Here is a 65,243-nt window from a genome sequence, read left to right on the forward strand (position 1 = left end):
GTCGCGACATAACTCTATCTAAGTTCACTATATACCCCTCTTCTCCATCCCTCTAAAGCAACCTTTCATTACATATATCCTTAAGCAACACAATGCTAACCGTCTCCCTCTATAAGTCCTTACACATCTCGAAATGTCACACTTACTTTTATACTACTCAATACACGACTATATCACTCATCGTATCTCACAAAATATGCTCTTTACCTCGATTAGCTCATCCTTCTTCCCTTTTCTTTTTCCACTATCCTTCACAACCACATTAACACATGTCTTCCTTACCCAACACATGTCCCTCATAAGCCATCATTCTCCATGTCATACCTTCCGGTAACTTACGTATCAAGACCGTCTCACATATAAAAGAATGCGTTAAGACTCAAAACATACATGTGTATATACCCTACGACTCAAAACAATGAAAAACATAGTCACCGGCTCAAAACAAAAGTAAAAACATAGCCACCGACTCAAAACAAAAGTAAGAACATAGCCACCGACTCAAAGTGGCCGCCCAACGAGGTACTCGGTCGAGTACAAGGTACTCGGTCGAGTAACTATATTACTAGGTCGAGTTTTCGACTCCAGAAGCAGCTCAATTGCCGCAGAAGGATTACTCGGTCGAGTATTGGGAATACTCGGCCGAGTAGACCTTACTCGGTCGAGTATAAGACTACTCGGCCGAGTTCTCGACTCCAGACGCTAAACAGTATTATCACAGAGGGATTACTCGGCCGAATATGGAATACTCGGTCGAGTATAAAAGACACTCGGCCGAGTAGGGACTACTCGGTCGAGTATAGGCGCAGTTCTCAGCACCGTCCAGTTTTCGTAAAACAGTCATATCTCACTCGTTACTTGGTCATTCTGGGCGTGTGACCTATCGTTAGAATCGTAAGAGGACAAGCTATCACCTCAACTTGGAATTACAGCAATATCATTTCTAGAACTCGACTTATGACAGTTTTAAGACAACCCTTCCAAAATCGGTTTGTATACAAATCAAAATTTCTTTACAAAACAACTTAAACATGCATAAAGCAAACAATAACAACTCAATACTTCTAAAAACCAGTACATAGGCGAAATTTCATCATACTCACATTAGACTTAAACACGACATTCACATATGTAGACGTATGACCCTAATCACATGCTTCTACCAACAATCAAGCATTGACATCATTATGTTCATATGCACATGTACCCCTACCATACTTCATGCTCAACATTGCATTAAACAGGTAACATGATCACATTCTTCATGCTCAATATCAATCAAGTACGAATTCACACTTCACCCTTCATATTTTACCATGTTTCAACACTTAACATGCCCACATATTCATTGCTCAAAGTTTAACAACAAATAAACCTCGATACATCTTTCAACACCCATCACAGTCCACTTCTTTCTTCATTTTATCCAACCATGCACAAGATTCAAACTATAGGTATCAACATACATGACTCAACATACAACAATTTCCCCCCATGTGACCGGCTTGAGATCGTAAGGGCCTTAATGCGACTTCGGGACGTCTCCCAAGTCTTTGCGGCAGCTCCAAACAACTCTCCCCGGGTTCATTTTATTTAGACTCCCTAAGTTCATTGGGTTCATTTGTTTTAGGTGCCGGAATCGTCGGCTCTGATACCACTTTGTAACACCCCCTCATACCAAGGTACCTTACCAGGACTACCCAAGCATGAAAGGTTGTTACCATCTCGGTTGCCCGAGGTTAGTATATATATCAAAAGCGTCCGTCCTAAACACATTTATTATAAGCACTGTAAAGTATTAATGTTTACAACAACCCAAATCAAACCAAAACCAATAAAGTGAATACAACTGAGGACAACTACAAAATCATAGCTAAGACTCGTGACTGTGATACTACAACTGGTGATGACGACTTCCCCATGACCGCCCAAGCTCACCAAATGCAATACCTGTCAAGTCTGCTCACCATCCCCGAATGGATCACCGCAGTTTTACAAAACAAAGAACAACGGGTCGCACCATTCAATCAATGTAAGACAAACAAACAATATAATCGACTGATCATCCTCCATAGTAACCGACTACACACCGAAGTGTGTAGCCCTGCCAGATTACCCATCGCAACAGGTAATCCACTCCGCCAGTGGGTGACCGCAGCCCATCCCCACCAAGTCCAGCTCATCAACGAGCGACTAACAATCCCTGTCCCTTAATGTGCACATCCCCTCCCGTGGCGGGTTCCACGGAGGGCGAACTAGGGTGTGAAGCCACTCCCGCAAGTGACTCCACCACAATCACACAAACCACAACATCACAGCTATCTCAGCACCACAACCGTCACCACACAATACATCACCACCGTCACCACAACACCCATAATTCGATGATCAGCAGATAACAACAATTACAACACAAGCACAGTCTTAAATCAATTAACAGTAACTGAGTAGGGAAACCCTACCTTTTCGCAATCCGCTTACGCTGCAATCAACCATACAAATGCATAACAAATATCACATCGTCACCTACAACAATAATTACATAATACAATTACACATTGCACAATCCCATCTTCCCCAATTCCATATATACAGTAACCCCAAAAGAATACAAATGACATGGAAGTGAAACTTACCAACAGTAGAATAAGAGATGAGAGATTATACGCCAGGACCACGACGATTACACACACAACGAGATTAAGGGATGATTAGAGAGTGATTAGAGAGTGATCGTCAAATGATTAGGGTTGGAAATGATGTTTTAGAAACTGACATCGAATATAAAATAACCCTAAACATTCCCTAATCAAACCGTCGAAATAACATTCCGCCAAACCGGACACTCGGTCGAGTAAGTGTATACTCGGCCGAGTGTCCCATATTCGGTCGAGTGTTCACTATACCCGGCCGAGTGTTCCTCGGCAGAACCAAAACACACACAACCTCAACACTACTCGGCCGAGTAGGCTCTACTCGGTCGAGTAGTCACCAAGGGAAAACCGTAGTGTTACAGTAGTCGCCAAATTTGGCGACTGAAATGCAGTCGCCAAATGGCTGTTCAGTCGCCAAATTTGTTTATAGAAAAACGGAACTCCTCTCTCCTGCTTTACTCTTTCGAAACAAAAAAAAAAAAAAAAGAGAGAGGAAAGCAGCGGGCGACGACAACAACCACACCACCACTTCCACCACTTCCACCACCGTGACCACCGTTCTCATTGCCTCCATCACTCTCTTTAATTAGGTTAGTTTTTTTTTTGTTTAATTTCAGTTTAATTTGTTTAATTTGTTAGATTAATTTGTAGTTAGTTTGATTAATTTGTGGTTAGTTTGTTAGATTTATTTGTAGTTAGTATGTTAGATTAATTTGTAGTTAGATTTAGTTTAATTTGTGTTTGAATTAAAAGGGAATGATTAAGGGGGTTTGTGTTTAGGTTTAGGGTTATGGGTGGGGGTTTGGTCGGCCGTGGGTGGTGGCGGTGGGGGAAGGGTGGCCGTGGGTGGTGGCGGTGGGGGAAGGGAATTATTGTTATTATTATTAGTATTAGTATTATTATTAGTATTAGTATTATTATTATTATTGTTATTATTATTATTATTATTATTATTATTATTATTATTATTATTATTATTATTATTATTATTATTACTAATTAAACCGCCTTATTATTATTAATGTTAAGCTAAGTGAAACCGTCCTTTGCATTAATGGAATTAGCTAAGTGGAACCGTCTTTTGGATTAAGAGAAATTATCTATTAGCTAAGTAGAACCTTCTTTAGGACTTGATTTTGATAAATTTAGTTTGATAATTCATGTTATTGATGAATTGAGGTAGAATAACCTTGTTATTTTTGTTTTTCTTTTCTCTTTTCGGGGTTGTCACCATGTTTGCTAGGCTAGGCACCACCGTCGCTGTAGTCGTTGCTTCTTGTTTTTTTTTCATTTTTGCTTTTACTTGATTAGGTAACCTCCTCTTACCAGTTACTTTTTAAATTTACTAATTTTAGTTCAAATTATGTTACGGACTTTAGGATAGAAGCCTTTACTATGTGGTTGAATTGGGCTATTGATTGACTTAATTAATTTAGTACTTGATTGTGTTGTTGTTTGATTTGATGTTGACTTAGTACCCGTTCAAGAATTACTCATTAGGAGTAATTCTTGAATAGTCCCCATTTTGGGACTGTCTTTGTACGTTTCAAGTCATTTAGGTAGTAAACACGTACTTGTGATTTATTAATGAGGAATGAGTTTGGTGGCGATCCCTTTAATGTTCTCCGAATACATGTATATGTGTATTTGGAGAATCAAGGGAATTGTCGCCGAATTTTTTCCTCATTAATAAATTACAAGTGTGTTTGCTAGTGACTTGAAACGTACATTGACGGGTTTAGGTTGGAGTGATAAGGACCCCATTCAAAGATGGATTACTTATTGACAATATTTATATATTGTTTTCATATGTTTATTGTATAATGTGGAGTATAATGTTTAAATTTTGTATTTAATATTATTGTTATTTTTTAAAAATGTTTAAATTTCTTTGGGGTCTTCTTTAGATTAAAATGAAGAGATTGGAACGTTCATGGATGTATGAAGGAAGATTAGACCATTCCAATAAGAAAAGACGTCCTACCGCTAGATTTATAAAGGGTGTTAGCGAGTTTATTGAATTTGCTAAACAACAAGATGAATATGACTTGGTAGACAAAAAACTTAGGTGCCCTTGTGCCAAATGCAAAAACCTGAAATACCAGCTTGACATTGTAGTAGAAGAATATCTCATTATAAACGGGTTTAAGCCAAATTATTACAATTGGATTTCACATGGAGAAGCATATTCTCCAATTCATGAACAAACTCACACCCAACAAATACAAAATGATGAGAACCCATATAGAGAGATGGTTGTTGATGCTATGGATTCCACTATTTTTAATAGTGATGACCATACAACTATTTCTGAAGAACAACCGCCACACCCACAAGCAAAAGCCTTTCTTGACATGTTAAAAGCCTCAGAAAAACCCTTGTATGAAGGAAGCAGAATGACATTGTTACAAGCAGCTTCTAGGCTAATTACCTTGAAATGTGAGTTCAATATGCCATTTGTTGCTGTTGATGGCATTGCCTCGTTCCTTGGGGAATCTTTCCTCGATGATAATATCATGACCCGAAGTTTCTATACTACCAAAAAAGTAGTTAAAGGTCTTCGCCACCGCATGAAAAGATTGATGCATGTCCCGAAGGATGTATGCTATTTTGGAAAGATGATGCTTTGCTTGACAAATGTAAAGATTGTGGGGCGGATAGATATGAGACAAGTGAAGGAGATACAGTTTTGGTGTTGAAAAAAGGCAACGGTAGTAAGAGGGCCAAAAAGAGTAAGAAACCAATAGCATGTAACCAATTGTTTTACTTTCCTCTCGCACCAAGACTTCAAAGAATCTATGCCACCAAAAACATTGCCGAACAAATGAGATGGCACAAAGAAAACCCACGTGCTCCGGGAAAGATGAGTCATCCTAGTGATGGGGAAGAATGGAAACGATTTGATCGATGTATCCCGATTTTGCCAAGGAACCCCGCAATGTACGACTTGGCTTGTAATGGATGGATTTGATCCTTTCGGTAATTTTGGGAGGAAGTATTCTTGTTGGCCCGTTATGGTCACATCATACAACTTACCACCTTTGTTATGTATGAAAAGACCATTTATCTTCTTGTCACTTATTGTTCCCGGACCAAAAAGCCCGAAACGTAATTTGGATGTTTATTTACAACCATTGGTGGAGGAGTTGAAATATTTGTGGGAAGTTGGGGTGGAAACTTATGATGTGTCTAAAAAAACAAAATTTTCAACTTAAAGCTTCCCTTTTGTGGACAATAAATGATTTTCCCGCCTATGGTATGCTATCTGGGTGGACTACACAAGGACAAAAAGCATGTCCTTGTTGCATGGAGGAAAGTAAAGCATTTTGACTTCCCAATAGCAAGAAAATAAGCTGGTTTGATTGTCATAGATGCTTCTTACGAGAGGGAAATCCACATAGGAAGAACAAGAAAACTTTCACAAAAGGTAAAGAGGTGCTTGATGCCCCTCCGAAACGAGTGCCTGGGGATGAGATATGGAAGACGGTATGTGATTTACCATCCCCTATTGATGGTACCGAGGAAGAATTTAAAGAATTGAAAAAGCAGAAAAACGGTTGGTTTAAAAGAAGCATTCTTTGGGACCTTCCTTATTGGAAGACAATGTTGATTAGACATAATTTGGATGTAATGCACATAGAAAAGAATTTCTTTGAGCAACTAATTGACATGATCATGGATGTAGAAGGTGAAAAATGTGATAGCATTGCTTCTAGAAAAGATTTGCAGAAATTTTGTCATCGTCCCAAATTACACATTCGCGGCGACAGGTCTAAGCCAACATCCATTTTCACTCTCGACAAAGCTAAGAGAAAAGTATTGTGTGAGTGGTTACAAAATTTGAAGTTTCTGATGGGTATGCATCGATTTTAGTCGATGTGTTGATCTTAAGAAGTCAAGTTGCAAGGCTTGAAAAGTCATGATTGTCATGTATTCATGGAGCGATTATTACCCGTTGCTTTGAAACACCTCGTGCCGATAAACGTTTGGAATGCAGTTGTTGAGATTAGTCAATTCTTCCGAGATTTATGTGCCTCTTCAATATGTGTTGATGACATGATTCGTCTGGAAGAGCAAATACCACAGATATTGTGTAAGCTTGAAATGATCTTTCCTCCTGCATTTTTAACTCCATGGAGCATCTACCTGTTCATTTGCCATATGAAGCCAAAGTTGGGGGACCCGTTCAATATAGGTGGATGTATCCATTTGAAAGGTAATTAAGATAATCTAGCTACTTTTAAATTAAAATTAATAATAATAACTAATCTATTTATTATATGTTAACTTTATTATTAATAAAACTCATCATTAACTTTTATAGGTTTCTTAATCATTTGAAGAAAAAAATTGGTAATAAAGCTAGGGTGGAAGGTTCTATATGCAATGCTTATTTAACGGAAGAGATTGCAAACTTTTGTTCTCTTTACTTTGAAAAACATATAGAAACCAAAGCAAAAAACTTGAATGTTGAGAAACCGGATGAAGTAGACGGAAGTTTACCCGAATTTTTTCAAACTCAAGATGATGAAGGGTGTTCATCAAAGGGGCAAACACGATATTTGGATGATAAAGAGTATAATCGTGCCCACCTTTACGTGCTATCTAATTGTGACCTCTTGGAGCCATACGAAACACGGTTTGTTAATGATTTCATTCAGAGGAATCCTAATATAAGTAAGGATGATGTTTGGGACAAACATGAGGACCAATTTCCATCATGGTTTCAAAAACATGTAATTGAGTTGAATATTCAAGATGATTTGATAAGAAGTTTGGCTTTTGGTCCTTTAAAAATGGTAAGAACGTGGAATCGATACTCGGTTAATGGGTTTAATTTTCAAACATTCAACCACGGTAAAGGTAAGGCTAGGTGCAATTGGGGGTTACTATTTCTTCTCTTGATGACAACGAATACTATGGTATAGTTGAAGATATCTTTGAAATTAGTTATAGTGGACGTGACCGAGCTTATAAAACTGTCTTATTCAAGGTTGACTGGAAGGATAATTCTGTGGATGGAATGAGAGTACATGAACAATACAAGCTTGTAGAAGTGAATCGTACTAGAACGTACTCTAAGTATGATCCATTTATACTTGCACATCAGGCTCATCAAGTGTATTTTGCTACTTATCCAAGCACAACAAATGATAGAAATCAAAATGCGTGGTGTGCAATCTTTAAGACAAAGGCACGGTCACAAGTTGATACAACTTTTTTCCAAGAAGAAAACGTTTCAAATGAAACGCTTTTGTCTCCACCCGATGAAATCAACTATGAACATGAGAATAAAGATGGTGAAGACATGGAAGAGGAAGAATTTTATGATGTGGAAGAGAGACTCACGGGGAGGATGAGGCGGAGGAGGAGGAGGAGAGAAGGGAAGAAGAGGAGGGGGGAAGATGAGGTGAGGAGGAGAAGGGAGGAGGAGAAAAGGAGGAAGGACGAGGGGTTTGGAGATGAAGATGATTATGATGATGATGATGACGATGATGACGATGAGGAAGAGGATGAGGATGAGGACGAGGGGTTTGAAGATGAAGATGATTAAATTGGTATAATTTTGTATTCCTCAAGAGTAAATAATTAAAATTTAGAAGTCCGTATAATTTTCATTTATCATTATTTGTGTTAATTTTTATTTGTATTATCGCAGATGGCCGGAGCAGTCGAGGTAGGAAGCGTGGAGGCGGCTCGGGAGGAGGACAGAGTCGCGTCCGGAGCGGGAGGAGGAGTTTGTGCAGGAGGATCCGATGCAGACAGACGGTGACGGTGAGGAGAGTGACGCTACCGACGAGACACCACGGGTGCCGATACGGTACACTTCGGATCATAAGATGATTCTTGAGCCGGCGGGATTATGGTAAGTTTTATTCTTTATTAGTCTACTATTTTGTTTTTTTTTTTTTTTTTTTTTTAAATAATAATTGTTTGTAATTTTACATGTTCAAAATAAATGCAGGTTTATGGACGATTGCGTGGTACGAGGTGTCACGAAAAGCACGAAGACTAATTTCGTGGGTCCAATTCCTACATCGTGGACACAAGCTTCTCCTGCACAAAGAGATGCGTGGTTCAATAACTTTCGGGTATATATTTTCCGTATTTCTTTGTTTTAATAACCAAGGTTATACTTTTATAAATACTAATATGAAATTTTGTCGCTTTTTTTTTGTAGCAAGCATATGCTTGGTCACCGTCTCAAGAACGGAATGTCCGTATCGGAGTGCGAGGAAGTCGGTACTCGACGATATCGGGACGTGATTTGGAAGGTAGTTAGGCGCCCAAAGGAACCAGAGCACATGAAAGGTATTTAATTAACTTGTTTTGTTATTTGTATTAATTAGTATATACTCTCTTATATTATAAATAATATCAAGAAACTTATTAGTTATGATTTCATATGTGTAATTGCAGGTGACAAGAATGAAGGCTTAATAAAGCATACCAAAACTCCCGCTTTTCAGAAGAAGTCTAAGCAAGCATCCCTCAACAAAAGAGGAGGAAAGGAAGACGCCGTGAACGAGCCTACTCATTACGCGGGTTCACGATCGTTGGAATCGTATGTTGGGGTAAGTTTGTCTATTATTTGACACTTTTTTTTTTTTTCAATGCAACATGTTTATTTTATGTTAGATTTTTTGTTGATTTTCTAACATGTATGTTTTTTTTTTCATTCGAGAGGAAAGAAGAAGTCACAAATGATTGCGACGGTACTTAACCGTTTCGACACGCATTCCAGGGTTGACCACAAAGGGGTTAGAACTTGGACTAAGCCAAAAGACAAGCAATTATATGTAAGTTTCCGTAACACTTAATTTTTGTTAATTTACTCTCTTTTAAAATGTCGTATATAAGGTGGTTACCATATTAACTTACAACCATTTGTTTAATATTGTAGGAAGCATTTGAACAAGAAAAAGCCGCCAATCCGTAAACTCGGATAATGACATATGGTATAAGTTGGTGGATGGCTTCAAGAAAGGGCACGTGTATGGTACCGGAAGTTCAACACCGGCTTTCTATGAGAAAACGCGTAGGAGATCGACTTCAACAATTCCCGGAACACGTATCAACCGGAATTATTAGTCAACTTCAAGGTCAAATAAGAGAGCGTGATGAACGTGATGCCAAACGTGATGAAGAATTGCGCCAAATGAAGGAAAGAATGGCAATGTTTGAGACTTGGTGGAAAGGTTGTAACCCCGGACCTGGACCCAACTACGATCCAAATGATCCGCATGGTCCACATGGGGGGAGTGGAGCCGGTGTTGGCTTCCAAGTAGGATGATTGGGAGGTTAGCTTAGCTTGTAAGACTTGAACATTTAGACTTGAACATTTAGAATAGCTTAGCTTGTAAAACTTTCATTTTCAATATATGAAATGAAGTTTGAGAAATTGGGAGGTGTTGGGTTGAAATGTATGGTGTTGTGTGTGTTGAAATGGGATGTATGGTGTTGTGGAACATCGGTTTGTATGCAGGTTGTAAATTTTTGGCTAGCAATGAAAACGAAAAAAACCACCAAAACATACAGTGGGTTTGGCGACTGATTTGTGATTTGGCGACTGAAATTCAGTCGCCAAATTGGCGACTGATTAAAGGTAGTCGCCAAAATGGCGATCGAATAGCGATCGCTAAATCCCAATTCGATCGCCAAATTTGGTCACCAAAGTGGCTACGTCACCCAAAAAAGGCGACTGAGTTGGCATTTGGCGACTGCTATTCAGTCGCCATTTTGGCGACTACCTTTAATCAGTCGCCAATTTGGCGACTACCCAATCAGTCGCCATTTTGGAATTTGGCGAGTGATTTGGCAGTCGCCAAATTTGGCGACCGACTATAGTCGCCAAAGCTAGAAAAGGCGACTAAGGTCCGCGACTGACGTTTGGCGACTGATTTCAGTCGCCAAAATCAGTCGCCTGTTTTAATTCTTTTTGTAGTGTTAATCAGTATGGTCCAGTTGTAGATATGATATTATGAAGCCTATTTATAACTTAAGTCGAAATGGTCAAGTTGTAGATATGATTTTATGAAGCCCATTTATAGCCTAATTCATTTAGGCGGGAAAACTTTAGATATTTCTTATTCTTTTAGTTTAAGGGAGATTGTATGATTACCGATAGGGCTGTATATGGTTAAGTATTGACGTAAACCATATTTATTAGCGCATCGAACCATTAGAAGTTAGAACTAGTTTGATCGATGTTTAGCTCGAGCTCAAATAAATTCACGCTTGAGCTGATCCAGACCTACACCTAGAGAATCCAATTGAGTGCAAGTTTAAGCTCGATCATGCGCATGATATAGTTTAATTTGGCTCGTTGTAATTTTGATCACATCAAACGATTTTGTTTTATTTTTAGAATTTAGACTAAGTAGTCGAAATTGAATCAAATTAAATACATATAATTACCAAGTTACAACATATTAGTATGTGAAAAGATAATTTCAAGAGTTAAATTAAGGTGATCATAAAGCTCATGCTATCTCACACAACACAATCTCGAGTTTAATTGAGCTCAAAATTTAACTTACTCACTTATACTTTTATAAGTGCGATTATAAAAACCGTGAATGCATGAACAGTCACGGACCTAAATATTAAATATTGTACCCTACATTTTATGTGTAACCCTGCTACTAGCGAGTACCGACTAAGCCAAAAGCTTCATGTTGGCATTCACCATATCATTAATTAATTAATTATTTGCCAAAACGTTTTACACCATATAAGTAATTTAATTGGTCTCCCTTGTGACGGGTTACCATTTGTGACGGATATTTTGTGAGTAAAAATGGTAACAAAATGGGTTAGTGGAGAAAGGGGACCACATAAATAGTGTTGCAGAGAGAGAAAAAGTGGGTACTTTGTGAGGTAAAATGGTATCCGTCACTCAAGAGTGACGGATTCACAAACAAGAATTTGTGTAAGTAATTAGTCCGCACAAAGTACACGTATGTTTAATTAGTTTTTAATTAGCTGAATAATTAACAACGTAAGACCTTAAGTGTGCTACTAAACATGCAACGTGACCATAAGTCTTACGTTGAAAACACGCATGCATGCTTTTGCGAATGCGTCTCTGCTACCTAAGAAGTGACGACATTGAAATCTAAGATTATCTGTATTTTCTTTTTCACGTGGTCGTCAAAAAAGGCCTTAATTACACTACTATTCTCTGTTCCAGTCATTTGTTGTTTTTTTCCACATTGGGGTGTCTCAGTAAATTGTTATTCTTTCTATCTTAAGAATAAACTTAATGAACAATTTGATAATTCACCCTCAATTGTTCAACTTGTCATTTAATAATGCTCCCTCCTTTTTCCTTGGTCTTTGTGCCAAAATCAAAGGACAATAATTAACCGGTACGGGAAGAGTATTAGTTTATTACTAATTGGGATAAAATAAAGCAAGGTTTTATTGTCTTATACCATTCTGTGTAATTTGGATTCGAGTCAGGTAAGATACTAGGACGGTAAAGTTCTCCAGTCTCTCCTTCAAGAAGTTTAACACTTCTGCATTCTAAGACTTGAATCCAGGATTTTTGATCAAGTTAAAATAGAATTTTATCGGTTAATTTAAGTGCTCATGATATAAAGGGTCCATTATTAATGAGAAACTAGGATACTATGCATAAATAGTTCATAACTTACAAGTTACCACTAAGGTCCGAGCTCATCGCAAATTTATGTTGATACTCCCTTTATAGTTTATAGTATCAATAAATCATCTTTATGATCGTTTTAAACAATTATTATTGTCTAAAACGGTTAGCTATTGCAAACCTATGTGTTGCATCATTATCCATGTGTAATGTGTATATGGGTTGTTAAACTTACTACAGAGATGCTTTATATTGATAATTGTCTTAAATAAGAAATTGTTTTAAATAATTCTTATTTTATATCAATTTTATGTGCCTTTTATATAATGTCAAGAATGAGATAAACTTTAGAGGATTTCGTCGACAATCAAAGACCACTACTTTGTATTAATTTTGACCTTCCCAATTCCAACGGTTATTAGTCTTGTGGTAGCTAGATAAAACAAGCTAGCATGCCTAAAATTGACAACTTTGTCAACAGTTATTGCAGTATTACCATGAGACATGCATGCATTGATGCATATGTAACTTCTTTTACTGTGTGCTAGCTGCTTTTTAGTCTCGACAAAGATTGATCCATATGAAAGTCAATCAACCAACATATTATACTTAAAAAGAGTGTGTAATAATTTAGAATCTACCCATCACTTCATAAGTCATAACATGTTTGTGTGTTTTTCTTTTTTTGGATGACGAGAAAACCCGTATCTGCTATTTCTGATGCATACTGAGTAAATCTTTCAGGATATGTAATAACCTGCAGGTCACGTATATCAGGTCAATCACTTTTTGGATGTTTGTATGTGAATTTAGGATAGTTTGTACAATTCCACAATGTTTATGATAAAAACTCGTAATGATTATATTATTTTTACACATAAATAACTATGATTAAAGTATCATCGCAAAAATCTCGTAAAATAAAATAGGAAGATTATTGTGAATTGATAGAATTATGTATTTATGTTATAAAAGATATCACTGGATGGATAAATCTTACTCCCTCAGCTCTGTAGTATGTCCCGGTCATTTGTTGTCCTTTTCCATTTTGGGGTGTCTCAGTCATTTGTTGTCCTTTCTATTTTAAGAATCAATTTGATGAGCAATTTAATCATTCACACTCAATTTATTCCACTTGTCATCTAGTAATTGGCTCTCTCCCCTTTTCTTGGTTTTTGTGTCAAAACCAAAGAACAACAAATGACCGGGACGGATGGAGTATTTCATTTTCCTTTTTAAAAAGTTGCTACACGTAAACACGCTTTGCATTGAGAAGGCCAACGTCTTGTTTGCGTTCTAAGAGTTGCGGTTGACCATCTTACTGTTGGAAGTCAACAGCTGCAAGAATTCCATTATTAGTAAATGGCAATTTGGCACTTTGAAATACAGTAGTGATTCACACCATACTAGTCTTCCAGAAACTCGCGTATTACTACTTTTGGAAACTTTAGGGCTTAGACTCTTAGACCAACTGACCAACTTGCGAAATGCAAGTTTACCTTCATTCTTTTGTGTTTCATTACGAATATACTACAATTATTTAATAAATAATATATGTCCATGACATTCTACAGTACATTGTTTTGTTGGTTGTCCAAAAAAATTACAATACGGAATATAAATATCACAAATTGTTATGTAAGAATTATTTTTATGTAAGCCTAACCCAACGGCAATACCTAATAAAATTATTTAATAAAAGTATACAATAATATGTCTATTTTAATTACCTAATATTTTAATTATAAATTTGCATCTCTTAATTTTCATCACAAGATGTGTAACTATCAAAATAAAATAAACTCTTTTAATATATTAAAGCCCTAAGTTTGATTTTTTTTTTTTTTTGTATTAATTTTTTTTTTCTATTAAGTCTGTTCTATGCTATAAAATTATCCTATAGAAAAGTTGATATACTAAAATATACTCCTTTTGTCTTTGAAATATTTTTCGTTTTTCACTATTTGTCTGTCACTAAATTAACGTCCAATATCCCACTTGCATTTCATCTCAACTACACATTCACCCCAATTGGCTCGCTCGAATCACTATATATGATTCTTATTATTTATACTTCAGCAATTCTTCTATAGGACCGTCCTATAGCATAGGACTGACCCAAAAAGAGAAAAGCCCAAAATTAACATATAATATTAGTTTTATTTTGATAACCCGATATCTTATAATGAATACCGACATATTTAAATATGCAAGTTATCAAGATAAAGTATTATGTTACCAAAATAAACAATTTTTTACACATTTATTAACTTATTTAATTAGTCTTTGTGTCATTAGGCAAGTCTTTTGCTAAAAATGGTCATATAGAACAATTTTACTTATACTCCATTAAACGTAATATAAACCGATAAAATTAGTAGTAGCCATTTGTGTTCACCTTCACATTGGAAAAGTACATAGGCAGCCCACTAATACCCAAACCCACTCCATACAAATGGGCTTAAAAACTCCACAACTTAGGCCATAAAGCCCACAACTATACTAATTCACTTTCCTTCACTTCAGTTGCAACAACAAAACTATACCACTCCTTGAAACTCTCCCTCCTTCCTCTTTCCCCAACTTCTCTATCAATCGCGTGCTATATAAGCCGCGAAATTTCAAACTCCAGTTTAAAAGTTCGTCTTATTTTCTCTCTCTAACTCCCTCTTTCTCTCTCCTCAACTTAGGGTTTTCCGCTTGAAGAATTCAGTCAATCGATCAATCGCTGTTTTCTTACTCTCAAGGTATAATGATCGCTTTCCGCTTGTTTACTGCATCGTAATTTGTGATTAATTGCATTCGATTTTGAGTAATTAGTTGATTTATTTTGAGGTTTAGTTATCGCTTTGAATCCAGCATGTTTATCGCTTTGTAATTAGTATGTGATTAATTGTGTTTGATTTATTGTACATTTGTTATTTGTACTAGCTGACTATATGATTTTGTAATTATTGGTTCAATTTCAGCTTGATTAGTGTTTCGTAATAATGTGATTAATCGAGTTTGATTTCTCCTCAATTGATTATCGTTTCAGTTTCTCCATTTCTAGCTCAATTTTTGCTAGTTTATCGCTTCGTAATTATGTGATTTCTAGTTACTAGCTGATTTAGTGCAATTATCGCTTCTAATTCTCCATGTTTTAGCTCAATTTTAGATTGTTAATTGCTTCATCATTATCCGATTAATCATATTTGATTCGTCGTCATTAACTAATTTACTTGAAGGTATACTCCGTGGTAATTATTGCTTCAGTTTCTCAAATTCTAGCTCAATTTCCGCGTGTTTGTTGCTTCGGAAATTATGTGATAAATCGTAGTATTTGATTTCTCATCACTAGCTAATTCACTTTGAGGTTTGATTATCGGTTTAATTTCTCCATTTCTTGTCACTTGCTGGTTTACTTTAAGGTATATGGAGTAGTAATTATCACTTCAGTTTCTCTATTGCTAGCTCAATTTCTGCTTATTTATTTTCAGCTTAGTCTTTCGCTGCTTGATTATCTTACCATCGTTTAGCTCAAGTCGTATTCATGCGTATGAAAAGCTAGTTTGTTTGATCAATTAAGCCAACAGCGCAATTATCAAGCGAATTTTTGTCCTTGAAACTGCTATTTATGTGATTGATTGTTGATTTAGCCGATATGAGATCTCTTTATGTCTTTGCACTTGTGAGAAACAAGCCTAGCTTGAGTACTTCATCTGTACTCTTATACTTACTAGAAGGGAGAACAATGTTCATTGAGAAGGACAATCAGAAAATATGTCAGGTTGAAGAGTTGTGTGAGAATTTTGTACAAAAACGTAAAGCAGTTGATGAGAGGGAGTACTTGATAGGTTCAGGAGGTTTTGTACAAGATCAGAAGATGGAATCGGTGATAGAAAATCAGTATAGCATACAATACCATTAGGTGACGGTCTCTATCGAAAGCTTCGTATGTGAAACTCTAAGGGTGTGTTTGGATAGTAAAAGTGGAAGGAAAGGGAGGGAAGGGGGAAGGAGGGAAGAGAAAGGGAGGTAAGGGAAGGGGAGGGTAAATGGGGTGTGGGTGTTTCGATACAACTCCTTCCAAATCTTGCCTATTGTGGATAGATTTTGCTTAGGCTTGGAGGAGGGAAAATGGATCCCTCCAAATCTCTCCCACTCCATTTCCCTCCACCCTCATTTGCTATCCAAACAAAGGATTTTATTCCCTTATTCTTCCTCCCTTTCTTTTCCTTCCAAACCCCTCAATCCAAACACACCCTAAATAACCATATATTACGTAAGCTAATTGCCTTCTAAGAGTACATATACCCTCTCACTCTCCCAACTTTTTATCTGGTATTGTCGTAAGTGCTGGTCACAAATTCATATTCCTGATTTAGGGTGGGAATTGGGACGAGTCTTCAGTGGTCATGGTGGAATTGTTTTGCTTTATAAGACTTTGAATGCATTTCGAAACATGCTATTGATTTCGTTTTCTTTTTCCTCTTTTTGTTTGCTTCATATGTTTCTTCTACTGCTGTCGCATCTGAAATGGTTTGAATTCCATAAATAGCATATCTATATCTACTCTGTGTACCGCAGATTATGTTTGTTCCTGTAAGTCCTTTTTTATAACATTTTTTTATCTCAATTTTGCAGATTGATTTGTTTCCTAGTGCGTTAGTGACTGTTAGCAACCACCCATGCATCCGAACAAATTTCCTTGTCTACCGAGTTGAGCAAGGTTCATGAAGTCATTCATATAGGGTCAGGGAGTCAGGGTTATGGGTTATGGGTTAATCACTGAATTTTATGATATCATTGATATACATCTTCGTAACTCTGTCAAGTATCATGGGGGATGACTGCCTTCGGTGACAAGTTTTTGCTGTTACCAGCCAGTGAATGACGTATTTGACTCTTACAGCTCACCATACTGCTATCAGTGTTATGGTACTTCTTCTGCATCCTTGCTATTGCATTTGTTAACATGCGAAATATTAGTGCATGTTTCTAAATTTGAAGATTAATATCAGATGCATACACGTCTTTATGTACATCGTACGTTAGTTCACTCTGTAGTCTGTAATTCTGTACAACGGCCACAATGAAGCACTTAGGCTCTATTTTCATTCCTATGCAACATATTCCAGTTTGTATCTCAACAGGAAAACATTCAGAGTTTCTAGTTTCTAGTCTAATGTCTCATGTTTCTCCTCAGTCACATTTTCATAGAATAGTTCGTATAGTTAGAAGACTTAGAACTATAGGGTTATCGTTCTAGCCAAGGTTAACCAACTCGTCACTAATATACCACACAGGCCCACCTCCTAGCTAATTGCGATACACTCCTATAGATTTGTTACGTGATAATTGACGTGGGTGGACTGACTCTGATAACTCACTAACTCAGTTTCTAACTTTTATAGGGTTTAAAGACATCTTCACATTTGATTCCGACTTAAATTCTTCACAATTCATTGCAGAAATGCCTACCTTATGCAATTATCGTTTTAGTTGCCGGGAAATAATCTGTTTTGCCTTTCTAACAGCATGACCTGAATAGTTGAATGATGAATCTGATCATGAGTCTTGTAAATCTATTACAAGACTACTTGCTATCTGCACTTGGAGTTTAGTCCCTGCCTCGGAATCATCCGTCTACATGTTATTTTTTTATGATGCTGGGGTATCCAATTTCATAAATTAATAGAAAGTTGTTTCATTCTAATTAGCATTAGCAGCATATTAGATTCTTCATGTCATCACTGTGCTATACATTATTTGGGCGTTATATGCATACAGCTGGAGATATCTGCTTTTAGTTGGGTGTAGGGTTATCATGATACAGATCCCACTGGCTTTTGTCAACTTATTCTCTGTTCTTGGGCTCCCATGCAGGCATATGGCGTGCTATCAACAACTTATTTCTAGTAGTTTAATTGTCAGTATTTGAATTGGATTATCTATTTGATTAGAATCTTATGCCCATCTAAAGCCAAAAATCTATCACCTAAATTTAACCCTAATTACTGATTCAAGCGTAATGCTCATACGTATGTCTGTAATGCATTGTCTGTTCCATAATAGGTCTCATTCTTCTACCCTTGGCAGAGTCGGTTGTATTTAATGCGGAACTTAATTATCTGATGAGGCCAGTGATGGTCGAAACTAGAAAGTTGACTCGTATTAAGAAGATAGAACCCCCTTTGAGGTATTTAAAATTGAACTATCTTAATGACTTGTATCGCTCGATGTCAGTAATGAACCAGTTGGCTTGATATGTACCCAAACCAGAATTTGCTTGCATTTTTAGGTGTCATAATAATGATGCATATGTTAAGTTTGATGTCAATTTCTTGTATTAATCATCAGAAATTAATAAAAACCAAGCAGATGGTTAATCTGAATATGACTTCTTTGTACTTTTGTTCCTCCATGTGCGTTTGGAATCAAAGGGACAGAGACAGCTTCCATTTGAAGTGATCAACACAAACAAGGAGTACCCAGGTGGCTTTGTTTTGCTTTGGAAGCATTGTCCTTAACTTCATTTGAACCCCAGAGATGATGAATCGTGACAGGTATGACACACTTATCATCCGTACTTATTTTTACTCTCTCCGTCTCGATCGTATTGTTTACCTATTTCTGTTTAGGATTTTTTTTTTTTTGATAAGGTAAGAAAAATAGATTGATTCTCTAGAGTAGGACCAACATATCTTATCCTTTCGAATGAGTGAGGTAAGTTGAAGTCACATGCTTTCAAACCACCTCGAAAGAGTTGGACATGAATGTCCAATAGAAGCCATAAAGTCAGCAACCTTGTTGGCTTCACGAAAGCAATGTTTAATTATCACTTCATCGAAAAAATGAAGGTCTAATTTCACATTCTTGATAATACTAGAAATTTCCCAAGGAATTTACCAAGTACTTATTTAGTACTTGGACCGTTCGTTTCAACTTTACGAATGTTTTGATTGAAATTAACCATCGACTCGTCATCCATAACCAATACGAGTAATAAGAACTAATAAAAGTAAACAAATACACAGAGAAGAAATTAAATGGATTCCGTGTGGTGGTTATTGAGATTGACCTCATTCTTTAACCATGAGATCAGGGGTCGAGTGGTCGACCTTGTCTCTGGGTATGGAACAAACTTCTTGGCTGGTTATTCTCAAATTTCCCTCTTTGGAGAGCACGCACAACGAGAGAATCATTGTTGTCGACAATAGACACCCTGGTCTACACAAAAAAAAACTACAAAAACAAAGGAATAAATATATGCACTACTCACTATCATGTCATTTTGGAGTCAGATAGATTCTTTGTGTGCTTCGGGCAACGCGTATTTTTTTTTTTGTTTTTTTTTTTTGACAATGATTCAACGCGTATTTCTATTTCTAGCAACTGTGCTTAACAGTTCTTTAAATAACATTTGGACTTCTGAATCAGGCAATCTGAGACAGTGATGTTGTTGGAACCGTAAGGCCTTAAATCCTTATTGATCCTCGGAACTGTTACACTAATGACATGCCATTAAGTCACTTGCCGCCCTAATCAGTATCTTGTCCCTCCATCCTTCTACATTTTATGTAAGGTTAATTAGTACTCTATAATTAGAGGCACCTTCCCCTTACTTTTGGGAGCTAATTATTACACTCCTTTGATCTCTTTTTACATTTCCCTTTGAAAGAAGAGCTTAAAAAAAGTGTGAATTTCAGGAGGGTAGACAGAGTATTTGTCTTAAATCTTAAAACAGGTCAAATATTACCACATAGTACTATGGTAGTAATAGTGACAAAACCTTTGACATTTCCTGTTGCCCTGTGATTTGGTATATCTTTGACCCGTCTTAAGCTTAAAACGGATAGTGTCCGACTGTCCGTCTTAAATGAGAATTTGTGAAAAATCATTACCATTACTTTCCAATTTTCCATCCACAAGCACGTCTGTCAGTTAGTGAACCACATAGGAAGCAAGGTTTGAAGAGCAATAATGTTCTCTAAAACAACCATCCTCACATACCAAACAGAAACATGCTGTTGTGCCCCAGCAGCCGGCCCCAATGTTTCCGCGCATACTTGGATGACCTATCTCCCTCATTCACATGTAGTTGCAGTTATCCTTTGCCCGTGCTATTATGCACCATCTCTGGTTAATCCGAGGAGAACTCAGGTGATTTGAACTTTTATGAACCAAGCCAAACCATAGTACTCTAATACTACTTGTCAAGTCCCCGTGGCAAGACGACATAAAAACGAGCAGGACAAATTGTCCTCAACCCAAGTGGGACGACTCCTTCCTTGGACACACTAACTGGTATAGAAAAGTAGTCTCCTAACTTACAGAATAGTCTCCTTGCTCCAACTTTTACCTATGTAGCAATAATTCCTACATACTCAGGAAGAACACAACGCATGCAACAATAGGACAGACTTGAAAAGAACAGAAAGTGAGGCAGAAACTCGATTAAGTAGAAAATTTTCAAGTTTCAAGACTGCTTGATTCAACAAATACACACCTACTTCATTCATAGATCGAGATTATAATTATATCTAGCACAAACAAAACATCGATATGACTCTAAAGCCCAACATCTAAAAAAGAAAGGCACATTATGGTAGTATTAATCGTTTTTCATGGCCACACCCCCCACAATTTATTTCTCATGTGGAGATGTAATAAGGGGGGTTGCTAACAAAATCTAGATACAGAAAAGAATGAAGAAAAAAGATATCAAACCCATCTGAACACAAATATCAGAAAAATAAATAATACACATCCAAACACACACACGAGCAAATAGGGGGATTTGTATAATGTTCCACCTTATTCGAAAAATTCCCAAGGGAACTTGGGTTTTTCTGGCTTAGGAGAAGTTGCCTCAAGTGATCTTGTAGGGGAGAGAGTGATAAGTGGAGGTGTTGACTCGAACGTTTCCCACTGTGTGGTTACCACTGTCCCTGATGTAGAATGTCGCGTTGGCTCTTGCCGTTGTGGCTGTGGTCGCAATGGTGAGTGACCAATAGAATGTCTTTGTGGCTGCTTGGGTTGTTGCTTGACAGGTAATGGTGGTTTGCCCCCATTTGATGCTCTGTCCTGATTATTCAAATGAATTTGACTGTTCCCCGTGGATACTGGATTTTTGGCATGACCATTCGGGATTTTTTGGTGATTTCCATTTGGCATATGAACACCATTTGATTTTGGCATTGCGTTTTTTGCCTTTAGCACGTCTAATGTTTCAACATATTTCTGAACTCGTACCACCTGCACAAGAAATAATAAGGTGAGAATGCAAAAAAAGTGATTTCAGTGACCATTTTAAAAACATAAATAAGCTAGTTGTTTATTGATTCGTGTATTTAGTAAGTATATCGCTGGGTATACGAGCGGGGATCTTAGTTGGAGTCAGTCAGTCTCACCATAACATTGATATAAGACAGTCATTTAGTAGCCTGAAAGACTCAGAAAACCGTAATATTTGGCCACAGAAATGAGAAACTACCTGCATCTTTCGTTGCAGTTTGACATCACCATCAGCCACAATACCATCTAGTTTGATCAGTTCATTCATTAGCAGTTCAATTACACTCACTACTTCAGTTTCTGCTACTCTTCCCCCTTTCAAAATCACTGATTCAAGATCCGCCACCTGCCAAATTCCAACACAAGATTAGTAAAAACCAATTTCTTTTCAATTGGAAATCCAACAAACATTCTATGGCACACAAAACCACATCAATTTCAATTTCAGAGCCACAAGAGTGCTACATTCAAGAAAACCAGCTCTATGCTTACTAATTTCTCTAGATTTTCGCAAGATTGCACGAATAACTATACTACTTCATAAGCTCAATTTAACTCAATTCACACACTAAAAACTCCTAAAACACCAAAATTTCTTCAACATTTCGTGTTTAAGACTGTTAACATAAGATGGCTCTCACATAGATGGAAATAAAAGGAGGTTGTAAAAGGTCTTAAGTTAGACGGTTTTAAGCAAGACTAGCTCATATTTCTTCTCAAGATAGCAAGAATTAAATACCTGAGCTGCAAGTTTATCAACTTCCAAACTAATTTGAGAGATAGATTTAGCAGCTTTCTCCATTTTAGCATTTCTCTTCATTTCAAGATACCTTTTTTCCTGACTAATTGGATCTTCCACCACTACCAACTTTGATTTATCCTTCACTCCAACAATATCCAAAAACTCCTTTGAACTCCTCTCTTTATCCTTAAAATACACCTTCTGATCTTCATGGTGTAACCCTGTCGGTCCACTTAACTTTTTCTTCAACTCCCCTGCAATATAAACCCCATTAAACAACAATCACATATTACATACTCCCTCCGTCCCAATCATTTTTAACCAAAGGTAAACAATTGATTGAGACGAGGTGAGTATTTCCTAAGTCAACCTTAATCACTAAAAAAGTCAAAACCAATTCACTTCACTAAAAAGAACAAAATAATAACATACCAAATGTTGCCTGGGAGTTAATAAGGATTTCATGATAGCTTGACCCGTATTTTACTCGAACCCGAACACTTGGTGGCGGTTTAGTGTTCTGATCCGCATCTATTCTCTTCTGTACTAACATCCCACAAGGCCTGAGCTCCCAATTCTCAGGCCTTTCCTCGCCGCCATCACCGACACCACCACCACCACCATTACCAGTGGTAGTTTTATTCCCATTCATGGGTGACAACCCAGTTAACTTCGTCCTCATACGCATCATCTTTCCCCACCAAAAATATTTTTTGCTAAACTTTATTACCGTCACACGTGACTAAATATTACTGAAAGAACCAAAACAGTTTTAGAGAAGCAACCAATTCAATTCATTGGTTGATTGAAAGCAAAGAATAACTCAAGAACAAAACTATGATGAAGGGAAATTTCTTTTCTTTCTTTCTTTCTTTTCAACTTTTATTCAGAGAATTTGTGGCTTTCTGACAAAAAGAGACCATTACTATCAGATCTTCTTCTTACCCTTCTCAGGAAAACAAGTAGCCACCTATTTTTTTGGTCAAACCATACGGTACTTCCCACTTATATTATAACATATACACTGCAATTAATCAAAGTTAATTGTATTGAATATTTGAATTATTGCTTGGAAAATGAATGGACAAAGTAAAACTGAAAAAAAAATATTAATTTTGTGGAGCTAGTGAGGGTCGCTACAAAATGAAAACTCGACTTTTTCCGAGTTTTCCTTATAGCATTACCCGTTCACCCGGCTGATAAAATGTGATGGGGGATGGAAAGAAAAGAGGGGAAGAGACAAGAGAGAGAAGGTAGTATAAATGAGAGAAGTTTCAGGAAAATAAAGTTGGAAATAAAAAAATATTGTGATAATAATGGGACGACAGCTTGGGGTCAGATACGCATTCATATATTAATAAGTGCAATATGAGTAATAAATAGTGCACAAAATCTCATTTAAGACGTCACTTTCCGTCTTAGGCTCAAGACTAGCCAAGTCCGGAATATCATATAACTTGTATACGTATGTAAAATCAATATGTTGTTTTTTTTTTTCCTATTATTCTTATATACTCCGTACTTTACAAGTGATATGTATTAGACGGATGGTGCCGTCTTAAGGAAGACTTACCCTAAATAGTGTGTTTGAAGAAGAGGAAAGTATGATCCTACATATCATACCTAATAATGAAAATATTATGTGTATATCTTTCTAAATAAAGAGGTGTGAACAAATGAACAATAGGGGAAAAGGGGAAGAAGGTAGGAAAAACTAGGATTCTTGGAAGCCGCTATAAAGTTTTGGGTTTCAGTAGAGGCTGCTTAGCTTAGGCTATGTTGACATGTTTAATTGTTAGATTTGTTTATTTTATTTTTTAGTGTATTAAATATGAGTTAATTTACAGAAATTGAGGAAGTAAAGCAATTGGTTGGAACTTTATGGATCAATTTATGAACACAAATTTTCATATGTAACGGATTTTATCCGTCATAAGTTTGTGACGTGAGAATAGAGACAAGTGGGAGGGTAAGTGAGAGTAGGTTATAAAAGGTCATATTTAAGAGTTAAGACGGATTGATTTATCAGTTAGTCTTGCTATAAACGGATATATCCGTTTATAGTTAAAAAAAGGTCATATTTAAGAGTTAAGACGGATTGATTTATAGTTAAATAGCTACTTGTCAAACAGTTCTAAAAAAATAAGTTACTTGTAATTTTTGTCAAAAAAAAGGTACTTTAATCAAATAAGGTACCTGATATATCGTGTCAAACAGAGCATAAGACTCTGTTTGGTAAACTAATTGAAAAGGTAGGTGAAATCTGAAAAGCTAACTGAAACTTGAAAAACTAACTGATAAGGTAGCTGAAAATTACGAACCGATAAGGTTTGACAAATCAACCGAAAAGGTAACTGATTTTATGAAATGATGTAAAAAGATATGATAATTATTTAATAATATAGATTTAAGGGGTAAATAATTTCCGAAAGGGAAATTAAATCAAATCGTAAAATCTCAACTGCTACTCTAGGTAGCATTTTATTCCAAATATTTTATTTGGTTAAATAAACAACTTGTCAACTGCTAATAAAAAACCGAGGTACATAAAATTTTGGTTAAATAAGCTACTTTTAACAAATTAAATACCCGAAATACATTGTCAAATGGAGCCTAATAATAAGACGATTATAATTTTAAAAATATCTAACTTTTATAATTTTTACAAATACGTAGTTAAAGATATTTACCGTGTAAAAGTCGTGTTGGCAAACGTGATAAAGTAAACATGTAAAGTGGAGTTGAATGGAGGGAGTAATTATTAAATGAACAGCTAACAACTCCGAGAACAGTACAAGTGTACAAGGGAGTTAGAACGAATCTTGTGTCTTTCACCGAGCTTAGCTGTATGCATTAGTTAATAATGGAGTATGATTAGTATGGTGAATGAGGTGATAATGATGTGCGTTTAACAAGCTGACACATGTCACAAAAGGGGCATTATAGTAATTTGATGCTATCCACTAATAGAGGTGCATGTTAATAGTTGGTGGGGCTTAACCACAGGTGATTACGCCTCGGTAAGTAACTTTTTGTTGTTTGTTTGGAAGTTTGGAACTAAATACGAGAAACTGGTACTCTGGTACAAAATCTTAAATTCTCAATGTTAAAGTAGTTCATCTGTATTAGTACTCGCCAGCCACACGTGTCATTTTTACTGCCGGTTAATATTATCTCTCTTAAAACAGATACATCCGTCTTAAAGTTAAAAGAGATTACATAATACTCGTACTCTATATAGATAAGTAAGATAAAAGTTTGTCATTCCTAGAAATTTACTTTAAATAATTCATTTATTTTGACTCGTTTTATTGTTGGGACGGTTCTCCAGAATTTGGGAATTAGCTTGTCTTTTGTCCGTACAGATTGCATAAAGAATTACCGTGGGTAGAATTGTTTTAGGCGAAGGTACAGGGTGAAATATTGCTTTGATGTTTTGATGGAATCTTGATTGACCTCTTTGTCGCTATGCTCTTCCTCTTTTATGCTGTTGGCGAAGGTACAGGGTGAGTAACTTTTTACTTTCTTTTGGGAAATGGATCCTCTCCATTTTCTCTCTCAATTTCCTCTCACAATCTCCTTAAATAATACTCCCTCCCATCCAAACCAAAGGTAACATGGGAGGGGGCACTTGTTTTAAGAAAAAATGGAAAAATTAAGGGTAATATTGGAAATATAGTAGGCCCACTTGCACTTTAATTGAAAGAGGATCACAAACATAATGGCATTGTATGTAAATAATAAGGGTATGTGAGGGTTTTTTAGTAATGTTTTTTACTAAAAAAAGGAATGGGTAGTTTGGTTTGGATGGTCCGAATAAGGTAAGTGTTACCTTTGGTTTGGATGGGAGGGAGTAATTTCCTCTTTCACTCTTATTTTCCTTTATTTTTATGCGTAAATTTAGAACCGTTAGATATTGCCAATATGCGATCCGGGCCATTAATAAGTATTTGCCTCTCCATTTCTTTTGAGAAAATGGAGAGAAAATGGGCTCTTTCTTTTGATAGGGTCAATAGTTTACATTTTTTTTTTTCAATTTAAGGCGTATCCGTCAATAGTTTACATTATATAAACTCATTCATCTCTCATTACCTTAATAATCATGTACGGATTATAAAGTAACGGTGAGCTATTGATTAGCACGGAGTATAAAAAAATACTCCCTTCGTACCACACCAAAGGTAACCCTTACTATAAATGGACGTACCACACCAAAGGTAACATTTCTTATTTGGCCCACAACATTACCAAGTTATCCTTATAAACATTTGATATTTACACAAAATGTCACTACATACCCCACCTACCAACCCACAATTAAACACTCAATTACATACCTCACCTATTTATTCCCTCTTTACCCTTTCTTTTTCCACTTTTTCTTAAATACTCCATTTTTCCCTACGTTACCTTTAATGTGGTACGGAAGAAGTAGTTACAAATATTATCTACTCCACATTGTTCTATCTATAAAGTGGTCACTTTTTTTCATCAAAATAACACTCAAGTTAATTACTTTTTACTATGGATTAGTACATCTTTGTCTTTTATCCGTACAGCTAACATTAAGATTTACCGTGGGTAGAAATGTTTAGGCGGAGCTACAGGCTAAAATGTTGCTTTGATGGTTTAGGTGGAATCTTGATTGACGTCTTTGTCATTATGTTCTTGCTCTTTTATGCTATTATTGGCTTGTAACGTCAAGTAGATAATCTAAAAAGGTTGTTTAATCAATTTTTTTCGGAATTTGGTGCTACTTGCTTAGGGCATCAATAATAGAGCTTGTCAATAAAAGTTTGTATACTTTTTAGCTCTCTATTGTTAGAAATGGGGGTTGAGGTTCATAGATGTGAATGGTTATAATTTTGTATACAGGTTTGTGTTTTTGGTTGTGAGTGATAGTGGACCCCAGGTAGTATATTTTTATGAGGTTTGTCTATATTTAAGAGGTTTGTCTATTGTTGTATTAAGGTGTGTTGTTAGAGAGGTTTTTGTATTGAGTGATGTGGCATTAGATAAACCTTATTTGGAGTTTGTCTATTGCTAATGCCCTTGGTACGTGAACTAGAGCTGAATAGTAGTGCGGGTCAGCTCGACTTGACCTCGGGTTAGAAAATGTTTTGAATTAGATTTTGTCTCGCATTTTAAGTAAATGTGGGTGGATCCACGCTCTATTCATTATTAAACTTTGTGCGTAAAATTGTTTGGTAAATAAGACTATCTTTATCCCGAGATTCCAAATTAGTCTTATAATTTGAACTTTTATTTTAAAATTTAGTCTCTAAATGTTCAAGTTTAGACACTTATGTAGTAGGGTATGAGTGATCTTATGCCTTGATTTTTCGACTAGAAAGAGGTAAATTGAATTTAATAGAAGTGAATGGAGCTGAACTAAAATGAAGTATACTATCTTCGGTACTTGTTAAATCGTACCTAAATTAAACTACGTAATATTAAGTGTTCAATAATAATAATAATAATAATAATAATAATAATAATAATAATAATAATAATAATAATAATAATAATAACATAAAATAAAACAAGCTTTCTTAAAATATATATTATCATAAATTAAGCAAATTCCCCAATTTATCAAATCTGTAGTCCTGATTCCCAAATCGAAATTATTTTACCCTAAAAAGAGGAACACTAATCCTCAGCATTCCAAGCTGCCCACCTTGTTACTATCTTGTTTAGGGTATACTTTCCCTTTTTAGATCATTAATTTGTCCTTCGTCCCTTTGACATTAGAGGACCAAAGTGCCAAGGATATTTATGTCAATACATTCTAAATTGACCGGGAAAATACATCACAAAATAGAAAGTTGTTTTTCAAACTTGACACTATCTACATTTAAGGCCTTATTGAGCTGACCGTAATGCCATGAACAAAAGAGATTGTGCCACGGGCTTCTAAGAGAGCTTTGAGCAAATTCCGACCACTAATTCTCATTTCAGACGGACTATTCCGTCTGAAACCTTCAGACAACCTTATGTGACCATTTTTATTGTCCATCTAAACACATTTAGCTATAGATGGATCACATTAAGTTCTTTTAATCCTCTTGATATGCATTAGATTAACAATGTATAAACAACGTCACTACTAAAATGACTGTCAGACGACCAAAATGTAACCATTTTACGATAAAATGTTATAATTTAATGATAAATTGATTATAATTAAAATTGTCACTTTTTAATAAAATATTGATAGTAACATTTTATCAGAAAATATATTTTTTTTGAGGGGGGGGGGGGGGATTTTATCGAAAAATATATACTCCCTCCATTCAACAATTATCACCCCATAATATAATACCTCTCACATATAATGGAGAAATGGGGTGATAGTTGTTCCGGGTGTAATTGCAGAGCAGATATTTGTTACCACTCGTAGCTCGTAGAATAATGTCCTTGCTTGAATCCTCCTTGCGGTCTCCTGAAACGATGAACAAACTGAGGGCTCGGCTTTGGCCGAGCGTACTCACTCCGACGCTCAAGTCAGTAAACTTAGAGAGAAGTTGTCGTAACTTGGCTAAGAATGTATTGTAGAGAGATAAGGAAGATATTACCAAATGAATAGTGGTTATTAGGTCAATTTGTGGATCCTTTCCTCAATGAGGGTTGAGGAGTATTTATAGACTTTTACCTTTTGTCACGTAGTGGCCAAGTGGCCAAGTGGCTAGCAGGTAAAAAGACCGTTTCACCCTCGGCCGATGGACCTATGGCGGCCGTAGAGGGTCTTGGATATGAGTACGCGGATATGTGCCCCTACCGGGTGGTTGCCAAGCCGAGACCTAGGTGACAGGCCGATGGGCTCCATCGGCTAGTCTGTCTAAGTCGTTGACTTTGCTGTGGATACCCTTGACCTTGCTCAATATGTTGACTTGGTCAGCGGTGCAGAATATGCCCCATCAATAGTTGTTGAATGGAGGGAGTATATTTTAGGTTATAGTGGTTAAATGTGGTTCGTTCTATTGCCAGACAGAATAGTCCGTCAGGAAGAAGACTTACTCAAGTTAAATAGATAGATGAGACAAAAAAGCACAATGTCTAGAAAATGACAAATTTTTATCACATAAGACAAATATAGATGTCTTAAGATAGACCAGCCGTAATTTTGGAGCAGCAAGTCTCTCTTGTGACGTGTCAAGTAATATCATGTGTGGTAGATAAGACAAAACATAATGATACTTTCTAGGCATTTTGCTTTTGTCTTATCTAACCCATATGGGTTGTATTTGACCCGTCGCAAACTTGTTATGAATATGTCGATCAATCATTCACCTAAACAAAACGAGGGTAAAACCTAAAAAAAAAATAAAGCGTCACAGTGGTGTCACATATGCTGCTTTAGTGCTTTGTGTAAATCAGTTGTCTCATTGTCTGTTTTATTTTTTATTTTTTTTGTTTATGTTTGACCCAAAAGCCACCGACACTTATCAGCCATAATCTTCTGGGTAGATCGTGCCAACGTGGTTCTATTTCGGCTTTATAATCGGAGTACCGTACTGCTACATAGTGTACTGTGTCTTTTTTCTTGCCGTATACCCTATTCAGGCAGGCACAAAGTGTTCTAACCTACTACCTACTCTTTCTATATTCCGGTCGATTATTATTTATTTTCGTTTTGGAGTGTATCCTTCAATTGTTATTTATTTCTATATTTGGTGAAATTTAGACAAGTGGGCAAGTCGACTTGTGAGATAACCTATGTAAAGTATATGAGAGTATTGTAATTGTATTGATAACTATAATATTTACATGAGGTGTTTATATACTAGTTTACAAAGGATGCAACTATAAACCCTAAGATACATATCTTAATAATAGGAGCTAATCAAGGTAACAAATAACTAATTACAAACAATAATATATATGCTACACAAATCACGTTTGATTTGTTCCTTGAATAGAGGATGCTAATCTTGAGCTTTGATTTGGTTGAATGATATCCTTTGAATGAATAATATCTTTTGAATGAACCTTATCTTTAACATTCCCGCTCAAGATGGACGGGCGATAGCGAAGGCCAATCTTGGAAGAAAGCAATGAGAACCGTGGCTTGTGGAGCGGCTTAGTAAGTGTGTCCGCTAGCTGATCAGACCCGTTAATGTGTTGAACCCGAATGTAACCGTTGCGAATCTGTTCTTTGACAAAATGGAAAGCAAGTGCAACATGTTTCATTTTGGAGTGAAAGACCGGGTTAGCCGAGTAGGTAGTAGTACTTAGATTGTCACAATATATCATCGGCGGGGTAGTCGTAGTAATGCCAAGTTCGAGCAGGAGATTTTGAAGCCATATGAGCTCGGCAGATGTGCTTGCGACGGCTCTGAACTCGGCTTCGGTAGAGGAGCACGAGACCGCCTTTTGTTTCTTAGCTGACCATGAGATAGGATTACTACCCAAATAAATAATGTAACCAGTGGTGGAAAGGTAGTCATGAGGGTCACCTCCCCAGTCCGCGTCACAAAAGGCGTGGAGGCAGAGTTGGGTTGAGGAACGTAAATGAATGCCGAGGTGTAGGGTACCATTTAAGTAACGAAGAAGTCTTTTGAGTGCAGCCCAATGAGTGGTGGTTGGGTGGGTTAGGAATTGAGCTAATTTGTTGACAGAAAAGGCAATATCGGGTCGAGTGAGTGAAAGGTATTGCAAACTACCAACAATGGAGCGATAGTCTGACTCATTTTCGACTGGACTAGTCGGGTCTTTAACTAGAGGTGGGTGAGCAAGCATAGGGGTTGACGCGGGTTTGGAGTTTTCCATTTTGAATTTTGCAAGAAGATCATACAAGTACTTGGTTTGATTTAGATGTAACCCGTTTTTGGTTGGGGTGACTTCTATTCCTAGAAAATACGATAACGGTCCTAAGTCTTTTAAAGAGAATTTTTGTGAAATGTTGGTGATAAAATCGGTGATATGGTTTTTATGTGGTCCGGTTACGATGATATCGTCAACATAAATTAATACAAATAAAGTGGTGATGGTGGTTTTGAGAATGAACAACGATGGGTCTGATAAGGAATTTCGAAAACCTGAAGTAATGAGATAGGTCTTTAACTCGGTGTACCAAGCGCGGGGTGCTTGCTTAAGCCCATAGATTGCTTTGTTGAGCCTGCAAACATAGGAAGGGTTAGCGGAATCGATAAAACCTGCTGGTTGAGCCATGAAGACGGACTCGGTTAGTCGTCCCTGCAAAAAGGCATTGTTAATGTCGATTTGGTGTAAGTGCCATTTTTGAGTGACAGCAAGAGTTAGAATTAAGCGAATCGTAGTAGGTTTGATGACGGGACTAAACGTTTCCGAATAGTCAATCCCGGGTCGTTGATGAAAGCCTTTAGCAACAAGACGAGCCTTGTGTTGTTTTAGACTACCATCGGGGTTATATTTGATGCGGTATACCCATTTGCAACCCACAATGTTAGGAGCTTGGTGAGGTGGGACAAGGGTCCATGTCTGATTTCGTGTGAGTGCATCAAATTCATCGGTCATTGCTTGGCGCCATAGAGGATGAAGGAGAGCTTGTTTGGTTGTAGTTGGGGTGGTGTGGGTGGTCGAAATAGTAGCAGTATTGGCATGTTTGTTGGTTTGGAAATATCGTGGGTTGGGTACAATAATGTTGTTGGAGAGACGGGTTCGATGGATAGGTGGTGGAGGTGGAGGTGGTGGAGGTGGAGGGGTGGAGCGGCGGTGGAGACAGAGGATGGCGAGGTGAGAGGCGTGGTGACGAGGGGTGGCGAATCGGGAGGTGTCGAGGAGGGAGTGGATGATGCAGCAGAGGTGGGCGAGTCAGGGGTTGTAGGAGTCGGGGTGATGGGTTGGGTTGGTTGAGGAGCACGAGCTGGTGGGTTAGTTGGTGGTAGTAGAGGAATAGTGAGAGTGCACCATTGACTTGGGGTATGGTTTGGTGTAAGGGTCGAATTAGTTAAAGCTAGGTAAGGATATTCGGTTTCGACGAAACGGACATGCCGTGAGGTGTATAAACGATCGGTGATAGGATTAAGACATAAATATGCACTTTGAGTATTCGAATAATACAACAAAGATACGGGTCGACTTTGGTTCAAGTTTGTGGTTGGTGTATGGTTTTAGCCACGGGTAACGAGGCAAACCGAAGGGCCGTAGTTTGTGGTAATTTGGTTGCTGATTAAAGAGGAGTTTGTAGGGACATTGGTTGTTGAGAGTCGGTGTTGGGAGTCGGTTAATGAGATACGCGGCAGTAGAGAACGCGTAAGGCCAGTATTTTGTTGGCATTTGTGCTTGAGTGAGTAAGGCTAAACCTGTTTCAACGATGTGACGGTGGCGACGCTCCGCGAACCCATTGTGTTCGGGAGTGTGTGGTGGTGATGTGAGATGGGTAATACCATCGTCAAGTAGATTAGGATTAATTTTAATATATTCACCGCCATTATCGGAATAAAATTGACGGATAGGACGGTTGAAATATTTTTCAATGATAGCTTTAAATCGATGGAATGTGGTAGCGGTGTCGGATTTATTTTTTAAGGGTATAGCCGAAATAATGAGTAAAATGGTCAACGAAGATGACATAGTATTTGTATGCATCATCGGATGTAATTGGTGACGTCCAAACGTCGGAGTAAACAAGGTCAAAAGGTGCGTGAGAGTGAAGAGTGGAAAAGGAAAATGGTAGTTTGTGGCTTTTGTTAATCAAGCATGAATTACAATGCGATAAATCGGAAATATGAAAATTAAAACTAGAACTTAATAAACGAAGAATTGAGTTTGAGGGGTGTCCTAAACGAGCATGCCACGATCGCTCGAGGATTTATTGGTCATGAGGGCTTGAGGCGGCGTGGTGTAGGGATTCCATAGGTATGATCCATCGATAAACGGTCCTTCAAGCAGAGTTTCCCCCGTCTTGATTTCCTTAAAACAAAAAGAGGTAGAGGAAAACAAGGCATAAGCATGGTTATCGGTGCAAAATTGTGAGACGGAAATTAAAGGTCGAGAAATGTGAGGAACTACAAGAACATTATGAAAACGTAAAATATGATGAGGTGTAGGGATAGAAAATGAACCGAGATGGGAGATAGACAAGGACGAGCCGTCACCGATTACGAGATCGTCGGGTCCATCATATGGGGTGTGAAAGGCGAGGGTGTTGAGATCGTTGGTAATATGGTTGGAGGCCCCACCACAATGAGGTAGGATGTGGAGGGTCCAGTCGAGGTGGTGGCAGTGTGAGCGGTGGGGCGTGGTTGACGAGTTGGAGGTGGAGGGAATACGACGTTTGGGTAGTCCCTCTTGAAATCTGGACAATAGCTAATAACGTGGCCAGTAGTGCGACAATACTGACAACGGCCACGAAATGGGTTGGAGTTCGAGGCATTGTTAGGTTGGCCACGGTTTTGAGAGTTGGGTTGATAGGTGTTTTGGTTTTGTTGAGGGTAGCGTGACTGGTTGTTGTTGGTAGAGGGTGAGTAGCGTTGGTTGTTGTTGTTGTTGTGGGTATGATGATAGGGTCGGGTATAGGCAGCGTGAGCCGAGGGGTTGAAGGCAGCGTTGGTGGTTGGAGATGGTTGGTTTTTGAGGGTGAGTTCGTGTTGAATTAGTTTCTCATGAAACAATTCAAATGAGATGGGTGAGTCACGGGCACGAACGCCATCTATGACGGGATAGTAAAGTTTGTAGTCGAGGCCATTGATGATATGTGAGGTTATATCTTCGGCGTCGACGGGTTTGCCTAATTGTGCTAATTGGGTTGTACATTCTTTGATAGCAAGCATGTACTCGGAGATGGTTTTTCCTAAGCATGGGTGATGGTGCGAAGACGATCCTTTAATTGTAGGATATGTCCTCGGGAAGGGTTGGCGTAGGTCGTGGCGAGGGTAGTCCAAGCCTCATGCGAAGTAGTAGCATCGAGGAGGACGGGTTGAACAATGGGTCAAGAGTACTGCTAAGGCTCCTAGGATTAGTTGGTCCTGACGAAACCAAGTTTCATAGGCGGGGTTGGGAATTGGTTGAGGGTCGGGTTTGGTGGTGGTAGCGTCTGGGGTGGTGGTTTTGGGTGGTGGTTGGACAGTTCCATCGAGGTAGGCAAAGAGGCCGTAGCCAAGGAAAAGGCGGGCGATTTGGTAGTGCCAGGCTTGGTAATTGGTCGGGGTGAGTTTGGTACATGTGGGAAACGAAACAGAGAGAAGGGTTTGGTTGGTTCAATGAGTTGGGTATTTGGGCGCCGTGGTTGCCATGGGTACACCGAAGCGGTGGTTAGGGCGTGAGAGATGGTAATTAGTATGAGGATCGATGTGATTCCTGATACCATGTAAAGTATATGAGAGTATTGTAATTGTATTGATAACTATAATATTTACATGAGGTGTTTATATACTAGTTTACAAAGGATGCAACTATAAACCCTAAGATACATATCTTAATAATAGGAGCTAATCAAGGTAACAAATAACTAATTACAAACAATAATATATATGCTACACAAATCACGTTTGATTTGTTCCTTGAATAGAGGATGCTAATCTTGAGCTTTGATTTGGTTGAATGATATCCTTTGAATGAATAATATCTTTTGAATGAATCTTATCTTTAACATTCCCGCTCAAGATGGACGGGCGATAGCGAAGGCCAATCTTGGAAGAAAGCAATGAGAACCGTGGCTTGTGGAGCGGCTTAGTAAGTGTGTCCGCTAGCTGATCAGACCCGTTAATGTGTTGAACCCGAATGTAACCGTTGCGAATCTGTTCTTTGACAAAATGGAAAGCAAGTGCAACATGTTTCATTTTGGAGTGAAAGACCGGGTTAGCCGAGTAGGTAGTAGTACTTAGATTGTCACAATATATCATCGGCGGGGTAGTCGTAGTAATGCCAAGTTCGAGCAGGAGATTTTGAAGCCATATGAGCTCGGCAGATGTGCTTGCGACGGCTCTGAACTCGGCTTCGGTAGAGGAGCACGAGACCGCCTTTTGTTTCTTAGCTGACCATGAGATAGGATTACTACCCAAATAAATAATGTAACCAGTGGTGGAAAGGTAGTCATGAGGGTCACCTCCCCAGTCCGCGTCACAAAAGGCGTGGAGGCAGAGTTGGGTTGAGGAACGTAAATGAATGCCGAGGTGTAGGGTACCATTTAAGTAACGAAGAAGTCTTTTGAGTGCAGCCCAATGAGTGGTGGTTGGGTGGGTTAGGAATTGAGCTAATTTGTTGACAGAAAAGGCAATATCGGGTCGAGTGAGTGAAAGGTATTGCAAACTACCAACAATGGAGCGATAGTCTGACTCATTTTCGATTTGGACTAGTCGGGTCTTTAACTAGAGGTGGGTGAGCAAGCATAGGGGTTGACGCGGGTTTGGAGTTTTCCATTTTGAATTTTGCAAGAAGATCATACAAGTACTTGGTTTGATTTAGATGTAACCCGTTTTTGGTTGGGGTGACTTCTATTCCTAGAAAATACGATAACGGTCCTAAGTCTTTTAAAGAGAATTTTTGTGAAATGTTGGTGATAAAATCGGTGATATGGTTTTTATGTGGTCCGGTTACGATGATATCGTCAACATAAATTAATACAAATAAAGTGGTGATGGTGGTTTTGAGAATGAACAACGATGGGTCCGATAAGGAATTTCAAAACCGAAGTAATGAGATAGGTCTTTAACTCGGTGTACCAAGCGCGGGGTGCTTGCTTAAGCCCATAGATTGCTTTGTTGAGCACCGAAACATAGGAAGGGTTAGCGGAATCGATAAAACCTCGGTTGAGCCATGAAGACGGACTCGGTTAGTCGTCCCTGCAAAAAGGCATTGTTAATGTCGATTTGGTGTAAGTGCCATTTTTGAGTGACAGCAAGAGTTAGAATTAAGCGAATCGTAGTAGGTTTGATGACGGGACTAAACGTTTCCGAATAGTCAATCCCGGGTCGTTGATGAAAGCCTTTAGCAACAAGACGAGCCTTGTGTTGTTTTAGACTACCATCGGGGTTATATTTGATGCGGTATACCCATTTGCAACCCACAATGTTAGGAGCTTGGTGAGGTGGGACAAGGGTCCATGTCTGATTTCGTGTGAGTGCATCAAATTCATCGGTCATTGCTTGGCGCCATAGAGGATGAAGGAGAGCTTGTTTGGTTGTAGTTGGGGTGGTGTGGGTGGTCGAAATAGTAGCAGTATTGGCATGTTTGTTGGTTTGGAAATATCGTGGGTTGGGTACAATAATGTTGTTGGAGAGACGGGTTCGATGGATAGGTGGTGGAGGTGGAGGTGGTGGAGGTGGAGGGGTGGAGGCAGCGGTGGAGACAGAGGATGGCGAGGTGAGAGGCGTGGTGACAGAGGGTGGCGAATCAGGAGGTGTCGAGGAGGGAGTGGATGATGCAGCAGAGGTGGGCGAGTCAGGGGTTGTAGGAGTCGGGGTGATGGGTTGGGTTGGTTGAGGAGCACGAGCTGGTGGGTTAGTTGGTGGTAGTAGAGGAATAGTGAGAGTGCACCATTGACTTGGGGTATGGTTTGGTGTAAGGGTCGAATTAGTTAAAGCTAGGTAAGGATATTCGGTTTCGACGAAACGGACATGCCGTGAGGTGTATAAACGACTGGTGATAGGATTAAGACATAAATATGCACTTTGAGTATTCGAATACCCGACAAAGATACAGGGGGTCGACTTTGGTTCAAGTTTGTGGTTGGTGTATGGTTTTAGCCACGGGTAACAGAGGCAACCGAAGGGCCGTAGTTTGTGGTAATTTGGTTGCTGATTAAAGAGGAGTTTGTAGGGACATTGGTTGTTGAGAGTCGGTGTTGGGAGTCGGTTAATGAGATACGCGGCAGTAGAGAACGCGTAAGGCCAGTATTTTGTTGGCATTTGTGCTTGAGTGAGTAAGGCTAAACCTGTTTCAACGATGTGACGGTGGCGACGCTCCGCGAACCCATTGTGTTCGGGAGTGTGTGGTGGTGATGTGAGATGGGTAATACCATCGTCAAGTAGATTAGGATTAATTTTAATATATTCACCGCCATTATCGGAATAAAATTGACGGATAGGACGGTTGAAATATTTTTCAATGATAGCTTTAAATCGATGGAATGTGGTAGCGGTGTCGGATTTATTTTTTAAGGGGTATAGCCAGAAATAATGAGTAAAATGGTCAACGAAGATGACATAGTATTTGTATGCATCATCGGATGTAATTGGTGACGTCCAAACGTCGGAGTAAACAAGGTCAAAAGGTGCGTGAGAGTGAAGAGTGGAAAAGGAAAATGGTAGTTTGTGGCTTTTGTTAATCAAGCATGAATTACAATGCGATAAATCGGAAATATGAAAATTAAAACTAGAACTTAATAAACGAAGAATTGAGTTTGAGGGGTGTCCTAAACGAGCATGCCACAGACTGCTCGAGGATTTATTGGCTGCGAGGGCTTGAGGCGGCGTGGTGTAGGGATTCCATAGGTATGATCCATCGATAAACGGTCCTTCAAGCAGAGTTTCCCCCGTCTTGATTTCCTTAAAACAAAAAGAGGTAGAGGAAAACAAGGCATAAGCATGGTTATCGGTGCAAAATTGTGAGACGGAAATTAAAGGTCGAGAAATGTGAGGAACTACAAGAACATTATGAAAACGTAAAATATGATGAGGTGTAGGGATAGAAAATGAACCGAGATGGGAGATAGACAAGGACGAGCCGTCACCGATTACGAGATCGTCGGGTCCATCATATGGGGTGTGAAAGGCGAGGGTGTTGAGATCGTTGGTAATATGGTTGGAGGCCCCACTGTCAATGAGGTAGGATGTGGAGGGTCCAGTCGAGGTGGTGGCAGTGTGAGCGGTGGGGCGTGGTTGACGAGTTGGAGGTGGAGGGAATACGACGTTTGGGTAGTCCCTCTTGAAATCTGGACAATAGCTAATAACGTGGCCAGTAGTGCGACAATACTGACAACGGCCACGAAATGGGTTGGAGTTCGAGGCATTGTTAGGTTGGCCACGGTTTTGAGAGTTGGGTTGATAGGTGTTTTGGTTTTGTTGAGGGTAGCGTGACTGGTTGTTGTTGGTAGAGGGTGAGTAGCGTTGGTTGTTGTTGTTGTTGTGGGTATGATGATAGGGTCGGGTATAGGCAGCGTGAGCCGAGGGGTTGAAGGCAGCGTTGGTGGTTGGAGATGGTTGGTTTTTGAGGGTGAGTTCGTGTTGAATTAGTTTCTCATGAAACAATTCAAATGAGATGGGTGAGTCACGGGCACGAACGCCATCTATGACGGGATAGTAAAGTTTGTAGTCGAGGCCATTGATGATATGTGAGGTTATATCTTCGGCGTCGACGGGTTTGCCTAATTGTGCTAATTGGGTTGTACATTCTTTGATAGCAAGCATGTACTCGGAGATGGTTTTTCCGGCATGGGTGATGGTGCGAAGACGATCCTTTAATTGTAGGATATGTCCTCGGGAAGGGTTGGCGTAGGTCGTGGCGAGGGTAGTCCAAGCCTCATGCGAAGTAGTAGCATCGAGGAGGACGGGTTGAACAGCCGGGTCAAGAGTACCTGCTAAGGCTCCTAGGATTAGTTGGTCCTGACGAAACCAAGTTTCATAGGCGGGGTTGGGAATTGGTTGAGGGTCGGGTTTGGTGGTGGTAGCGTCTGGGGTGGTGGTTTTGGGTGGTGGTTGGACAGTTCCATCGAGGTAGGCAAAGAGGCCGTAGCCAAGGAAAAGGCGGCTGATTTGGTAGTGCCAGGCTTGGTAATTGGTCGGGGTGAGTTTGGTACATGTGGGAAACGAAACAGAGAGAAGGGGTTTGGTTGGTTCAGCGGAGTTGGGTATTTGGGCGCTGGTGGTTGCCATGGGTACACCGACGGTGGTTAGGGCAGCGGAGATGGTAATTAGTATGAGGATCGATGTGATTCCTGATACCATGTAAAGTATATGAGAGTATTGTAATTGTATTGATAACTATAATATTTACATGAGGTGTTTATATACTAGTTTACAAAGGATGCAACTATAAACCCTAAGATACATATCTTAATAATAGGAGCTAATCAAGGTAACAAATAACTAATTACAAACAATAATATATATGCTACACAAATCACGTTTGATTTGTTCCTTGAATAGAGGATGCTAATCTTGAGCTTTGATTTGGTTGAATGATATCCTTTGAATGAATAATATCTTTTGAATGAATCTTATCTTTAACAACCTATTACTTTATTAATATTAGAAACTTAATAATAAGAAAAAAGTTTTTTTATTATTATTAACTAAAATAAAATTACATAGGCTCTGGGACGGAAGGATTCGAACCTCCGAATAGCGGGACCAAAACCCGATGCCTTACCGCTTGGCCACGCCCCACTTCGATTTGTATACCAATATACACTAATATTGTTGTTGATTGTTCGTCAATTCCAGCCCAACTATCGAAAGAATCAAGTAGATTCTGTTGGTTAGTATTTTAACTTCGACACATGTAGACATAGAAAAACGCAATTGCTAAATCCCGCACACCACTTTACTCAATCCCGCACATTTTGTCACTTTTTTCCAACACTACCCTTCATTTAAAAAAAAAAAAAAACCACAACTCCTAACCCTGACACCCCTGCCCAGCCTCCCCTCACACAGCCCGACCACCCTCCGTCGGCGCCGACCACCCTCCGCCGGCGTGACCTTCATTCCATTCCCAGCCTTCGCCATTCACCCAACACCGCCTCCCTCAAAACCTAATTCTCTAATTCCCTAAATTACTAACAATACAACTTTTGAGATTAATCAATTTGTGCAAATATGAATGGTAATTTGAATGCAATAAGCCAATAATATGTATCTAAATCGTTTATTGTAAATTATAAATCAAATAATGTTTTTTTTACTAGGGTTTGTGGTTGAATTCAAATGATCCATCTAAGAAATGTGGTTGTGGAGTGGCGGCGGGCTGGTGGCGTGGATGGAGATCGGTAGGATGGGGCTGCGCATGGGCGGCGGTGGCCGGCTTGAATACAGCCGTTGTGTGGTGTTCTGACGGTGCATGGCTCCGGGAGGGGTGAGGTGGTCAGAGCAGGGGAGGAGAGTAGGGGAGGGTGGTCGGGTGTTCTATATTTTTGGTTTTTGATTCTTTGTGATAGGGAGAAATGGGAGGGGTATAGGTGGAATAAAGGGGAAAATGTGCGGGATTTAAGTAAAATTATGTGCGGGATTTAGCATGTCCCTAGAAAAAATGAATTTATTTATCAATTACCAAAAATTCCATTAAGATATTACTTCATATGAAAGTGGAATTTCTTCTATTCTCTATTGAGAATGGAAGGTTTTTTCATTATAACAAACTGAATAGATAACAAATGATTAAAATAGAGGAGGAATTTACTTGGAGAAAAATTCCTTTTTTGTTCGATAGATAAGGTGCATGACTAATGCAATATATGGGAGGAGGGAATTTGCACTGGTGGGAAACTCTCAAACAAAATCCTACCATAGTAGATATCTTTTATGAGTCTCCTATTGGTTATACGGAGTAATTTGTTTAATTTGAGTTTAGTTGATATTGAATCTAGCTTACTTTTAAGTGTTATCCAAGTCAAACCAAGTCGTGAGCACTATTATATACGAGTATGACTTTAGTAGCTAAGCTAATACCCACCTTAACTATAACAAATGTGACATGCCTTCGAATCTATAGCGATACAAAGTAATATTCTAGCTACTATATTAGTTGGTTAAGTACTTAAGTTAATGTGAAAAAAGTAAAATGTCTTCACTAGTATTTCAGTATGTGTATGCCACTATATACGTACTCTATACTCTGTTGTAGAAGTTAGGTAGCACTAAAATGGACACGGATACGGGACACGGACACGACACGGACACGTATACAGCATCCCATGAAATTTAGGACACGGGACACGCTATTTAAATTTAATAAAATATATATTTTATGGTTATAAATAACGTATGATTTTAATTTTGTAATGTATTTGATATTAAATTTAAATAAGTGAAGGTCAAATTTGACCTTGACTATAACTAATTTTCATTTCCCACCCGAATCTAATCAATCTCTTTTGACATTTTATTTTTCATCTAAATTATAATATGTTTATGCGTGTGTCCCACGAGTGTCGGGTGTCCGTGTGTCCGACACAGCGTTGGACACGGAACGGTTAGTTAGAAGGTGTGTCCGTGCTACCTAGTGTAGAAGTGGATGTAGATTGTACAAATAATTGATTAATATACTCCGTATCAACTTGGTCGTTGGAAGATTTGAAAAACTATTATTGTAATAAATATATATATTTAGCCAGAGGCGGTTCTAGGATTTAATGGATGGGGGTGCGTAAAAATTTTTAACAATGAAAATATCGAGTTATATTAAAAGAATTTGTTTAATTAAACAAAATGTACGGTGATATAACATTAAATAAAAATTGTTCAATACAAGGATAGAACTCATGACCTCTAATTAAAAAATAGTCTTAATAACCACTAGACCAACATAATTAATCTGCTCCTTTACTAAATAATATTGTAATTATTTTTCGGAAAAGGGGATGCAGATGACCCCCTACACCCCGAGAAAAAGGAACATACATCGGATGTATTACCTCAGATTTTACATGTTTTTGAGCATTTTTCTATTTTTTTGAGCTTATTACCTCAAATCTATTTTTTTTTTGAGCATGTGTGTATATTTTTTGAGCTTAATAAAGTTTATAATTTAGATTTTAATTTTTTTCCATCAAAACTCAAATTTATGTAAGTTTTATATATAATGTTTTTGAGTTTTATTATAATTTTTTTGAGCTTAATGTTTTAGTAAATGAACTCAAAAACTTTATAGTAAGACTCATAATTTTTAAAACAAAGCTCAAAAACTTTATTATAATGCTCAGAAAGTATAAACTGGTGGTAGTATATCGGATGTATAATCCACTTACTGCTGCACCCCACCAAAAACGCCCCTATATTTAGCTAATCTGTCTGGTCATCAATATCGTTTTACTATTCTTAAGTCAATCTTATGTCACATTAAATAGACGATGCAACAACTTGAACGGTTGAACCTATATATTCAATTATGCGGAATGGCAAATGTTATGATATCTCTTGTTGAGCCCTTGTTGCATCGGGGCAGACATAATAGTATGATATTATCTACTTATTCAACATAATTATGTGTTGCATTGTAAACGATATTCTTGCTGTAAACAAGATAGAGGATAAAAACAAGATGTGAATTGTGAATACACGTAAGAGTTTGAAATAGCGTGGCATGTAAGACAAGCGTGTGACCTAAACTTGTAGCATTCTTATAAAAATGTACTTTCAATTCATTAATAATACATACGTACAACATATATCTATAAAAGATCACAAAATTTCATTATAAACGGTATATATCCGTTTATAACTAAAGACGAATCAAATACAATATCACATTTCTAATAGGACAAACAACAAGTAGAGTGGTGGGGGCAAAAAATGTCACCACTTTCAAGCTATTTGACCCGCCTTTAGCTATAGACGGATATATCCGTCTATAGCAAGACTAGCTGATAAAAGATATCACATTAAAGTCCTTAAAAATTTGCACCAAAAAAAAGCCCTTGAAAAATAAAGCTAATAAATTATTATTGTGTGAGACGGTTTTACTATATTAAACGGTCCATTTACATAAGAAACACTTGTTTATTGATTACAATTAATAAATGACTTTCTATACCAATGGACAGTATGAAATCGTATTATTTTATAATTTGTGTAAGAAAATCAGTGTTTCATAGTAAGACCCTATTTTTTTGGATTGAATGTAGGCATGTAGCTTAACTGAATTGAGCTGAAATGAGCTAAATGAAGCTAAACTCAATCGAAATTTGCTGAAATGAACAGAGTTGAAATAAGCTGAGTTTATCTGAATATAAGCTGAATTGAGCTATACTGAAATGAAGGCAAAAATGAATTGAATGAGAACTAAAATTAAACCGAAAAACTGAAGTTAAGTATTAGACCGACCAATCCGTCAAGGTTGTGACCTACTTGCTCTCCCACTGCTTCTTGTAGGAGGTTATAAATTTGTGATGATATAGATATGAATTTGTGTAGACCAAAATGGGCGAGAATTTGTGTTCTATCAAAGAGTGTCGGTTAAATAATTTTGAGGTGTGGCAAATGTGCGCACTTTCACATCCAATTATTTGACCTGAGTTATTAGCTAACGATATGGTAGAAAGGTGTTGTATTTTGTTTACTTTTAAAACTAGTCTTTAGAACTTTGTCTAAAAAAAAAAAAAACTAGTCTTTAGAATGATTAACCAACCATAATGGAAATCTAAAGAAAATGAAAGTTCAGCATCTTTCAACAATTCATACTAATCAATCAATTAATAATAATTCACCCGTAATTAATAAGTACTTTGTAAAAATCCTATTTGATAAAGTTAGATTAAAAATTGAAAAGTTAGGTGAAATGTGAAAAACTAGTTAAAAAGGTATCTGAAAATCAGGTGTCATTAGGTAGCTGATTATATTAAAATTAACAGAAAAAGTAGTTGATGCCTAATATTTAGTAAAATGACATGCTACCCTCTTATTTAAAAAAAAAAAATGACATGCTACCCTACCAATAGCAATAGAAGAACTTTATAAACTTTATATAAAGTTCTTCTTTTGTCATGTTATATTTTAGTAATTTCAATGTTTAAGAACTTTTGTTTATAATAGATCACATTTATATAAAGTTCTTAAATTGAAAATAGATTATATGTAATTGGCTTTTCACAATTTCAAAGTCATATTTATTGGTTCCCAAATTCCAATATGTAACAAACTAAGTTCTTATTTTAGAACTTGGTTCTTTATTTTAAGAACAACTTTTAGTTGCAATAGAGGAACTTTATAATTTGGGGTTCTTATTGACAACTCCAAGAATAAGAATCACTATTGTTATTACTCTAAAGTCTTATTTTTAAGTTATTTTATTTGACAAATAAATTAGTGACCACACATGCTTATAAATAAAGTAGTTGAAATCTTGGTCAAATAAATTAATTTAGATTTGCAAACCTTTATGCCCTCTCGAATTTTGTTTACACCTTTTTTACTAATTTCGTTTATATATTGAGTTTATTTGATTTACTTTTCGCTTATACATAATAACTTTTTTTTTTTGGCATCATTAAACCAATGCCTAAATGGTTTCAAATGGCGATTCATATTAGACAATCCCAATTCTTCTTCAGACTAAGACTTTATTTTTATTGTTTCAATAGAAATAATTTAGCATATACTTAAGGGTTTTTTGTGAGAAACTACCTTTTATTTAGGGTCATTTGTGAACAACTGTCTTTCATTTTATTTTTGGCATTCAACTACCTTTCATTTCTTCATTTTGCGAAAGACTACCAAAAATCCACTTCCGGCGAAAAAAGTCAACTTTACGGCGTTGACTTACCATTTCATGTTGAATCTAACTCTTTACTTCATAACCCTAATAATCGATGATAATGATTGATTAAACTCAATATTAATCACCTCAATTTGTCTATCTCTTACCCGAATCAAAGTCCTAATCACCGAAACAAAATCATCATTGATATTAATCTTAATATGGTAAATAATTTTTCAACAATAATGATCTATTATGGCCTTGTTGGCAAAATTAACTCTGAATGTTAACTATTCGAAAATAATCATGGATTCACTCTTAGGATCACTTGTAGACTACTATCTCATTAGTTTTCTTATAACCACCATCTTACCATAAAGAGAGAAAGAAAGTACTTTAATATGACTTAGATGGACAGTAGATTGATGAATCATGAGTAGTCTATAAGGTTGTTGGAATGTAAGGGTGAAGGTGACAGTGGTAGTAAAGGTGACGACGGAGATGGAGATGGAGATTGAGATGGTTGATGCGTTGGTATTACTTTGAACAAACTTTAGATAAGGTGTTGGGCACAGAGATGAGCTTTTTCAGTTTTTGTTGGGTGAACTAAGGGAAAAATATGGGTTATATGTGTGAAAAAGGGAGAAAAGAGCAAGTCAACGCCGGAAAGTTGACTTTTTTTTGCCGGAAGTGGATTTTTGGTACTCTTTCGCAAAATGAAGAAATAAAAGGTAGTTGAAAGCCAAAAATAAAATGAAAGGTAGCTGTTCACAAATGATCCTAAACAAAAGGTAGTTTCTGACAAAAAAACCCTATACTTAATGAAGTACATTACTCCCTCCATACCACACCAATGGTAACATTGAGAATTTTGGCACTATTTATGGTCATAGGAAATGTTCGATATTATTTTTAATCTATAAGACGAAATAGAGTCATGTGAGATCTTGTTTGATTTATCGTCATGAATGCTATAAGAATATCAAATTTTTATAATTTTTAATAATATGTAACTAAAGTTATTCATATTGCAAAATGTGTCTTCACAAGTATGAAAAAAGTCAATGTTACCATTGATGTAGTATGGATGGAGAATTTTATACTTCCTCCATTCAACTCCACTCTACCAATTTCAATTTTTTACACTATTCACAAATAAACATTCAATTTCAATTTTCTCTTAATAGATAAGTGAAAATATATTCATGTGGGATCTTATTTGATTCGTCTTTACAAGTACATTAAAAATATATAACTTTTATAATTTTTGCAAATACGTAGCTAACAATATTTACCACGTAAAACGCATGTTAGCAAACGTGATAAAATAAAGTGGTAGAGTGGAGTTGAATGGAGGAAGTACTCCGTATGACACAATTCACACAAAGATCTTACACTCAAATCCAAGGGCATCAACAATAGAGGTTTGTCAATAAAGGTTTGTGTACTTTTTAGAGGTTTGTTGACAAACCTCTCTATTGTTGGGAATGGGGGTTGAGGTTCATAGATGAGAATGGTTACAATTTTGTATACAGGTTTTTGTTTTTGGTGGTGAGTGATGGTAGACCCCATGTAGTATACTTTTATGAGATTTGTCTATATTTAAGAGGTTTGTCTATTGTTGTATCACAAAATCTCATTTGTGACGGCACGTATCCGTCACTTTGGAGTGACGGGTACCATTTTCCCTCACAAATGACCCAAATAGAGGAGAGAGGGAAGCACATGAGGGTGCCCCCACCTTGTCCCCCATATCCGTTTTGTGAGTGGCATTATCCGTCACTTGCTCCGACCCGTCTTCAGCAAGACTAATTGTTGTTGTATTGAAGTTTTTTTGTTAGAGAGGTTTGTGTTTTGAGTGATGTGGCATTAGACAAATCTCGTTTGGGGTTTGTCTATTGCTAATGCCCTAGAGTTGACAATTCTCATAGGGTTACTTTCTAATGTTTAGTATTGCTAAACAGCTTGCACCCATAAAAAAATAGCTCTAGTTATGTCTAGGGGTAGTCAAACATAAGGACCGACTAGCCCTAAGGTCAATTTGACCCGGGCCCGTCTAACCCATTCCCTATCTCAGGCCAATTCTCGTCCAGAATATTAACCCCAGACCGGCCCAACCTAGAGTTGCCCTAAGCCCGCCCCTCATGTCACCTCTTTCCCGCCCCGCCCCGTCCCCTATCTTGGACCGGTTCCAGGTACGCCATGCCAAGCACGGCCCGCCTCATGCCAGCCTAGCCTGATTTGACCAATTTAGTGAATACTCCGACTATTTGTTTGCAGAGTTTAATAAAGATGTTATAAATAGAGGTGATAATCAGGTTAGTTGGATCAAGTTTAGTTCGGGTCGATTTCAAATTACTAAATTTCGAATTTGTCCGAGTCCGGTTTTAGGCCGGTCAAGTATGCCAGCCCTAGTTATAATAATAACATAACCAACAAGTGAGTTTCCATATTTATACTTCTTTGTCAATTTCCTAATTTAACAATGTTATGATTATAATTTTGCATTTTTGCGTACGTAACCTTGCATTATCATTACTTTAATAAGTCACGATGTCATGTTATTTGAGTTTAAAGATTTCATATGTAATTGGTTACCCGTGATTAGCTGTTGGAAGGAAATGAAAGTACATAATAACTTTACAATTGTGTAGGCAAAATCATGTTGCTATTATTATGAGTTTATGATAAAGAGAAGGAAATATGATTAAAGGTTTTGGACATATGGCCACATCCTCCTTTAGATGACCACCTCAGCTCTCATAATCAAGTACTTTCAATGGGTGTTCGACCAACCGCAAAAAAAAAAAAAAAAAAAAAAAAAAAAAAAAAAAAAAAAAAAAAAAAAAAAAGATATTGAACTTCAATATATATGTACTGAAACATCAATTCTCATTGAAGACGAATACTTTTCGTCACAAGCTGAATACGAATATCAAATGTCCTGTGAAGAAATGTGTAATTTCGATTTTCCAGTTAATTATCAGATGTGAGTATGTCATCTGAAAAACAAAGGTCTTCGGCCCTATTCTTCCTGGTTTAATACAGTTTTTAGTTAGGTTTTGGGTTCTCTTATTACTGGCTTAATTTCAACTCATTTCAATTTCGTCCAGTTTAGTTTAATTCAGTTCAACCCAACTCCATTTAGTTTTCAAATTAACTTTTACTTTTACTTCATTCAATTCACTTCAATTCAGCTCTTTTTAATCAAAAAAAGAAAAAAGAAAAAGAGGGATCTAACTATAATTTTAAACCTTCCAAATTTTTAGTTACATCTTACTTTCCAAACCTCATATCAAGGTTCTGTCACCGGCTCTGGTCCGTATTTTTTTTTTTTTTTTTTTATTGATTAGGTAAGAAAACTAGTTTGATCCTCTAGGGTAGGACCAACCTATCTCATCCTTTCGAATGAGGGAGGTAAGTTGAAGTCACCGGCTATCAAACCACCTCGAAAGAGTTGGACATGAATGTCCAACAGAAGCCATGAAGTCAAGAACCTTGTTGGCTTCACTTAAAAAGAATGTTTAATTATCACTTCATCGAAAAAATGAAGGTCTAATTTCACATCCTTGATAATACTAGAAATTTCCCACTAATTTGCCAAGTCTGCTCGAATCGAGTTAATAACACATAAGTTATCACCCTCCACAATTAACTTTGAAATTCGTAAGTATTTAGCTGCTAAAATACCTTCTTTTAAAGCAAGTGCTTCCGCAACGAGGATACTATTGGATCCGCACTTTTTTTGCTCCCAACAAAACGACTTTACCATTGTGACCTCTTATAGAATATCCTAAAGCAGCTTTATTACCTTCTATTCTCGATCCGTCAAAATTTAGCTTTAGGAATCCGTTTGTAGGTTTTTCCCACCAAATCTCTTCCTTACTAGAATTGTTTCTAGCCGACTCTTCTACCCGGGATTGTTGAGATCCTTAAATCTACCACATTCCATGTCTTAGTCTTTATTATTACATAAAGTAATAAGTTTGTTGATACTTAAATTAACATTATTAAAGATAATGTCATTTCTATGGAACCATGCATTCCACCAAATAAAAATAATCTTTATAAAGTCATCTTTTGGAATTAAATCCTTGAGATAATTAAGTTTCGTTAGAAAACTTTGACTTGTAATAGTACCATAATTTGACAAAAACCCGTATGTACAAGTTGCACCTTAGGGGGTCCAAAAAATTGCATTAGATGAAGGAATGGGCCTAAACATGAGGAGTCTAAATTATAAGGTGGTGTGACCATCTAAACCATCCTTATCCCTACAAATCAAAGCCAACCTTTTTTCTATGGTTAATATAGAATGATAGTGAGATTAGGTGAAGGGACTTGCAATTGAGCAACTTAAGGAAAAAAGGTTCCAAGATCCCAACAGAAATATTTAATGTAGTTAGTATTTATTACTATTCAAGTATGGACCATGAAGTATGGAGTATGGACCATTGTTGTGTGATTTTGGTGGCACCATTGACTAATTTTGGAGTTATTGGGCTCACTAATTTGGGCCAACAGTTGGAGCCCATTTTGTTGTACTGTACTCTGCACAATAATAAATTCAAATGTATCTTGATTTGACGGCAGAAAATTGCGTGTGGGATCATGTGTACAGTCTACAGATTAGTGTTATGAGTCCTATGTGGATCTGGTAAACTTAACTCGATTCGAATAAATTGACTCGTATTTGAACCGGCAACGAAACCGAAGCCTTAAGCATGTCTATTGTTACAAACTGGTTATTATCCTTAAAAAATGTGATAATAAACCGAAAATAACCCAAACTTGACTTGATCTAACCTAAATTCTTGCAAACTCGAAAATGACCTGTATTCTGTATAATGTAGCTAAAAATCTCATCACATACACGATTTTGTGATTATGTATGTGTACTAACCTAATTGACATATGCAGAAAATATGCACTCTTAAATCCCAGCGGCCCAACCCCAACTCTTCGCAAACTTACACGTATAACTGCTTTTTCATGTACGAGTTTTACATCTTAGAGTTGAAATCATATATCTTTATCCCATAGGACTATAGATGTAGCCATGCTATTCTATAATTTGTGTTACAAATATGCTTCTACGCTCTCCGTCACAAGATGAAGACGGATAGCCGCCCTCTCACAAAATGCAAGTGGGTGGCAAGTGGGGGTATCCATTCTCCCCCCCCACTTGCACTATCCATTTGCATTTTGTGAGAGGGACACTATCCATCTTTCGCTTGTAACGGATAGTGCCGTCTTCAATAAAAAATTGTGCTCAATTAATGTCATTATCTGCTCCAGCCATTTTTTTTTTGTTTTCTCTTGTTCACAACTGTATTTGGGTTTGGCCATTTTCAGAAAACTAATAGACATCTTACTATGATAGCTGGCTCATATATACTGTCTATTTAGGGAATAGTCTAATAATTCAAGGGTGACTTCTTCTAGTCATAAAATGTCAGTTTCGACTGGGTTCACAAATCTTTCACATCACTTCTATTCGAGCTTCTCTCTATTCGCTTTATTCTCGGTGTGGTTGTCTATTTGTGTTGTATGCAAAGACGTTTTCAATGCAGTTAATGTATTATACAACTGGTTGTATGTACAACTTATTCAGTGTTGTGGAGCTTTGTTACAAAGTTGTCGAGCTCTATTAACAAAATTATCGAGTTATGACACAAAGTTGTTGAGCTTAACAGAATAATTATTAAGCTCAATAACTTCGTAAAATAGCTCAATAACTTGTAAAATAACTCAACAACTTTGTGTGAGAGTTCAATAACTTTGATGCGGTTGTACATAGCTATTATACAACTAGTTGTAGGATAGTATTTGTGTTTTCAATGGGAGTTCAATGGGAGTTCATTGAAACTTGCTGAGAAATGAGCTTCGCATCATCATCATTATTGTAATAGTGGCATAGTTGGATTACTGGTATAGCATTCCTCAATTTACCATGATTCCGTTTTCCCCTTACGCTAAAATCCTAGAGCCGCCCCTGGTTGTATGTTAGTACTAAAAAAAGTATAAAGTACTTATATGCCAGCTTGTGACGGATATGTCATGTCTTCAATGAGAATTTGTGTTGATGCATTGAGATAATGCTACTCCCTCCATTCAACTCCACTTTGCAACATTGCTTTTTGCGCGGGTATTAAGAAACGGATTAAAAAAACTATTAAAAGTACATAGGAAAAGGGAATGGTGGGGTTAAAGATATTAAAAAAATATAAAGGTGGGTTTTATGGTGGATTTGTATGGGGTATGAATGACATTTTTTGTAAATATAGATTTTCAATAAGGATAGAAAGGTCTTTTACATGTCTAAATAAGGAAACCTGTAAAGTGGAGTTGAATGGACGGAAATAGAATACTTGTAAAGTGGAGTTGAATGGAGGGAGTATTACAGTAATTTATTACTCCCTCCATCCGGATATTTGTTTACCCACAAATGAGGAAATTCTCATTTGTAACGGGTATATCTGTCGCAAGCTTGCGACGGGTCAAGTAATACCCATGTGGGATAGATAAGGCAAAAGGAGAATGCCTAGGGAGTAGCAATCTGTTTTGTCTTTATCTTTCCATATGGGTAGTACTTGACCCGTCACAAGCCTGATTTCCGTCACAAGAGAGACCTTGCCGTTGTTTACCTTTAGTTTTGGCACAATTATTAAGGAGATGGGAGGGGACCATTTGTGATTCAATTAGTCTTGTTGAAGACGGGTCGGAGCAAGTGACGGATAATGCTACTCACAAAACGGATATGGGGACAAGGTGGAGGCACCCTCATGCACTTCTCTCTCCTCTATTTGGGTCATTTGTGAGGGAAAATGGTATCCGTCACTCCAAAGTGACGGATACGTGCCGTCACAAATGAGATTTTGTGTTTGTGATTAGTGTTATTGAATGACAAGTGGATCATAATAGGTATGGATGGTCAAATCATACAAAAAAAAAACACTCTAAATATAGAAAGGTAAACAAATGAATGAGACACCCAAAAATAGTAAACGTAAACAAATGAAACTTATGTCAGGAGTCAGGACTCAAAGGTGTATAAGATCTTCCATCTCAAAATGCAGTTCATATATAGCCAAACAATGTGTCAAGTTTTGGCTCGCTATAATCTGTTTTTGCTGATAACTTACCACACCCCCTCAGTTTTAGTTATTAGTCCTGCCGAAGATGTCCTAGCCTAATAGTTAAGACGGAGGTAGTACCCTAGTGACTACCAGAAAAAAAAAAATCGGTTGAGGAAAGTTGCCAGATGCAAACATAAGGATAACATCAAGTCTGAAAACTATTTCTATCATATCCTTTCAGAATTCGAAGCACATATGAATCATGGATTGCAATGCATGAAACAATTAACAGTAATCCTTGAATAGAAAGGATAAGAAGAATAAAGAAAAATTAGAAAGTTACAGGGTGAAGACGGCGAAACCACAATGTTGCTTCGCGATGATCCATGGCGAGGCTAAGCTATGATGAAGGTGCTCCGGATTGCATTTCCAAATATTGGAGCACAGACAGCAGCAAATATTGTACTCTTTTACTTACTACTCTTTCTTCTGAGGTTTAGACCTCGTCGGCCTTGGAGGTTTGACAATGGAGCCGAAGACGAGGACGATAATGGGAATGATGGTACCCACGTAATACACACTTCCATATGCCGCCAAGGTTTCATGCAAGCTCAACACCTACAAAACAGTAAATGTGAGGAACTCGAGTGAATTCGTTGATAGCCTCGATAGAAATTAGCAGAATTAGCATTTCAGAAGTTCATGGCTTCATATACCCATACAAAATCTTTTAGTAACTTGGTATGTTTATTATAGCATCCCCTTTATTATATACTAAAAGAATAGGAATTCTCACATTTTCCCCTCCAAAAAGCATTTTTTTTAAATAAGGAAAGTAATTACAGTTATATGCATTTACTAAAAAAAAGTAAACTAATAATTACATTTTTATTTCATTAAATTTTATCATTTAATTAAAATTAATCTTTTCATCAAATTATATTATTTTCACCTAACTCTAAACTATAATCTCTTAATTAAAATGTAAATAAAATTTATATAAAACTATAAATTGCTAAATCTTTTATTGATACAATTATTTGAGAATGACTTGATACATACTACATATAAAACAAAGTTGTAAATCACTATTATTACTTTCGTGACGAAAAAAATTTGAGAGAATTAAAAAAAATTGAAATCATTAGCTTTGTGGATAAAAAAATATTTTGTTTAAAATACATTTTAACACATTACCCAATTCTCTTGATTAATTGTCAACAAAGAAAAATACAATAACAAGAAATATAATGAAATATCACTATTTTATAAGTAATTTATTTATAAAAAAAACTATATATACCGTACATTTATTGCACGGGATCTAAACTAGTTTCAAGTAATAATTCCAAAATAAAGCGAAACTGACCATGAAGCCGACAGCTGAATAGTTCAGAACCAAGACTGTATAGGCAAAGTTCATAACAGTCAGTATCATCTTAAGAGCATTCGCAGATACGCCTTGCTCCCATCTATAGATCACTGTTTGAAATACGAAAAGCAAAATGAATGTTCATATTAGATAAAAATAAATTGCTATGGAAGTGTCTCAATTAGAGAATGGTAGAATAGTATCGGTATCCTGAAGTACCTTTTGATCCTGCAATCATCAGAGCTGATTGAACAAAGAAAAAGATGTAGCCAGGATAAACTCCCTGCAATATCATCGAAGTAAGATTAAAGAACATCATCGTAGCTTCATTTCCCTGCCCCTCACTCCCCTAAAGCGTAAAATTTGACCCGATTGAACCAATTTTTTTTTTTTTTTTTTTTTTTTTGAAGAAAACACCCCTAAGGGTATTAATGCATTAACGATAAATCAAAGACCGCTGCCGAGTTCGCAATCGGAGGTAAGACAGCCGACCACACAGTTCTGCCGACTACCCTAGGTAAAACATGTGCTAACGCATGAGCTACAGAGGGACTACAGGACTACATCCACCCTTTCCCCTAAACCCATCAATACGGACTATAGGAGCCTTTGAGGGACTTGGGCAATGTTGTTGTCAAAGAGAACCAAATTTCGTAAAATGGAATGAAATATACTCTTCTTAACAACGTCACATTATCAACCACATCCACTCAATACAGCCACCCCCTTCCCATAAGATAAGAGAACAAAGAGTTCCGAGAGCTATAATGACACTAGGAAAGAAGTCCAGGAAAGCAATTAGTTTTAAGAAGGTTACTCACATGCCAGACAGCACTGACAGTTTGTGTCGTAAGTAGCTGAAAGAAGCCAGCCTTCTTACCCTTCTGAACAAGCCTCTCATACACATCTGTAGAAAAACAAACCGTTGATATGTCGACAAAACTGAAGTATCATACATCATAATATCATATTTGAAATACTCTGTAGACAATATACAAAAATATGTTATACTCCTGTATTCCACTTATATTGTACTCAATTGATTTTGATAGCCAAGACTATGTTACTCCGACACTTCATTTAGGTGTCGTGTCGCGTGTCCGACGCGACACTATACTTTCAACACTTAACTTTACACCAAAAAACTGGAAACTTTGCACAAAATAGCCGTGTCCGACTCTCCGACACTGTGTCGGAGAGTCGGAGTAACACAGGGTCAAACAATGCTAACTTGAACTCATACGGTATCATAATTTACAATAGTTGAATCACTTTCATCGTCTTAGAGACGATATTATGAAAACAGTTGTTTAATAAAACAACCAAGACAAATTTTAGAGACATGGAAATCAAAACTTTTTCATAAGAGAGACATCCTCATATCAAAATAACAACCATATTGAAAGAAGTCAATGAATGCAAAAGATGCAAAACAAAGAAACTTACAGTGACGAAGCCAGGTGCTAACTTGTATGTTCCAATCAAGTGGGATACGGACCGCACTCTTTGCAAGCTCAACTCCAAGGATATCAACATTTTTGGCACGGTCCCACTTGGGTTTTGGTGGAGAACTGTCGGTCCATCCACTAAAGCCAAAACCAGATATTATAACGGAAGCTTCTGATATAGACCAGATGAAATAATATTTCCATCGTGCTGTGAATCCGCACATGTACTGGTAACCCAGCTTCTTCCAAAATCCCCATTCCCCGTACGAGGGGTTAGTAAAAGTAGATAAGGGGAAATGTGGCACAAGATACAAATACAAGCCCATGCATACAGCCGCTTGAAGAAGAGCGCGAGCTACTGCACCCCATGGTGATGGTTGTTTCACTTTTGGACTCCACAGCTGCAAACGCGGCAAAAGAAAAGGTTTTTTAGTTCATAAATCCCCATCGTTTTGTTACCTACTCTTTTTATTCTCTGGTTGTGAATTATCACTCGAATAAAGCAAAATGACTTATAAACTATTTGTTGTATAGATCCCCATCATTAATTATAGTAACAAAAAGAGTATAATAAAGAAAAAGAATGTCTCATGAACAGACCCCTTTTCCCTCTGTCCAGTCAAGATAATCCTTCATTTCATATACAGGCCCGGCCAAGTGAGTTCCGCAGCAGAGACAATATCCAACGTATTCGATCAAGGAGGGCATCTTCAGCAACCGATTCTTTTTCTGAGCTTCACGTAAGTCTTCATCTTTCAGAAGTCCATCTTGATAATTAATTGCACATGAGATGACTTTGAGTGTCAAGACCATCAATGCACCTGAAGAAATTGGGCAGGATTCAAATTTGAAGATTAGTACAGAGAACAAAAAGCAATGAAAATTTCGAGAAAGCATAAATTTAGGAAGCGAAGCACATTAATTACAGTTTACATCCTAGCAAGTGAAACAAATTTTCTCAGCTTGGGCAAGTAGAACCCATCAGGCTTATCCATGGTATTAAATCGGGTCATGTGCTTTCTAAATATTTTAAAGAAATCCCGGGTCTCAAGTTTTCTTCATATTATGTGTACCACTGTAAAAGGGTTGACTAAAGTGGCCAAAAAATGAAAGAATAACTCATGGGTCTGAAGTTTAAACCTTCGTAGGAGTAATTTCGCTTGTGATAATAAAACTGTAGGCAAAAAAAGTGCAAGTGAAAAGAAGTTGAAAAGGAACACAGGAGAATAATACACACGTAGCAACGATAGTACATCAAGCCTAAGGCACTACACTATCAACAACAACATTATCCCAGTGCCTCAATGGCTCCCGCAAATTGCGGGGTAAGTGCTAAATTATCGATAAACTTTAGAAAATAATATCTTCAAGCATAACAATTCATAACCTAACTTACATAAGTACATAACATGATAACATGTATAACTGAATAACAATTCATAACATAAGTACAGTACATAACAACATGAATAACTGAATGAGTGGAAAAAGAGGTTACCAGTTGCATCGATGCCTCCTTCCTTCCATGCATCTCCGCTCATGTAGTAAACATGACTGGCAACAAAAAAAAAAGGGAAAAGGGATAAGCGTAGACCCAGAAGGAATAAACCGATTAGTATCATCCCAAATAATAATATTAGCATTGCCATTGAGAAACTTCCAAGGGTTAATCCAAATCTATGAGCAAATTCACCCATAAAAGCACAAGTCCATGAGCCTTTCATTCAATAATCAAGATCACCATTATGCAATAAGCATCCTTGTTCATGAATATTAAAAACTAATCATATGAGTCGCAACTTGTAAGAACCTAATCTTACGAACCTATAAATACTTTATCTATAAAAAACCTATTTCAATAGAGACGGGCAACTAAGTTTTTTTACACATTGAAGAAACATTGAACACTGGATTTTATATTGATTACGATTTATGCATTGGTCATCTAGAATTTCAATTAGTTAAGAGCAGAGGGAATTAAAGAAAGTTTCGATCTTTAACATAAACAATCAATCCAACCCCATGAAATCCTATCAATTCACTACACTAACTCAGCCCTACAAAATCACATATGAGAACGAACACTGAAACTTACGGGTAAAATCACAAACACACTGTCAGAGAACACTAAACATACATCCTTTCCATCTCGAAAATGTCAACAAAATCATTAAAAAGAAAAACAAAGTTTCACTCTTTTACAGAAACTTACACTCACATACTACAAAAATCACAAATTTGTTATACAAATGATTATAAAGTTCAAAACTTGCAACATTACAATTTACAAGTACAACAACAAACAAACACATAATGATCTAAACTTCCCATCAAGGAAAAGATTCTCTCTTTCCATCTAAAAAACTGTACACAAGATCATAAAAAAACAAAATTTCCACCCTTTACAACAACATTACCCCAGTGCCTCAATGGCTTCCGTTAATTGCAGGGTGAGGGGGTCGGATGTACGCAGCCTTATCCTTGTTTTAGCTACACAAAGAGGCTGTTTTCGGACCGAAGATGTAAAAACTAATACAGTACTTCCATACTATACAAATCACAAATTTTTTATACAAACCATTATAAAGTTCAAAACTTTCAACATAACAATTACAACAACAACAAACAAAACTCATAATAATCTATACTTCACATCAAAATTAACAAATACCCATCAAAATTAAATGAATAAACTACCAAATTTCACAATCAAATGAATAAAACCCATCAAAGGTAAATCAATAAACTACCAAATTGCACAACAAAATCAACAAAACCCAATGAAAAGAGCAATAGAATAAAACCCATCAAAGGTAAATCAATAAACTACCAAATTGCACAACAAAATCAACAAAACTCAATGAAAAGAGCAATACATACCATCCAATCAAGTACCCGAAAGCGGCGAAGAAGGCGATCAACCCACATTTAGCCCGATAAACAAGCATAGAAAAATACCCAATAAAGATAGAAACAAGAAAATGCAAATTAGATGAAACCCCAAATGAAATATAACATAATAATGCACCAGTAAATGCAGAATAAATATGTTTTGGTAGTGTTCTTGGTATAATCCTCCAAAATAAACTTATGGGTATTGTTGCAATAAAACAAAGGAGAAATCTTAGTACTGGTATTGATAATCCTAAGGCTTCCGCCATTGATTGCATGTCAAGCTCCACCATTGTTGAGTTTGATGGAGCGATTCAGTGAGTTGACTCGGTATGTGTATGAGAAGGAGGTAGTTGAAGTTGAATAGAAGTATAGTATTTGAGTGTGGATCTAAGTACGCGGAGTATCTAGTGTTGTTGGTTGTCTCGACAGTTTGAGTTAAAAATTCAGTTTCGTAGTACTTAGGTAATATCGACTTACCACATCCCCAAAAACCGAACTGACCTGACCCACATCCCACCAAGTTCACCTATTAACTACCAAAATTAACCTGACCCGAATAACTCGACACGTACCCAACTAAACACCCTAACTAAGGACATGAGCTTGACCCGTAACTCGAATGGGGCTGCCTTATATGACCCAGTTCAAATGTTTATTTTTTATTTATTTTTTTTGAATTTCAAATAATTATTGTTACACCCTGATCATTATGCATAAATGAAGGAATACATAAATAAATTGATGGTAACATATCTGAAAATGACATGTACCCAAAATGACCTGATCTAACACTGACTTGATTGACCCTTTTGGCGGTCTCTTAGTAATAGGGATAAGCAAGACTACTACTAAGAGTCTAGACTTGGTGAGTGGTTAGCTTGTTCGAGTAAGTTTGGGCTAGATTATTTTTGGGTTTGCAAAAATTTAGGTTAAATCGGGTCATTTAAGGTTTGGGTTATCTTAGGTTTTATTATCTAGATCTTTAGTTAGTTTGCAACAATAAATATATATGTGGTGGAATCATAATGTTTTGGGACAATTCGGGTTATGAGTCATGATTAGGTCCTTGATGCGGATATCGGCCGGCTACTGGATAAGCTTGTTATGCCAAAAAAAAATTATCTTTTTATTTGCTTTTTTTTTAACGAACTTGAGGCCTTAAACTAGCCATGTTTGACATGTTGTGGCGGGGATCAGCCCACTAAAAGTTGAGCCCGACAACATTTGGGTTAACCGGGCTAGGTTGGCCAAAAACCATGCTAATAGGCAAATCTAGTTATAATTATGTCATAATTTTTTTTATGAACAGTACGATAAATACCATAATATTTTTGCCGCGCCCTTGGGATTCAATAGGATCGGAGCTCATCAACCAGAACCCTTGGTACAAATCTTTATGTGTTGATATGGATATTTTTTATCAGAAGATACCTAATATTAAGGTCACTTTGCGCACATTAACCTAACTTAATTTTCTGCATGAAAATACCTAAAGTTTATATTTCGTTTGTTAACAAATACCAATTGACGAATTTCGTCAAAAATTTAAAATTACGTCTTAACTTAACAAATAAACATGATTTTTTTAATTAACATCCTATAATTACACCGTATTCGGGATTTCAGGGTCGCGGAACAAAAATGACCGTAAGTCACACGAACGATTCCTCTGGTCAGATAAAGCTGCCTCGCAAATTTTGAGGAGCAAGAGAGGAGAGCCGAGGCTGACGGTGTGCGATAAACCAGTCTCCGGTGAAAATCAGATACTCGTAAAAAATGGTTTAATCTATATATATATATATATAAGAGAGTTTTTTCGAGCGATCTGAGAGCGTCCACATCATCAAAAATCAATTTAGGAAATTTTAATTTTTGATGTAAAAAATAAAGTGGAAAATCTTTTAATTATTATAATATGTATATTTCCTAAATTATATTCAAGTGATATTTCCAATTTTTATATCAAACGTTTACATTTCATTTGGCAAAAAAATATCATTAAGAAAATTATGAAAATAATATAATTAGCTTTGTGTTAAAAAATGCTATCATTAGAGTATAAATTTCATATTATTTGCATATATTAAAGATGGTGTACTTCTTAATACGTAAAATTGTGTACTTTTTAGTATGTTTTGTCCCACATTGGAAAATAAGTAGGTGTGATGAATATACTACATATAAATAGTAGAATTGTCCAACATCGAAAGATTAGTATAAGGTGATGTGATCCTATGATTATAAATAGGATGCATATTTGGAACTTATGCATCCACCCAAAATTTTTTGAGTCTCATAAATATTGTTTTAAAGAGCTCTTAAGATTTTCTATCATTATCTACGATATGATGTAAAAAATAAAGTGGAAATCGTTGGGAACTATCCGAGAAAGAGTTAAGAACATGAACAAGAAAATCAAAAATCAAAAAATAACTAAAAGTTTTACTAATGGTAGTCTCCTGACACAATAAAAAATTAAAGATTTTACTAATGTTTGTCTTCTGAATGCTGTAATAGAGCGTTAATGAGTCGTTATATGTACGATATAGAGATTCATATCTAATGATCGAGACTAAGTGGTTTTACCTTCAAAGAAAAATAATATGTATACAATAGTGATTTTTTAAGAAGAGACATGTATTTCTTGGTATGTTATATCTTTCACATTGAAAAATAATGTAGGCATTATGAACATACTACGTCTAAATAATTAAATTATGTATCTCACATTGAAATAATAGTATACGGTAGGGTGATTCTATAAATATAAATAGGAGGCATCCTTAAAACTTAGGGTATTAATCCAAAAATTTTTGATATAAAAGATATAGACTTTTTAGTATGTTATATGACCCACATTGAAAAATAATGTAGGTGTTGTGAATATATTATGTATAAATAATAGAAATGTCCCATATATATACATTTTCTATATTATATTAAAGTGATGTTTATAATTTTGATATAAAAACTTTATATTTCATTTGAAAAAAAAAGTATCTTATGAAAATTATATAATTAGATTGTGACAAAAAAATGTTATCATTAGAGTATATATTGTATTGTATTGTATTTTCTCATTATTAAATCGGGTTGATGTCAAAGTAGGTGCAAAAAAAAAAAAAATGGTGTACTTAGTATGTTATTTGTCCTACATTGAAAAGTAACGTAAGTGTGGTGAATATACTATGTATAAATATTAGAATTGTCCCACATCGGAAGATTACCATAAGACATGGTGATCTTATGATTATAAATAGAAGTCATAACCCAAAATCTTTTGATTCCCTTAAGTATTGTCAGAGATAACTCTTAAAAGAGTTTGTATTACTGTCTCTACAATAATGATTTCTAACCTAAGTTATGTTTGGAAAATCTTTTAGTTATTATAATATATACTATGTATTTCTTATTTTATATTCAAGTGATGTTTCTAATTTTTATATAAAAACTTCTAAATTTCATTTGACAAAATAATGTCGGTAAAAAAAATTATGAAAATAATATTATTAGATTCATGGTAAGAAATGCTATCATTAGAGTATATATAGATTTCATATAATTTGCACATATTAAAGATGTGTATTTCATAATATGTTATATCTTCCACATTGAAAAATAATATAGATGTGATAAATATACTATATATAAAAAAATAGAATTTTCCACATCGAAATATAGCATAAGGTGGGTGAATCTAATTTCTATGAGCATCCTTGGAACTTAAGCATCAACCCAAAATCTTTTGAGTCGCTTAAGTATTGTTTTGGAGAGCTCTTAAAAGTTTATATCATTATATTTTCTACCTATAGATTTTTTATGTCCCATATTGAAAAATAACGTAGGTGTGGTAAATATACTATGTTTAAATAATATAATTAGAATTGTGTTAAAAAATATTCTATCATTAGAGTATAAGTTCTTATCATTTGCACATATTTTAATTATGATAAAAAAAATAGAAAACAAACGTCCATGGTAGCATGTGTAATCTATCAAAGTTCAAAGTTACCATGAGAAATTTCCAATATTATAATGATATAGTAAATTAAATTTGCATTTAGAAGAGAGATATCCGTACTAATAAAATAATAAAGGGGGTGTTATTTTTTAATTGTTATTTTATTGTCACGCCATCAAACTTAACGTCCATTTAACCGCCTTTACATTAGGGGGTACCATGGGCAAAAAAATGGAACTTCAAGGGTACCATAGGCAGATTTTTAAAAGTAGGGGTAACATGGAAAATCTAACAAAATTAAGGGGTACCACGGGAAATTTCCGTATCGGTTTTTCTTATCTGTACCCTTATATTTTTGCGTTTTCTCACTTGTACCCCTTCCTTTTTTATATCCCCAACTATGCCCCTGTATTCCCCTTTAACTCCTAACCATGCCCACGTTAAATTTTCTGTTAGTTTTAACAACTTTACCTTTTAATTGACTAACCCCAGATTTCCCCCACTACCACAAATCCACCATGAGTAATTGAGTCCTATTCCATTTTATCTCTCCTCATATACATCGACCCATCCACCACCTACAACCCCACATCAACCACCAATAACCTCCCACCCACTCAACAAACACCACCACCCTTGGCCAATGTCCCTCAAGCCTCAAGGCCTTAACACACGAAATCGCCAATAAACATTAGAGCCACGGGCACCGGACTTGCACTATCGACAGATTTTGGAGCTTTTATAAACTTATTTTTTTTGGTTTTGTGTTGCCAATTACACCAATAGTTTATTAAATTCAATAAAAACAACTAAAATTTGTAGGATTAACTGGTGTTGGGAATTGTGGGGGTAATTTAAAGGTGGTTAACATGCCAGGATTGTTTGGGTAGCTTGTTAACGAGCTTAAGTTTTGTTATGCAAATGGAAGAGGTGAGAGAAGGATTTATAATGTGGATTTAGTGCAGAAGGGTGGTACAACTTTTCTCAAGGTAGTGGGATAACAATGGAGTTTTGGAGGAAGGAGATCGATGAAGTTGTTGTAGGGTGGGATTAATCATCCTAATTTTTTGCGTTTTTTAGATAATAAATTGTTATTAAGACTTTAAGAGTGTTTAATGAAGGTAAAAAATGGGAATATTAAGGTGAGCAAAACAAACTAACGGAACCATCTGACGGAAATATGTCTTAAGGTCACGGTTGGAACAAATGGGAGAATATGGGGGTATAAATGGGGATACTAAATAAGCAGGGGTACATATGAGAAAACACAATACCACAGGGGTATCAATGAGAAAAACCCTTAAATTTTTTTTCGAAGAAAAACAACGTACAAATATTAATGGAGAGTACTTGATCATATTATTAAATTTAAATATAACTATTAGATATAATGAGTAGCAATTGTCCGTATTCGGTATTCGAGATCTGGTTGGATGTCGAACTAAGTGCAATGAAATATAATACAGGTTTGATAAGTATATATTACGTATAAATATTAGAATTATTCCACATCAGAAAAAAATCCAATTTTTGTGAATATATTACTTATAAATAGTTGAATTGTCCCACATCAAAAGATTAGTATAAGGTGGAATGATCATATGATTATAAATAAGAGATATTATAATAATATGTAAACAAATCATTAGACATATAATGTAAACATTAAACGCTTATAACGTTTTTTTCCATTATAAATAAGCTAATTACCCCGTTGCAACGCACGGACATTCAAACTAGTACTTATTATTTGGGAGTGAAATCGAATAGGGTAAGTCATGAAGCACCCGGGACACGAGGCGTTAAAATCGAAGGAAAAATAAACACGACCCCATACACGGTTTTCCGGATTTCAGGGTTACGGAACAAAAATGCCTGTAAATCACATGGACGGTTTGTCGGGTCGGATAAAGAGGACACACAAATTTTGAGGTGCAATAAACCATTATCGGGAGAAAATCGGATATTCGTCAAAATTGGTTTAATACTTGTTATTTGGGGCTAATTTCGAATAGGGTAACTCCTGAAACGACCCTGGACATTTGTTAGAAAAACCTGGTGAAAATGTAACATGACCTGATAAAGCTTCCTGAACGGCTTAAGTTGAAGTGTATATAAATACACGATTTTCGGGATTTCAGTTCAGCGGAACAAAATTGTTCGTAAGTCACACGGGCGATTCCTCTAGTCAGATAAAGCGGCGTCACAAATTTTGAGGAGCAAGAGAAGAGAGTTGAGGCTCACGGTGTGCGATAAACCAGTCTCGGGTGAAAATCGGATACTCGTAAAAAAATAATTTAAACTTATTATTTTGGACAGAAATCGTTAGGGTAACTCATGAAACGGCCCGGGACACGAGGTAGAAAAATCGAAGGAAAAAGACAGCCACCCGAACGACTCAAATTAAATGTATAATATACGGTTTTCGGGATTTGAAGGCCCCAGAACAAAAATGTCTTTAAATCTCACGGACGGTTTCTTAAGTCGAATAAAGAGGCCACACAAATTTTGAGGCGCAACAGATAACATTTGAGGGTTCCGGTGTTCGATAAACCAGTGTTAGGCGAAAATTAGATATTCGTCAAAATTGGTTTAATACTTGCTATTTGGGGTTGAAAACGAATAGGGTAACTCCTAAAACGACCCTGGACATTTGGTAGAAAAACCGGGTGAAAAGGTAACATGACCCAATACCGCCTCCTGAACGGCTCAAGTTGAAGTGTATAATACACTGTTTTCGGGATTTCGGGGTCGCAGAACAAAAATGACCGTAAGTCACACGGACGGTTCCTGTGGTCAGATAAAGCGGGCTCACAAATTTTGAGGAGCAAGAGAGGAGAATTGAGGCTGACGGTGTGCGATAAATCAGTCTCGGGTGAAAATCGGATACTCGTAAAAAATGGTTTAATACTTATTACTTGAGACTGAAATCTAATAAGGTAACTCATGAAACGACTCGGGACACGAGGTATAAAAATCGAAGGAAAAAGAAACATGACCCCATACAGCCACCCCGAACGGCTCAAATTAACGTGTATAATACACGGTTTTCGGAATTTTAAGGTTCCGGAACAAAATGTCTTTAATTCACACGGACGGTTTCTTGGGTCGGATAAAGAGGGTACACAAATTTTGACGGCCAACACATAACATTTGAGGGTTCCAGTGTTTGATAAACCAGTCTCGGACAAAAATCGGATATTCATCAAAATTGATTTAATACTTGTTTAGACCTGGTAAACGGGTTAATCGGGTCGGGCCAGTTCGAGCCGGGTCATTTAGGGTTACGGGTCTACTTCGGGTTTGTTGGTCGGGTATGTTTCAAGTGAAGTGAGTCGGGTTATTTTAGGTCGGGACATTTTCGGTCAATGATTAAGAGAAAAAAAGGCATTTCAAGTCTTTTGGGGTCAATTAAAGTTATGTTTTGCCTGCTCATTTTCTTTTCTTTTTTTTTGAAATCCCAAAGCGGGTTCTTATATATCATCACGATCGAATCTGACACAATCAATAATATGCCGAGGCATATCATCGTTCCAAAGTCTCCTACCTACAAACCTTGATCTAAAATGAGCTAGTTCATGAGCTACGCAATTTAACGACCTACTAACACAAGACCACGATATAAAATCAAAAACACAACAAAACGATAAAATGTCCGCAACAATCAAATGAAAATCACTTCTTCCATGTTCCTTAGACTTCAACACATCCATGAGAACTTTACAGTCGCTCTCGACAACAATCTTCGAGATCCCCTTCTTGGCCGCCTTCAAGAACCGCTAAGGCCTCTGCCCCCCTTGGCTCCATGACCACCAAACTGACCTCCATAATCCCCCATTGCACGTCTCCTCCACTGTCCTTGCACACT

At 36.8% G+C, this 65,243-nt stretch overlaps 2 protein-coding genes and 2 long non-coding RNA genes across 5 annotated transcripts; 2 read left to right on the plus strand and 2 right to left on the minus strand.

The window, feature by feature from the left end:
- The first annotated feature begins 8,389 nt into the window (after positions 1-8,389).
- LOC141609482 (uncharacterized) lies at positions 8,390-8,876 on the plus strand. Its single transcript, XR_012527434.1, has 3 exons — positions 8,390-8,520; positions 8,620-8,746; positions 8,836-8,876. It is a non-coding gene; the product is annotated as an uncharacterized LOC141609482 (long non-coding RNA).
- A 5,929-nt stretch (positions 8,877-14,805) lies between these two features.
- Positions 14,806-18,848, plus strand: LOC141609483 (uncharacterized). Its single transcript, XR_012527435.1, has 3 exons — positions 14,806-15,011; positions 16,891-17,184; positions 18,690-18,848. It is a non-coding gene; the product is annotated as an uncharacterized LOC141609483 (long non-coding RNA).
- A 1,984-nt stretch (positions 18,849-20,832) lies between these two features.
- On the minus strand, positions 20,833-23,904 carry LOC141606725 (BAG family molecular chaperone regulator 3-like). The gene is made up of 4 exons (XM_074425981.1): positions 22,718-23,904; positions 22,283-22,539; positions 21,743-21,889; positions 20,833-21,504 (listed from the first exon to the last, which is right to left on the minus strand). Exons 1-4 carry the CDS (start codon positions 22,974-22,976, stop codon positions 21,064-21,066), a joined length of 1,104 nt encoding a protein of 367 aa, XP_074282082.1. The 5' UTR covers positions 22,977-23,904; the 3' UTR covers positions 20,833-21,063.
- Positions 23,905-51,899: 27,995 nt separating this feature from the next.
- Positions 51,900-57,900, minus strand: LOC141606726 (lysophospholipid acyltransferase 1-like). 2 transcript variants are annotated; one of them, XM_074425982.1, is made up of 8 exons: positions 57,400-57,900; positions 56,018-56,073; positions 55,120-55,340; positions 54,518-54,920; positions 53,893-53,978; positions 53,291-53,354; positions 53,069-53,181; positions 51,900-52,317 (listed from the first exon to the last, which is right to left on the minus strand). In XM_074425982.1, the coding sequence occupies exons 1-8, from the start codon at positions 57,702-57,704 to the stop codon at positions 52,177-52,179; spliced, it is 1,389 nt and encodes a 462-aa protein (XP_074282083.1). In that variant the 5' UTR covers positions 57,705-57,900; the 3' UTR covers positions 51,900-52,176. The 2 variants fall into 2 exon arrangements, with proteins under 2 accessions (XP_074282083.1, XP_074282084.1); XM_074425983.1 differs by lacking the exons at positions 56,018-56,073; positions 57,400-57,900 and adding an exon at positions 55,660-55,868.
- Positions 57,901-65,243: the final 7,343 nt, after the last annotated feature.

Source organism: Silene latifolia, chromosome 10 (assembly GCF_048544455.1).
Source record: "Silene latifolia isolate original U9 population chromosome 10, ASM4854445v1, whole genome shotgun sequence".
Lineage (NCBI taxonomy): Eukaryota > Viridiplantae > Streptophyta > Magnoliopsida > Caryophyllales > Caryophyllaceae > Silene > Silene latifolia.

Coding starts and splice junctions, on each gene's coding strand:
- LOC141606725 (XM_074425981.1), bottom strand. CDS start 22,976: ATGATGCGTATGAGGACGAAGTTAACTGGGTTGTCACCCATGAATGGG. Junction 22,540..22,717: donor TAACTCCCAGGCAACATTTG/GTATGTTATTAT, acceptor TTTATATTGCAG/GGGAGTTGAAGAAAAAGTTA. Junction 21,890..22,282: donor TTGATAAACTTGCAGCTCAG/GTATTTAATTCT, acceptor GGAATTTGGCAG/GTGGCGGATCTTGAATCAGT.
- LOC141606726 (XM_074425982.1), bottom strand. CDS start 57,704: ATGGTGGAGCTTGACATGCAATCAATGGCGGAAGCCTTAGGATTATCA. Junction 56,074..57,399: donor TTCGGGTACTTGATTGGATG/GTATGTATTGCT, acceptor TTTTGTTGCCAG/TCATGTTTACTACATGAGCG. Junction 55,341..56,017: donor AGGAGGCATCGATGCAACTG/GTAACCTCTTTT, acceptor CAATTTCTTCAG/GTGCATTGATGGTCTTGACA.